This window comes from Oreochromis niloticus, linkage group LG6, assembly GCF_001858045.2.
Source record: "Oreochromis niloticus isolate F11D_XX linkage group LG6, O_niloticus_UMD_NMBU, whole genome shotgun sequence".
NCBI lineage: Eukaryota > Metazoa > Chordata > Actinopteri > Cichliformes > Cichlidae > Oreochromis > Oreochromis niloticus.
Window position 1 is genome coordinate 9,110,908 of NC_031971.2, and position 61,384 is coordinate 9,172,291.

Here is a 61,384-nt window from a genome sequence, read left to right on the forward strand (position 1 = left end):
ATTTGTTTAAAAGGAAAAAGCTGAAAATTTAAATAGTTAAAAGTTGAAATGTGAATAGTTGGTTTTTGTATTATATGATTTATTTATTTATTACAATGTGGAGTGAATAAATAAAAGTATATTTACAGTGGCCCCTAGAGACAAAGCACGTACAAACCCCGAAGCACGTACAAACTCCAAAACACGTAAAAACTCAGAAGCACATACAAACTCCGAAGCACGTACAAACTCCAAAACACGTATAAAACACAACAGAAGTGCTCCAGAATGCTAGGCGCAGTGTTGAGCTTTTGTTACCTAGTGGCTACACAAGCCAGCAACTACCAACGACCGGATTTGGTGTGTGGTAGTAACAGGTAAATGAACATTTTTTTAAAAAAATTATTTGAATATATATGAGTGCTTGTGTATAAATACACAAACAATACACATATGCTTTCAATTGTGTAATTTAAGTGATCTAGGTAGCTCTGTTTTGGAAGTTCAGTTAAGCTAGAAATGTGTTTTGGAGTTTGTACGTGCTTTGTGTCTAGGGTCCGCCGCATATATTTATATATAAACATATATAAATAAAACCACTTTTTTTTTACATTAGTAATTCCTTTTGTGCATAATTTTATATTATTGTTAATAATAAATTAATTAAAGGAACAAAACAACCTGAAGAGTCGGTTGGGAGCCGAAAGAGTCGCCTCTTTTTAGTGAGTCGAGCCGAAAGAGCCGGTTCTCTAAAAAGAGCCGGAAATCCCATTAGTAGTTGCGGTACATTTTAAACACAGTTTGGCGCGTTGGCAATGAGCGATCACGTGACTTTTTCTTAAAGCGACGCACGCACCGATACAGGTTTCGCTCTGTGAGCTTGATACATGCGTCAGTGCGTCAGTGTTGCTGGACCCATCACTACTTTGGGGGCAGGTTTTGTTAAGTTTCATGTAGGATGGGGTTCACTGTAAATAAATTGCTCACCTCTGGAAACCCGAAATGTCTGCTGAGTCTGCTTCCCTACCACTTTCCTTGACGTTCGAGTCTGACTACCCCACATGAACTTTGTATTTACATTCATGAAGGCATCTGTTGAATTTAGTCTTTGACAGTGGTACCTCTTTAGATGTTGCACTTTAGTTTAGTTTTTCTGCATTCCTTTTTTTCTTTTTTCTTTTTTTTAAAGAATCGACCACTACTACTTTAACTACTAATATATCTACTACTTGATTTGGGCACTCCTGCAGCTTTTGCTATCTCTCTCTGATTGGTTCATTTTGCTTTGAAATCTTAATGATGGCCTCCTCACTTGTATCAGCGTCTTTCGTCATTTGAAGAGTTCCAGTGAATAGCTACCTAATGCAGTTTCCAGCGAGTACTCAAGGTGATTATTATGTAATATTATCAGTAATTTTTGTAATGCATCCCAGAATTAGTTTTAGTATTGAATGCTAGTATGGCTGTTAATAGATCCTTTACCACCTGTGTGAAGCTGTGGCCCCAGATGCCCCTCAACCACTCATGTAAAGAAAAAACAGAATAAGAAAGGAAGGAAGGGAAAACAGACTTTCTTGGTAGTGAATGATTTTTTTTTTATTAGTGGAAAAAATTTTGCTTTCTCTGAAGAGAAGAGGGTTAGGATGTGGTTTGAGCTTTTAGTGTGTAGTTGTGGTTTTCTTGCTTCTGAGGCAAAAAGAAAGCAATAAGAGAGTGTCACCTTTCTCACTTTTTTCTTGTACTGAGTAAGGGGAAGTCCAAAAGTCAGAAAACTTGACATAAATAAAGAGAACATACGCTTCACACCTCTTTCAAAACGATGAGAACGAGTTAGAACATAAAGATCCATTAAAATAAAAGTAATGGTCTATTAGCATAACTTACTAAGACACTGCTGGGCTAATGAAATCCAAATCCAAAACAAAAAGGCCACCAGAAACACTGGAGCTCCCGAAATAGTTCAAAGCAAAAAGTCCATGAAAGGCACTGGAGCCCAGGAAACAGTTCATAAAACAGCTTAGGGGGGCCACCTGGAGGGTGACAGTACAGGGGTCCAAAACAGTGCATTTCACATGGCTGGCCGCATGGAAGATGTCGGCGGCGACTGAGCAGATCCAAAGGCCCACCGCGTGGAAGATGTCAGCAGTGACTGAGTAGGTCTGGAGACCATCCGTGATGGCAAAGACCCTTAACTGATGGACTGGAAAGTGGCCGGCAATGGTGTGGTGGTGGACCTGGATGAGCAGGCCGTGCTGGATGTGGACAAAAACAAGCAGGACGAACAGGCCACGCTTGGCCCCTCAGACCCTCCAGCACAGACAGATGGCTGAATGGGCCCCTCGGATCCTCCAGGGGAGACAGACGGCTGAATGGGTTCCTTGGACCCTCCAGCGAAGACAGTAGACTCCTGGACGGGCCCCTCGGACCCCCCAGCAGAGACAGACAGCTGCACAGATTCCTTGGAGTCCCCAGCAGAAACACGGAATGACTGGAGCGGTTCTCCTGAACTCCCAGCAGACACTGACATAGGACCAGCAGGCGCGGAGACCTCTGACAGAGCAGATGGCTGAGCTAATGGCTGAGCTGCAAACTGAGCAGGTAACTGAACTAAAGCCTGAGTTAGTGGCTGAAGTGATGGTCGCAGTGGAATTAGAGTTGGTGGTTGCGTTGGTTCTTGCTAGTTAATCCATGCTCTGAGCAGCCAGAACATGCAGGCACCTGCTGGATACCAGCTGCTCCCACCTGAGGAGAAGGTAAAAGGTGTGGAGGTTGGCTGTGTGCTGGCAGGCCTCACCTTGGGGGTTGGCACAGGTCTCGGCAGTGACTGGGCAGCTGCTGTCCCCACCCGAGGAGCTGATATGGGTGCATGAATGAGGGTATGACACAGGGTATGACAAAGGACTGAGGGAGACGCTGACCTAAATACACAGAGGGATAACAAGGAAGTGAAAACACACGGGGAACACAGCTGATACAAATTAACATAATGCCACAGGGGAAGCAAAACAAGATATGCATGGAAACATGGAAACATAAGACCACGCAATAAAACAGGAAAGTGGGGAACAAGACACAGGAGTGGAGAAGAGGCAGACAAGAGGGAGCGAGGGAACACAAAGGAGCACGAGCGAGAGAGAGGAGATGAGAGAGAGAGACATGGCGGACTGTGGAAACATGGATAAACCACAAGGAGGGGAAAACAAGACACACAGAGGGAGACACAGGGGGCAAAGACATGAGGGGAGCCTAAATGTACAAAGGTTAACACAGAATAAACTCAGGATACCACTAAAAATAATAAACCATAACACAACAGGTCATAAAAACACAAGAAACACAAAATGCTGGGTCAGAAGGACACAGAAGCATCACAGCATTAATCGTAAGAAACCATAAAAAACAACAAACAGTGTGAAGGTTGGTGCGACAGTAATCAGAAACATGTTTCTGGAGCTGGAGACACTTACAAACAGGTACAGAGTGAGGAAGAAGCCAGACTACAGGAAAGAGAAGCCACACAATGATCTGCAATAGGATCACAGAAATGCATGGGAAGAGAAAGAAAGGAGAGTGGAAGGAGCGTGCAGTGCATCATGGGAGATCTATTAGATTATGAAATTTTGCAGAGTTGAAAGAAGGCAGTGCCAAAGACTTCCTCTGAGGATATGTTGGGATTTTAAAAACAAGAAAAAGATTGTCTGCAGGTTATCACAGTTAGAGTACTTGAGGGAGAGGTTATACTAAATGTAAATCTAGATTGATTTATTTTAATGTATTTTATATAAATAGTGTCAATACAAGAAGTTCAGTATTGTCTGAATCATTTAGACATTTATGTCTTTAAGACACGCTTAAATTGGACTAAATGGTCAGTTTTGTCTGGCCTCATAGATAAATATAGCTGGGCTCTAACTCATAGCAATGAAAATGCATGCAGTACTTTAGTGATATTGTTGAAGTTAAGCATGAATAAAGATGAGTGTCAGCACAGAACCTCATGGAACCCCATGATGAACTTTTTGTGTTTAAGTTCTATGAAAAAACTGGAATCTGAAAGGTTTAAATGCAGAGGATTTCAGTACAGGAATAAACAAAGAGCTGCTTCACATCATACACTATGTGACATGTTTCAACCATTGGGTAGATTTGGCAGAGTAAAAGTTCAGCTTCTACACCAACACTGAGGAGCAGATCAGGTAGGTTTATGTGGTCAGAACATTTGCATGTGCATAGACCAGATAACAGGGCAAATATAAGCAGACTCACAACATAATGTACCACAATACGTTTCTTCCTTCATGTTGAGACTCGCTTCACATCAGATTTATCTTGGCTTGATTGGGTCTCTTCCATTTTTTATCTCTTGTCTTTTTTTATTCTGTACAGTTTCAGAGCTTTTATCTTGTTAAATTACTGAATGCCACATTGTCACCTTGAGCAGCCATGAGCACTCATTGCAGAGCGTCCCAGTTTGCATGAAACTTTGATATTTATAACGGTAGATCAGGAAGGAATTGATACTGCTTTCATGCATTTGGACCACCTGTTACAGAAACCAGAAACAGCTGCCTGGTTTGAAACATTTTTGTGAGTTGCAGCACACGGCATAATTTCCCCTTTCACACCTTTTATATCAACTTGAAAAGCTTTTAGCAGGAAGTGAACCTGTCAGATTACTGGAACATTTGAGTTCTCAGAAAGATCCACAGTTTTTGTTCTATAGAAGATGTGATCTGAAGATCTTCTTTATGAGTCTGGCTCTATGTTTGGGGCAAAGCTGGAATATCTAATGTGACGTGATATTTATTATGTGAATGAGAATCTAAACCAACTTCAGTACTATGCTGTTTAAACTTAATATGTTTGTATTGAGCGCTATGAAAAAGGTTTGTTTGAAATGTGTTGTTGCAAAGATAAAATGCTTAAAGTCATTTAATGCATAATGTGAACACATTAGGTGAGGATGTGGGTGTTTGTGGGTCAGCTTGCACTTGGCTGCAAAACCACAAAAAGCACAAATCCACACAAACACAGAGTTTAAATGTCAGTGTGGTCCACATGCAAAGGGAGCTACTGTTAATAATAAGAAGCGCAGTGTGTGTGCGTGTGTGTGGTCAAAAATACATCAGGGTGGGGGAATTGACAGGCTGTACTAAAGTCAAGGAAGATGAAAAAACTGTAGCAACAACCCCAGAACAACCACTTTCCACCTGATACTGCATGCTTAAAGTTATCAGCTCAGAGTTATACAGACAGGTTCACTGCAGGTACTATTATATGCAACAGTTTATAAGTTGAAGAATTGGATTAGATTAGATTAGATGAAACTAAAGGGTTAAAATACTTCAACTGAAACACTCAGAAGTTCAAATGTTCGTCAGAAGAGCACTGTGGGTTGTGATCAAAAGATTTTTCACCCTTTTTTTTGTCTTGTCAGTTTAGTTGGTTACATTTGATACGAAAAGAAAGTAATACCCTCATGTGATGCTCTTTGACAGGATATCAGGTGAAATTAAGTCAGCAGTTGGAAGCAGATCAGTTGCAGCTCAGCCAGCAGGTAAGTGACTGACTGAAGTCTTTCAATGGACAGCGTCTGTGCTTTAATATGCAGGTATTATTATTTGTATAAGAGAATTGTATTATTACAATTACAATATTAAAAATGTTTTACTGAATTTTGTTCAGTTTAACATTGAGTGAAAATTGCTTTTGTGTAACAAAACATCCAGGAGATCAGGTTGTTGTTATTTATGTATCAGTTTATTTTATTTGCCATGGTGGAGCAGATCAAATGAAGGTGAACACAAACCGAGCAGCCAACAGTTTTTGAGGCTGTGGTCGAGATGCATGTCTGAAAGAAAAGCTCACAAATTCAACACCAATGGAAACATTAATTTTTATATTGCGATTTCAGTTCAATTTCATTTTATGTAGATGTCTCCAAACCACAATAACAGTAGCTGAACAGCACTTTGTATTGTATAGTAATGGTTAGTTATTGGCCCTCTGACAGATTGCTGACTTGTCCAGGGTGCACCTTACCCCTCGACCTGTGCAAGCTGAGATAGACTCTAGCTTTCACCACTGCGATGCTAAATTGGATAAGTAGAAGAAAATGGATGAATGGTAAGAAAGTAAATTAAAGCACAGTAAGTTTAAGTGCTCCTTAGTTTACACAGTAGGAGTCTGGATTACATCATCACTGCTTTTAGTTTTACAAACTGAGGCAGGATCTGAAACACTTGTATTTCTGTTGTTCCGTCCTCTGTTTATTCTGTGTTTATCTGTAGCCAACTGTTTTTTTTTCTATGTGGGTTGATGTCTGACTGTTTAGAGAAATAAAACTCAGTAACGTCTCTAATCATGTTGCTAACATGGTAACATTTTATTTTATGTGTTTACCTTTGCAGGATGAGAAGAATCAGAAAGGAGTCAGTCAATACCTAAAGCAACTACAGTCCTTCAAATCTTCCAGTCACAGTCACGAGTCACCATCCCAGCAGCCTCTAAGAAAGAAAACTGTCGACTTAATGGAGAGAAATAAGAAAACCCTTTCCCTGTTTATTCTGCTGCCTGTGCTGCTGCTCTGCAGAAGTGATGAGTGTCCCAGCCTGCCACAGAGTTAGTCTTTAATCCTCTTGATTTAGATTTAACTGATTTTAAGATCTGTTGTTTGACATATTTACTCATTTTCATTCCATCTCTCCTGTTTTAATTCTCACAGATCTCACTTGCTACACTGACTTCAACAGAATCATCACATGTTTGTGGAACAGCAGATACGTGTCTGATGACACTGCATGCACGATACATGCTCAAAATAAATGTCTCGACAGGTAAGGACCTCGGTCACAAAAAGAAAACCTCAACACAGAATACTCACAATACATAAATCACAGATGTCATCAGTAACATCATCTGCAGGAAAATCAAATTAATATTCCTATTCCCAGGCCTTACAGCGCTTCCTGTCACCTAAAGTCTGTTGACATCTCCAGACCAGCGCTAAAGAAGTGCTCCCTGATCTTTGAAATGGAAAACACTGTGAGTGTGTGAAGAAATCAAATTATTGTTGAGCCCCCGAGATAAAATCATATATCCTATATCTCAGTTTGTAGTTTAATTAGAAGTCAGAGCTAATGTTCTACGGGACGCTTCGGGGCAGTCATTGACTTTCAAATAGTTTTTTTTATCCGGTCAATGTCAGAGATTATGTTTTCTGAAAATCCTGTGAATATGATGAAGGAAGGAAATTACCTTGCATGTTCAAATTCATACTATAAGTGCAGCTGCTAGGAGGCTGAGGGGTAGCACTGGCGAATGTCAGTATTTATTTATTCATTTTTATTGTTTTTTACTTTTCCCTGTTGTGTATTTGAAACTAATGTGAAGTTTATTATGGCTTCTGTACAGACATGGAGCGGTATCAGTAATGTCATTCTCAGCAAGAAAGCTCATAAAATGTATAACACTCCTTTTAAATGTACACAGTAATCTCATTAACTATTTTTACTTGATCTTCTCCTGGATGCACTCAGGTCATCCTCTGTCTAAAAGAAGCTTCATCTCTTCTCTCTTTATGCTGCTCTTTGATTTTACCAAGTCTGTTGTCTGATTGGCTATTTGTGACTCCAATTGTTTTACTTTAAATGAAATTTGAAGTTTGCCAAGCAAAAAACTTCTATATTGTTCTTACTGAATGTTTTCTAACAGTAAATATTTTTCCGAATTCTTTTTTTTTTCCAGTTTCTGTCTTTCGATGAGTTGTCCCTTAATCTGAGCTGTAACCAAATGAAAAGTGTAATTACTTCCTTCAAGCCATCTTATCACAGTGAGTGTAATCTACAGTTTAATATATTTGCTCTTTGTGATTTACAATGTGAGCTATTCATGGTGACCTAAAACAACTGTGTGTGTGATCTTGCAGTAAAGGTGAATCCTCCTGCGGAGCCAAAGGTCAACTTCACCTCTGTTTCCTGGTTGTCCCAAGTCCCCGAACATGAAAGGATCAGTTCATACAGAAGTGAACTGCAGTGGAAGAAGCAGGATCAGTCATGGAGTGTAAGTTTAGATTTTGTGACACAATGTGAACAAGTTTAAGTGTAAAGTTGAGATTGTGAAAGTTCACGTGTGAAACAAGATTGGTTCTCAACCCCACGCTGGTTTCTGTGTGTCAGGATCCTGCTGTGCACAGAAAACTTGGCATTCAATGTGGGCAGGAGTGCAAGGCAGAGCTGGAGCCAGATTTGCTGATACAAGGCGGGAGGTATCAGGCACGAGTTCGTGTGCGGTCTGTTAAACCTCAACCCGAGGGAGCCTGGAGTGACTGGAGCCCCACTGCATCATGGGAGTCACCACTAGGGAAAATAAAACCACCATCAGGTACATTTATCTCAACATGTTTTCTTTAACATAACATACCAATGTCAAAACCTTTCCATTTCATTCATGCTGAGCATGATTACTGCAGTATGGAATAATTATGTATACGGGAAAATGTTTAAAGTTTGAAGCGTGTTGGTGTATAATACACAGCATAGAGGGGAAAAAGTCATTGTGAAAAATGTCCGATGCTGTATGTGGCAGAAGTGTGGTCCCTGGCTCAGCTGCAGGGTAGACATGGTGCAGTGAGCTCAAGGGGCAGTATCGGGATGCAGGTGAGCCAGAGGGTGGCGATTGACTGATGACGGTGTCTCTTTTTGTTTCTCTATATCAGGGGTAGTCTACTCCAGGCCTTAAGTGCTGGTGTCCTGCAGGTTTTAGACACAGCTGATTCAAATGGCTAAATTACCTCCTCAACATGTCTTGAAGTTCTCCAGATAAGTTCTCCTGGTAATGAACAAATTATTTGATTCAGGTGTGTTGACACAGGGTGATATCTAAAACCTGCAGGACACCGGCACTCGAGGCCTGTACTTGCCTACCCCTGCTCTATATAGTGAAGGCAGAGTCGAGCGGGGAGGAAGGAGAGCTGAACTGGAACAGACTGTTTTCCTTGAGCACACAACAGTCAATAAAAAGCAATAATAGTGAGCACATTCACTGTGTGTGTCGTGTACGTTTACACTGTAATTTAACTCGCAACCTTCAACATACAAGGGAGAGGTGAATGAGTGGTAACTGCCACTAAGCCATTAAGGGAGAGGTGAGAGAGAGGGCTGGCTCCCCATTCAAAGTCAATAGGACTTTGTCACCAGAAAAAGTGGAATATTTCAGAAATGAAGAAATAGTAGCCGGTTGTTATGAGGTAAGCGTGGTCTGTCTACAACAAACAGAGTGAGACTAGATAGCCACCAAAGAAGAAGAAAAATGGCAGACAACAATAACACATACTACCAATATTACAACTACATTAATTCTCAGATTCAAAGCATCAATGTCCACATCTGGCCTGTTTCCTTGAGCTGATCAAAGTGTTTAGTTTCCATTTGGTAGCTGCTCATGGGAACATAAAATATGCAGTCCATATGAGGTGGCCGTGCAAGGCCTTGAATGGGCTAAAAACCAAAAGAGACTTATCATAGAGGTCCTACAACAATTAGAGGGTTGTCACATCAACAACTCTGCAGCTTCATGGCACTGGCATGTATGGCTGCTGATGGAAATGGTTAGCTGGTCTCTACTGATGAATGCTTACAGAGCAGCTACAGCAACAACAACACTTTCTTTTCTGATTCAGTCAAATATTACAAACTCACAGGATGGGCCTGTAATGACCCAAAACATGCAGCAAAAGGAACAGAGATGTTCATAAAAGGCCAAATCGGTCACATGACCCCAGCCCAACATGGCGTACTTCTCACTTAGTGAAGACAAACAGAAGAAAGACCCAGAAGCAAACAGCAACTGAAGGAGGCTGCAGTAAATGAAAGAAACGGCATTTTGAAGGTTTCTGACTTCAGACAGTCACATACAAAGGATTCGCACTCATGGATTAGTAATAATAATTAAATCAAGGGCATGAGTGAAAATGTCTGTATTTTTGTATTCCATGCACTTCATGCAAAATGCATCCTTAGTCTGAATAATAAATCACAGTCACATCTTGATTTCTATTCAAATTCACTGTATCGGCCTGCAGAAGCAAACCTGTGTGTGTCTCATGGACTTGGCTGTTTGACCCAGTTTTCTCATGTTTCTGAGCCACTGTGACCTATTCTGTCCCGTATTTTTCAGGTAATATGTTTCTTGTTCCTGTAACGATAGTCGGTGTGGTGGTGTTGCTGGCAGGCCTGCTCTTAAGCACTCACAAAACCACCCGGTACGTGCACACAGACACAAGTTTCTATGGCAAATAATATTATTATAACTTCTTCTAATTTGATTCACTTAAGTTATTTTCTGACAACTCTGGTTAATTTTTATTTTTTTAGGGTTTACATAGTAAAGAAAATCAAAGGTCCACCCATACCAGACCCAGGAAAATCCTTCCTGCGAGAAATCCAGGTAAGCATATGAACCACAGATATTTCCTCTGTTATAACACATGCATTAGATAATACTGTGGCCACTTCAGGGCAGTAAACATAGCATTTATGAAATACTGTGGTGAATTTGTTTGCAGTAAATTAAATTATTACCATATATTCAAAGCTGTGTTTTAGCCAATAGTTTTAGTCCAATAGTGACTCTTTTTTAGGTTAGGGTTAAGAGTAGAGTGCCTCATCACAGTGTTAAAATCAGATGCTGGATAAGTTCATGGGGAAGTCTGTTATACAATGATTTGATTTCAGTTCAGTGCAGTTTTATTCATGCAGCACCATTTAACAACAACAGTCACTTCACAATATTTGTTCCTTTAAACTGTTGCCTGCTGGGAACAAGGCTCACTGTAAAGCCACAGAGGTAGACTGCATCAAGGTCTAATTTTCATGTCTAAAAATATTCATTTAAAAACACTCTGTAAAGTAGCAGGGAGCTACAGAGAGTTTAAGGAGTCTAAAAGCAAAAAATAAGCTAATGTAGCTTAAAAAGCAGACCAACACAACATGTACCATAAAATGACAGAGCATTGCAGACAGATGTGAACTCTGTGGGAGGTGTAACCAGACAGACATAGTGACTCACTGATCCAGCCACAGATTTAAGACCTTTATGATCCAAGCAATTCAAATTCAGTAAAGTATGAGTGAAGCGCCCCAAACACCTGATGCTCACCTATTTAACTGATTCCATTAAAGTGCAGATTGAATATCTTGTATATTTCAAATCTTTCTAATCTCTTCTTCTGTTCTGTGACTTTCTCTCCTCCAGAGTGGGTTCACCAGTGAATACTTTCACTCATTCGTGAAACCAGTGGAAATAATCACTGTAGAATTAACCTCGCCTGTGGATGCTGCTGTTGCCTACAAGCCAGATGAGAAGATGGTGTTGAACAAAGGCAGCTATGACTCCACCAGCTCCAGCTTCTCTAACCCAAGTTACTCTGAGCTTTGTAGCCCTCCTCCTATTTCCTCACTCACTGCTGGGAATCTGAAGCCCTGTGCGGCTGACACGCCTTATGGCCCTGTTGGTGGTCAGGGTGAAGGAAAAAGCACAGAACAGGAAAGCGATGAAGCGAGAGAGAAAGAAAAGGAGATGTTAATGTTGCTGCTCAAAGGCAGCAGTAACAGTGAGCCAGTGCAGGTGATTTCAGACTACGAGAAAACTGAGAGGCTCGACAATGATCGATTTAGGCTCCAGAGTCTAGATTCAGGCATGTACAAATGTGAAGAGGTCAGTGAAGAGAGCATGGAGGCAGATAGCATCAATATGACTGATAGCCATGATGAGGAACCTGAGGGTGAGGAAGAAAAGGAGGGAGGGAATGAACAAAAGGCAGATTTTCAGAGGCTGTTTGGAAGCAGCGGAGGTGTGTTTGGCAAGTTTATTCCGGTTTGTTCTGATTATGAGCGAGTGGAGAAACAGCAGGCTGACAGCCCGGAGCTTCCCAGCTTGGATTCAGGTGTTAGCAATGCGGGAGAGGAGCAGCTGAGTCAGGAGGAGGGCATGGAGGATGCTGATAAGTCCACTGAATCTACACGCTTCCTGTTTCCACCTCATCCTTCCAGTGCTTTACCATGCTCCCTGCTCTCTTTTCCACAACTGCCTCTGAACTTGCCTGGGCCACGTCTGAGTCCAGCTTTGCACCTCCAGCCAGGTCACATGACACAGGGGTTTGCTCTGACGTCAGCAGGCAGGTCGGTGGAGCCCTCTGGTGATGGATATATGCCAGTGAAACAGGAGGAGGGCTGAGAACAGACAGCAGGCTCAACTAGCAGGACAAAATAGCATGTAGCACTTGGAGGAGTCATCACAGCCAGTCAGTTCTCAGGAAAATGTAACATCACATAAATCTTTATCCACTTCACGTTGTTCAGCAACGTTAAATGTATTTTCTTTTATTTTTATATTTATGCAAAATTATGTTTCATATATCAGAACTGTGCACTATAACCTTGCTTTTAAAAGTGAATTGTTACCTCAGATATTTCTACTTTTAAAAAAGAAATGCGTTATCTAATGAAAAACTAAACTCAAATGAATAATAATGTGGTTATAATAATAAAAGTGTTTGCGTTTATATTGTGGTTTTAGTGAGATCATCTAAATGGCATGTAGCTTATTGTACTGAAACAAATGTTGGTAAAGGAATGTAAGTTCCAGATAGCTGAGATAGTTGTGTTTTCTGTATAGTGTGTGAACTGATGTCATTTAGAGGGTATCATGATAATCACATATTAACTATAATCAGGATATTTGAAAATCAAATGTCTAGATATAGACTGGTATAGATATGTCTTGTGAAAAATGTGATATTGTGACAGCCCCAAGGACAACAGTACGGTATTAACAGAGCTGTGTCTGTCGCCATCATCTGTCCCGTGTCAAATAAATATCAACATTTCTAACTTACATTTGAAGGCAGCTAACATAAACTTTACTTCATAACATTACTGACCTATATAAGAGCTTGCATTTGTTTTTTGTTTTTTTAAGAATTTTACTCTTAAATTAAAAATAAATATACATAGTCATCATCTTTAACGCAAAGTTGTTCCTGTGTTTTCTCTGGGTTTTGAAAGGGTGGCCATGCCCACTCTGATGCATCGATGTCGGGAGAACCGCCTCTTCCTCGTCCCTGTCGTTTGTCCACGGTTGTGGGGGCGAAGCGACAGGGCTCCACAATGACACTGGCGCACCGCGGTCAAGTCAGCCGTCATTTGTGAGCCACAGTCAAGCCAGCCGTCGCATTAATTTTCTTGCGCTTCTACACCGGCATTTACGGCAGCGCCTTTTCTCCTTATTTCCCTAGACCCGCGTATTTGTGCGCGGGTGCACTCACACATGCACGCGGGGGACTGAGACATGGACGCGAGGGCATACATTGCTTTGGGACAGCCCAAAGCGGGACAGTCTGGTTGCATATTCAAAAATTCATTAAAAATCATTCTTGATAGTTGATGTCCAACTTTCAACACATTCCCCCTCTGGGACACCTACTGTACCTCTGTGCCAAGTTTCATCCAGATTTACTATAATATTCCTCTGAAATGAAAGGAAACTTTTATTCAATGCAATACAGTCAATAGACTTTAATTATGTCAAATTCAAATATTCATTAAAAATCATTCTTGATATTTGATGTCCAACTTTCAACACCAGTAGCGGTTTTTGATACGGGCGACACGGGACCGCGGTCAAGTGAGCCGTTATTTGTGAGCCGCGGTCAAGCCAGCCGCTTCTTATCCGCCGCATAAATTTCCTTGCGCTTTTACACCAGTCTTTACGGTAGCACCTTTTCGCTTTCTATCCCGATCAGATCCCGATTGAAAGCCTAGACCCGCGCGCACATGCACGCGCGCGAACACTCACACGTGCACGCGCGCACAGCCCAGCGCAACACACACACACAACCACTGCACTATTTATAAGTATTAGCAGTAGCTCCCTTTCCATGTGGACCACACTGACATTTAAACTCTGTGTTTGTGTGGATTTGTCCTTTTTGTGGTTTTGCAGCCAAGTGGAAGCTGACCCACAAACACCCACATCCTCACCTAATGTGTTCACATTATGCATTAATTGACTTTAAGCATTTTATCTTTGCAACAACACAATTTTAAGCAAACTTTTCTTTTCATAGTGGTCAACACCTCACGCAGCCGACTCACAACAGAGGACACACTCTGGACCTGGTCATCACCCATGGGCTGTCCACCAGTGTGTCCTCTGTTGTTGACTTGGCTGTCTCTGACCACTACTGTGTGTTTTTTAACATCACCGGTTTTATTCAGCGGGAGACCTCGGTGCGAACTGTGAGGAGGCGCTATCTAACCTCTGAAGTGGCTGCAAATTTTACCAGGGTTTTAGACGAATGCCCCCCTGTGATTCTACCTGCACCCTGTGATTTTATTTTTAATCATTTTAACCTCAAACTGAAGAAAAGCCTTGACTCCGTTGCTCCACTCACCACCAAAAAGATTAACGTAAAACGTGTATCACCCTGGAGAAACGAAGAAGTCAAAACACTCAAAAGGAATTGCAGGGCAGCAGAAAGGAGATGGAGGAAAAATAAAAATGCAATCAACCATCAAATACTTTGCGAGCAACTTAAAATTTACAATAATACACTAAGGAATTCAAGAAATTCATACTTCGCCAAAATAATCAGTAATAACAAAAATAATCCCAAGGTCCTCTTCTCCACCATAGATCATTTATTTAACCCTGATTTTAACAGCTCCCAAAGAAACCCCACAGACTCACTCTGAGCAGTTTGCAGACCACTTCAGGGGGAAAAATCAACACCATCAGATGTGATATTTCATCTTCTCATGATATGATTTTAAACACATCTGAAGGCTCGATTGTACCTGAGGAGACACTGGACAGCTTTGTCCTGGTTAATGCTGAGAACCTTAAGAAAGTTTTCTCCACAGTGAGACCCACCACATGTCTTTTAGATCCAATCCCCTCTTCACTTTTTAAAACACTTTATGGATTTTTTGAAGTTGAGCTTTTATACATGATGAATTGCTCTGTTCAGTTGGGTGTCTTCCCTGCTGCCTTTAAAACGGCGGTGGTGAGGCCCCTTCTGAAGAAGAGCAATTTGGATTGTAATGATTTTAATAACTACAGACCTGTATCCAACTTACCATTTTTAAGTAAAATTTTAGAAAAACTTGTTTTTACTCAGATTAATGATTTTCTGAATGATAGACAGATCCTAGAGATATTTCAGTCTGGATTTAGGGTGAACCACAGCACAGAGACTGCTCTCCTAAAGGTTTTAAATGATCTTAGATGTAACTGGGACGCCCAAAAGCTCTCAGTCCTGGTGCTACTGGATCTAAGCGCAGCCTTTGATACAGTAGACCACACTATACTTTTAAACAGACTGAAACACATGGTGGGCCTCTCTGGTGCTGTACACAACTGGTTCACTTCCTATCTCTCAGACAGAACTTTTATGGTGTGTATGGATACATGCTCCTCTAAGATCCATAAAATGACATGTGGTGTGCCCCAAGGGTCGGTTTTAGGCCCTGTACTTTTTAATTTGTATATGCTCCCTCTTGGCGGTGTCATCAGGAGGCATGGAGTGAACTTCCACAGTTACGCTGATGACACTCAGCTGTACATCTCCGTGTCTCCTGATGACACCAGACCAATGGATGCCCTTTTTAACTGTATTCTAGATATAAAATCTTGGGTGGCAGAAAACTTTTTACAGCTTAACCAGGACAAAACTGAAGTTTTAATCATCGGTCCTGAGGCTCAGAGAGAGAAACTCTTGTCTAAATTACAGGCATTTTCACTATGCCCTTCACTACAAGTGAAAAACCTGGGTGTTATTTTTGACTCTGAGCTTGGTTTTATCCCACATATTAAACACGTAACCAAAATTGGATTTTATCATCTAAAAAATATAGCCAGAGTCCGCCCTATTCTCTGTCGGGCCAACACGGAGATGCTGATGCATGCTTTTATTACCAGTCGCATTGATTACTGTAATGCCCTGCTCTCTGGTCTCCCCAAAAAGAATATTTCACCTTTGCAACTTTTGCAAAACTCTGCAGCTCGTGTGCTGACGAAGACCAGAGGGCGGGCACACATTACACCGGTTTTACAATCGCTGCATTGGCTCCCCGTGTGTTTCAAAGTTCTTTTATTGGTTTTTAAATGTCTTAATGGTCTTGGGCCTTCTTATCTTTCAGATCTGCTTTTACCATATGAACCCTCGCGGACCTTGAGGTCCTCTGGTACTGGCCTTTTGATTGTCCCTAAAGTCAGGACACATAGGGGAGACCGGGGATAGTTGTAACATGGGTCAGTTGTAACACTTCCAATTTCTCCAATCAGGGCTAAGTTTCAAATGATGTGATTCATCCTGTGCATGCCCAATTCAGTTCTGCTATCACATGTGAAAAATCAGCACATTTTGTCAAACACAGACAATTTAACACGAAAAAAAGTAATTTGTATGCCAAAAAGTAAGTTTTTCTACTTTATTTCAATTTCTAATAGCATTATCTGATTTGCAGTTAAACTCATCAAACTTAAATTATGTTATTTGTATGTCTATGGGGATATATTCTGTGTAGGTCTTTAGTGCTAATGTTTTAGCCATTGGCTGTAATCTTAGCTAGTTCATGGCTATAGGAGTCTGGGTCAGTTGTAACAGCAACAGTCTGGGTTAGTTGTAACAATAATGCAGATGTTACAACTTACCACACTATTACTTTAACTTATATTAAACAAGTTGGGGCAACGACATCAGCAGAGAGAGGTTCACTGGTCGCCTTTGTATATGCGGTTAATGCCATTGGCAACACAACCACTGTTTGTGTTCCCACACATACATTATGCAGACCACTGTGTCAGAGATGGACCAGTAGGAAGTGTTGGTAGTGGAAATAAATCAGGATGGGTGCAAGAAACAGATTTCCTCATCTTTCTGAAGCACTTTGCAAACCACACCAAGGTAAGCCATGATAAAAAGTAATGGAATTGCGATGCTGGTGAACAACTACATTTTTTCAGCTTCATTGTTATGTTTAAAAGTTGGTGCAAGAGTTGTAGGTTATAATGCCCACTGAGCCAATGAGGCCAAACTCAAGGAAGACCAACCGAAATTTATGAAATATTCAGTTGCAGAAAATTCCATCATTTGTCTTTTTTTGGGGGTTGGAATATGTTCAAAACCTAGATTTCTGCATTCTGTCACACACACACACACACACACACACACACATAGCTACATAAATGGCTCTAAGTGCATTCATGTGTTGAATAAAAAAGATTACATGTTAATGTTTTGTCAGTACCCTTATTTCATTGTGTTACATTTCACCCCAGGATATGTTACAACTAACCCAGACTATGGGGTTAATTGTAACATTTCACTCTTTGTGTTTGAGACCATACCATGCAATGGGTAATTGTGCTGCAGAGAAAATAGCTGCACTATTTAATAGCAGAGACATGTAAATACTTTGCATTAAATTTTCAATCCACTACCTTAAAAGAGCTCCAATTTACAGACAGAAATGTCAAAAATGTTACAGCTATCCCCGGTCTCCCCTACTCACGGAGAGGCAGCTTTTCAGTGGTATGGTCCTCGGCTGTGGAACAGCCTGCCGGAGGAGCTCAGGGCCGCAGAGAACGTTCATGTTTTTAAGAACAGGCTCAAGACCGATGTTCCCTCTAAGCTGCGCACGTGCGCAATTGCGCACTGCTGGCACGGTCTCTGCGCACAGAAAATCTGCGTTGCGCACAAAAAAATCTAACCTGAATTGAAATTAAAATTAAAACTTTAACAATTCTGTTTTGCAGTGTTAGTCAGTAAGTGACTGGCTGCTCCTGTATGGGATTAGAACGATGCCACCTTATCCTATAGTCCAGCCAATAATGCGATTCACATTCGTATATATGCAGCCAATCAACGTGGTTGACAGGCTATGACAGCGTCCTTATGTGCCGACACTGGTGTTTTAGCTAGCAAAGCGGCGTGGCTGATGTGGAGTGAAGCCACATTAATGACAACGTGTACAACCATTGGAGATGTGAGCAGGACAGACGGAACAATTGACGGAAAAAGTGTGGACTTTATACCAGTTTTTAAATTGTGTTGATGGGCCACGTAAAACCAGAGTTATGATAAAAATATATGCAATGTTTGGTTTTCTTCCTGAATACTATCGTAGTTTATATTTACTGCGGGAAGAAACGGTAAAAACGGCGTTTTATAAGGAAAACGCTTGAAAGCCTGTGAGCAAAAACAAAACCAAAAAACCCCCCACCCTTTCCTATTGGTCGAAAAAAGTACCGTGTCGACCAATCAAAAAATGATATGGCAACGTGGCATCTAGTTGTTAAGAAACGGGGGGAAGTTTTAGGAGTGACGGCGGTGTTCTGAGATGCGAGAGATTTGAGACGTTTAGCACAAATCTTGTGTAGTTAGTGTGTAGTTAGTGTGTAGTGTAGTCAATAGTTTTCTTGTGTGTGTCAGAACAATGAGGCGACTGCTGAATGTTACAGGTGTTACAGGAGTGATACATCTCCTGTTGTCAGGCCTGCAGGTATCAGGCTGTTGTTCTCCTTTATCTCATAGTGGACAGAAATTAGTTTTGGGAGTGGCACAAATAATTTGTGTGGCATCAGATTTGATGCAGAACAGCTGATTGTTCTGTAAATAGTTTGAAATTTTTATTTAAAAACGATTTGGCTGCATTAAAAAAAATAAATAGCTGCAAAAAACTTTGTTTGCCAAACTGAGTTACTTTTTTGAAGAAGTAACTATATAATTAATTGCCCAACATTGGTCATTATATACTGTATTTTGCAGACAGAGAGTTACAGGACTCTCTCCCAGACCACAGACTCATACTCATAATACAAGTCAGAGCTTTTTTTAAAAAAGAAAGAAAGTTGTGTTTTCAAAATTGGAGTTCAAGTTATTTTTACTTCCAATAGTGTTAACATACTACACAGGTCATGAACAGGATATTTTAAATTTTCATTGTAAGTGGGCTAAAGCAGTTAATTAAAAGTAGTCTAACATAAATGTAAATGCTGTAATTTGATTATTTTAATAAACCATGTAACTTGGATGGATTAGATGCTGGCGCGACCACAGTGTACACGTCTGATGTCTCTCACAGTGGTCCAAGGGACGCTCAGGGAGTTTGTGTGTTCGCTCAGACACATGAAAAATTAGAGGAACATTGCTCAAGACCCACCTTTTTAATTTAGCTTTTAACTAACGTTTATTTATTTTATGCTTACATATTTATTCTATCCTGTTATTCTATTTATATTATTAATTTAGTTTTTACCTAATATTTATTGATTTTATTCTTATTCATTTTTTATCTTCTTACTCTGTTTATACTTATATTTATATTGTATCCCACTCTTATTTATTTTATCTCTTTATCCTGTTTATATTCTTATTAGGTCATATCTCCAGTGTTTCCTCGGAGGGGGCTCTCTGCACCGGGGCTGTGATCAACCGTGGCTGCTGGGGCTCTGTGGGTCTTCTCAGCCTGGCTGGGGGGCTTCTTTGCCTCCCTCCTGCTGTGTGCCCAGCCTGGAGGCTGCAGTCTGTGACTGGCTCCCGGTGCAGACGGCTCCCTGTGATAGTGTTTCCTCACTTGGCTAATGCGTACCCAGCTTAATATTATTCTTTAAGTGTGTGTGTGTGTGTGTGTGTGTGTGTGTAGGGGGGGGAATGTGTGTATTCATGATCGTTTCTGTTAATGAGAGTGTGGGGAGTGAGTGGGAGGGTGGGGTGGGCTGCTTTTAACCATGTAAAGCACTTTGTGCTACAGTTTGTTTTTGTATGAAAAGTGCTTTATAAATAAAGATTGATTGATTGATTGATTGAATACAAACATATTAAAATTAAACGTCATAGTACTGAAGTTGGTTTAGATTCTCATTCACATAATAAATATCACATCACATTACATATTCCAGCTTTGCCCCAAACATAGAGCCAGACTCATAAAGAAGATCTTCAGATCACATCTTCTATAGAACAAAAACTGTGGATCTTTCTGAGAACTCAAATGTTCCAGTAATCTGACAGGTTCACTTCCTGCTAAAAGCTTTTCAAGTTGATATAAAAGGTGTGAAAGGGGAAATTATGCCGTGTGCTGCAACTCACAAAAATGTTTCAAAGCAGGCAGCTGTTTCTGGTTTCTGTAACAGGTGGTCCAAATGCATGAAAGCAGTATCAATTCCTTCCTGATCTGCTGTTATAAATATCAAACTTTACATGCAAACTGGGACGCTCTGCGCTCATGGCTGCTCATGGTGACAACGTGACATTCAGTAATTTAACAAGATAAAAGCTCTGAAACTGTACAGAATAAAAAAAAAAAAAAACAAGAGATAAAAATTGAAGGAGACCCAATCAAGCCAAGATAAATTTTATGTGAAGCAAGTCGTAACATGAAAGAAGAAACTTATTGTGGTACATTATGTTGTGAATCTGCTTATATTTGCTTTGTTGCCTGGCCTATGCACAAGTCTGCACTCAAAGCACATATAGATTGTCGGATTTAAAATCCTCGATGGTGATGTGTAGAGGTAAAATTACAAACAATACTTCTGATAATAATGAGTTGTAATTCATTATTATCAGGTTGTCTTAACAATTTCCTGAAAAGTCTTCAGTGGATCCAGTTCCTGCAGTGAGAGTACCAACAGTGAAGGAGAGAGCATATTTCTCCCATATTGGGTCTTTTCATTGCCTCCCCTGTTAAATCCAGAATATAATTCAAAATTCTTCTCCTCACATACACGGTCTTATGTTAAAGACCTCCACCCTAATACAGCACTTTGCTCTTAGACTGCCTGTCTGTTCTACCTGCCTAATAAACTAAAATATAATAAAATAAAAATAAAGTGACATTAAGAACCTACCAGTCCGGATGTGTTCAGTGTTCTGTCATTTCCATGTCTGTAAGATAATTCAGGCTTTACCTTTGCCCTATATAACACTTCTTTATATCTATCATCTAGTGTGACATATGAAAGAGATTGACAGACTGACAGTAGAAACTGGGTGATATGAATGGTCACATATTTTGAAGAACCGTGAAACACCACAACAGCCACTATGAGTATGTGATTTTTTCAATTTCCTTTGTACTCTTTATCAAGTTATTTAACACGTCAGCCACCAACGGCACCTTGTAGACTTGTTAAAGTGAAACTCTTTATTTGTTAAAAATGTTTCATGGTTACTATGACTGTGAAAGAAGGTAAGTGAAAGTAGTATGATTTCAAAATTAGTTCTTAAACTGTTTAAACAGTCACACAAACCTTAATTTCATCTCTTTGCTTTTGTTTTGTTGTTTTAAACTTTTGAAACTTAAATATAAGTTCTGTTTTTATTAGGTTATTTTTAAAAAGTGCTTGGGAAATAATTTTTCTTGCTGGGAGACTGATATGAAGATTGTGATCTCTTACCTCTGTATAGTATAGGGTTTATTACTAATTGCTACTAAAAGTTTCTGTTACCTAGCAACCATGGCATAAGCAGCTACAGCTGTGGTGGACAGCCCATGTTTGACATGTTTGATGGAAAAAGAGGCAGGTCAGAGAAGGGTGTGGCCAGACGCAGGGCAGCAGGAAAGCCATGGAGTAGCGTGGCGGCAGGCGCAGCCACAAGAAGTGGCTGTGCGGGAAGACGCCGCCAAAGGTAGTGCGAGCCATGAATTCTTCACAGCCAGGAAGTGTGGCGTAGCCTGATGGGGAACTTTGGGGACTTAACTCATGGACTGAGCATGATCATATTTTTAGCATGCCGAGGTTTATGTTTTTATTTTTCTCTCCCCTGATCAGGACATTTTTTGTGTTGTAAATAAAGTGTATTTATTTTTATTGACTATTTTAACTGGGTATTACGTCTTCTGTTTCCATGATCACCCCTTGCTGCTCTCCCCATTATAGAAGGGGTTCCCTTCTAGCTTACACCCATGACATATACATTTCTGTTTTGTATCATTTATACCTTTGTGACTGTCTAACAGAGAAATATTCATACACAGTGACCACTGTCTGAAAGCTTTAGTTATATTTAAGGACAATATCCCATATAACTAAAATAAACTAAAAAGATTTGATCCTTGTTTGTTTCACATGAAATGGAAGACAAATTGATGCAGTAAATATTATTTTATTGGATGAGAAAACTGCAGTATAATTTAAGTAAGATGGTGAAGATATCAGAGCACTAAACATCATCATCATCATCATCATCGTTTATTTATATAGCACTTTAAAAACACACAAGGCTGACCAAAGTGCTGAACAATAAAACATAATAGACACCATAAGAATAATAAATACAATAAAATAATAAACATAGCGAAAACAATAAAATGTAAGTAAATACAAGTCAGTCAACCACTGAGTCAAAAGCCAGTAAATAAAAATGCGTTTTCAATCTGGATTTAAAAACCATCACTGATGTCGATTGCCTAATGTGAAGAGGAAGATTATTCCAAAGCTTAGGAGCCACAATAGAGAACGCTCGGTCTCCTCTCAGTTTCAACCGTGATTTGGGGACTGAGAGCAACAACTGCTCAGCTGACCGGAGCGAGCGAGTGGGGACATAGGGCTTCAGCAAATCAGACATATATGCAGGTGCCAGACCATTTAAAGATTTAAAAACCAATAAAAGAACTTTAAAATGAATCCTAAATTCAATTGGAAGCCAGTGCAGGGAGGCCAGGACCGGAGTAATGTGCTCAAATTTCCTTTTACCAGATAAAAACCGTGCAGCAGCATTCTGTACTAGTTGCAGGCGTGTCAGAGTGCCCAGTCCAACCCCTATTAAAAGGGAGTTACAATAATCCAAGCGTGAGGTTATAAAAGCGTGGATAACAGTCTCCAAGTCACGCCTTGAAAGAAAAGGTTTAACCTTCGACAGACGCCTGAGGTGATAGAATGACGATTTCACCACCCCATTCACATGACCATCAAAGGTAAGTGCAGAGTCGATTTTTAACCCAAGATTAGTAATCGAGCTCTTCAGGTGAGGGGTCAGAGCAGCAAGGTCAACATCAGGCATATCAGAGGAACGATTCGGGCCAAACAGAATTGCTTCCGTTTTACGTTCATTAAAATTTAAAAAGTTTTGAGCCATCCATGACTTAACATCACTAAGGCAATCAAGCAGGAGTCTAATTGGGGAGCTATCAGAATGACTGAAAGGAAAATAGAGCTGGCAATCATCAGCATATAGATGAAATGAAACATTGTGTTTACGAAAGATCGCACCCAGTGGCAGGAGATACAATGAAAACAGTAATGGCCCAAGAATAGATCCCTGTGGTACACCCCATGACAGAGGGGCCACAGAGGACGATAACGAGCCCAACTTAACACAGAAGCTCCTGTTTGAGAGATATGATTTTATCCACAGGAGTGCCAAGCCAGAAATGCCCGCACAATGCTGTAATCGAGAGATCAGCAGGTCGTGATCGACTGTGTCAAATGCAGCAGTCATATCTAGTAGTATAAGCACTACATGTTTACCACAGTCTGTCGCTACAAGAATATCGTTCATAACCTTTATGAGAGCTGTCTCTGTGCTATGAAACGGCCTAAAGCCGGACTGAAAAACTTCAAACATTTGAGAGTTGTTTAGATAATCCATCAGCTGAGTGTGAACAACCTTTTCCAAGATCTTACTCAGAAAAGGAAGTTTAGAGATGGGTCTAAAATTTGACATTACTGAAATATCTGAGCCTGGCTTCTTAAGTAAGGGATGAATAACTGCATGCTTAAACTCACTTGGTACTTGACCTGACAAGAGGCTGGTATTGATTATGTTCAGAATATGTGGTCCAACAGTAGGAAACACCTCTTTCAGAAAACAGGGATGAACAACATCATTCGGAGAACCACACGGTTTAGCAGTTAACACGAGCTTCTCTAGTTCAGGTAAAACAATTGGTTGGAAAGCAATAAGCAAATTTAAACAGGGAACATGCACAGCTGGGTCAACAGAAGATACAGTGGAGGGTCTCAAACTAGCAACCTTATCCACAAAGAAATTAAGAAACCTATTACACATAACCTCAGAAGATTGCAAAAGAACATGATCCTCTGCATTCAGTACAGAATTAATAGTATTATACAAAACACGAGGGTTATGTGAATTAACAGCAATAAGTTGTGAAAAATAGGAGTTTTTGGCGGTCTTTACTGCCCTCTGGTAAGCTTTCCAGCTCGTCTTAAGAGCTTCCAGAGAGACGTACAGCCTGTCCTTTTTCCATCGTCTTTCACATCTCCTACATTCTCTTCTAATGGCTCGAGTAAAATCGGTTAGCCAAGGGCTGGCCTTGGGTTTACACTGCCTGAGTCTTAGAGGTGCAACAACATCAAGGGCAGATTTACAAACAGAGTCCAGATGAGATAGTAATCCATCTACGGAGGACGACTCAGAGGGACTGGACACAAGTTGTTCAAATAGTGTTGAAAAATCTTCAGCAGTATCTGAGCCGAAGGCACGATAGCATTGCATAGGTGCAGCCCGTTTAACAACAGGACTAAGAGGAACAACGTCAAATAAAATGGGCATATGATCAGAGAATACAGCATCCTCCACATGTAAGTTACAGACAGATAACCCATATGATAACACCAAGTCCAATGTGTGACCACGTTCTTGAGTGGCACATTTAACAGATTGAACAAGATTAAAAGAGTTCACCAGGTCCATGAATTCCTTAGCCAGGGGCTTCCCTGGGCAACATACGTGTATATTAAAATCACCGAGTAGCAGGACCTGGTCATACCGGGATGCACAGTCAGCGAGAAACTCCGAAAACTCAGATAAAAACTCCTTGTTATATTTAGGAGGCCGGTAAACTATTGCACACAGCAATGAAGGCGAGTGGCCCAGTTCGCACAGGCAAAGTTCAAAGCTGGTGTGGTGTGTCCATGAGGATAGTTGCTTAAACTCAAAGTGTGATTTAAAAACAACAGCTAACCCCCCGCCATGACCAGAAGCTCTCGGAGCGCTAAAATAAGCACAGCCGGCGGGCAGCAGTTCAGAAAAAACGCTTAACTCACCGGGTGAACTCCAGGTTTCAGTCAAACAGAGGAAGTCCAATGCATGGGAAGAAAAGAAATCCTTCAGGATGAAGGTCTTATTCGCCACCGATCTGGCATTTATTAAACCCAACCTGAGAGGAGCTGGTTCGGAGACCTCCGGGGTAGTGACAACCAGATCCACCGATCGAAGGTTTGATCCCTCCATTCCCCTCCAACGCAGATGCCGAAGAGGGAATGATTTAGCAGGGCTGCTCCCGATAGAGCCGACAATGGGAACCAACCAGGAATCCACAGGATCCAGAGCACGCGATGGTACCAAGAGTCGTGGAAAAGATTGACGAACGGAGCGTAGATCGTGAGGAAGGTAAGAAATCCGTATTCTCAGCTTAACGAGGCGACCTCCACGGGTACCCCGTCTCCTGCGTCGCTTCCACATATCTGGTGGCGGTGGTAGGGGATGCCAGCGCAATGGTACTGCTTCCAGGTAGGGAGGCAGAAAACCCTGGCTATCTTTACCAAACCAAGCTAAAACTTTGGTGGATGAGCCGATTTCCAATAAAGTTTGGCGATCATATGACAGTATTGAACTGACATGTTGCACAACATTAGCTAAAAACAATAAAATCAAACAGATAAAAAAGAGCGGTTGACGGCATGCCAAGCACACAGGCGCCATCTTCAAAACTCTCTCCTTAGCTGTAAACAGAATGACGTTAGGGTAAGAGGCTCAAACACAGAAGGAGTCCCCGTGAGGAACGAGGGGAATTCTGCAACAGAGGGAGAAGAAGTTACCGGTTGGGTAAGGAGCAGGTAACTGAGGTGAGTTTGTTGGAGAGTATGTTTTCCGTACTTGCAGGTCCAGGCTTAAAAGGCTACAGGGAGGGGGGTCCATGGGAGTATCCAGTGCGAGGACTGTAACGACAGGAGGTGATGAGCTGTTGCGAGCTTCACATGAGCAGCCAAGTTAACACCGTGGGTAGCAGAACAAACTGGTGAGGAGTAGCAGGCGGTGCTGGTTTAAGAAGTTGTCCTGCTGATGACTGCAGATGGTGCTCAGGTGAGAAGCTGGCGACTCCACACCAGAGGAGTGGACAGAAGGCAAAGTGTCACCAGTGGAAAAACCCCAGACATAGAGAGTCCCACAGCCTGGGAGCAGAGCAGCTAAAAGCTCTGCTTCCCATGGTGGTGAGGCGGAAGGAAGGCACAGCAAGCTGGATCGAAGAAGAAGATCAAAGTGAGCGGGCTGAAAAGGTAATGCTTAACAAGTCAGAAAGGTAAGAAGGTGCGAGGTTATGAATGGCCTTAAGGGTACGCAGAAGAAGTTTGTATATTATCTGGAATTTCACAGGGAGCCAGTGAAGTTCCTGAAGAACAGGGGGTTCTGGTGATAATGCGAGCAGCAGAGTTCTGAACCAGTTGAAGCTTATGGAGGGAATTTTGGGGGAGACCATGCAAGAGAGAGTTGCAGTATTCGATACAGGAGGTAACAAGACTGTGGACAAGAATGGACGTAGACTGGGTGGATAGAGAAGGACGTAATCTGTTAATGTTACGCAGATGGAAATAGGCAGAACGGGTGAGATTATTGATGTGAGATTTATAGGAAAGTGAACTGTCTAGGATGATACCAAGGCTCTTAACCTGAGGTGAGGGGAAAACTGTGGAGTTATTGATAGTGAGTGAGAAATGGTTCACCTTCAAAAGGTTGGATTTGGTGCCAATAAACAGGATTTCAGTTTTATCCTCGTTGAGCTTTAGAAAATTAGAGCTAAACCACGATTTTAATTTGGATAGACATTCTGTAAGGGAAGAAGGTGGGAGGGAGGAATCAGGCCTGCACGAGAGATATAGCTAGGTTTCATCAGCAAAGCAGTGAAAGTGAAGATCAAATTTGCAGAAAATGGTACCTAGAGGGAGAATTAAATTATGATGAGAAGAGGGCCTAAAACTGAACCTTGGGGTACACCAAAAGTGACTGGGAATAGACGAGAAATCAGGGCTAGGGGTGTGTCAGAGATTCCGAGAAAGGACAGTCTCCTTAGAAGGACAGAGTGAGAGATAGTGTCAAAAGCTGAGCTCAGATCCAAAAGAACGAGAACGTTGAGAAGATCAGAGTCAGCTTCGATTAGAAGATCATTAGTGACTTTAAGTAAAGCAGTTTCTGTACTGTGACATGAACGAAAACCAGACTGAAATCTCTCGTAGATATTATTATTAACCAGGTGTGAATGAAGTTGAGCTGCAACTACTCTTTCGAATATTTTAGAGATGAAAGGTAGATTAGAAATCGGACTGTAATGGAGACCAGGGGTTCCATTACCTTGTTTGCATTGTTAATAATTAATTGATTGATTGGGAATTTAAAATAGTATAATAAAGAAAACACACATTAGTTCTTATGAATTCTTTATTAGGTTTATTTGACATAGGATTAAATTGACAGCTTGTAAGGGTGAAGAGACAAGGGGACTGGCTAGTGATGGGTCCAGCAACACTGACGCACCGGCGCATGTATCAAGCTCACAGAGCGAAGCTTGTATCGGTGCGTGCGTCGCTTTAAGAAAAAGTCACGTGATCGATACAGCTGCTGTATCGCTCATTGCCAACGCACCAAACTGTCTTTAAAAAGTACCGCGTCCGCATCTGCCAACGGAATGAGTCGCCACCAAAAAAAACACAAAATTACTCTCCCAAAGACAAAAATAAAAAATAAAAAATACACATCTCTCCATAACAAAATGGAGCCCGAAAGAAAAAGAAATGTTTCTGCTGTGTTAAAAGATCATTTTGATCTTTTAACTGCAAATAAGGTCACTGTTTGTCTGTCTTTGTTTCAGTGTAATTTATCAGAATAGGAAAAACAGCAATGTGACTTGCAGTGTAAATTATTTATTTCATTTTATGCAGGTTAAATGTCGCATCTGTTCTGCGGCGCTTTCTTACACAAACAAAAGCACCTCCTCAATGTTTAGGCATTACAGAGCCAAACATGAAAATGAGGAGACAAACACACCGAGAATGAACACAGGTAGGCCTATATTGACACTGAACAGCTTTATCATCATTTTTTTTTTAAATTAATTTGTGTTTTATTATTTTGAAATCAAGCATCTAGGAAGACTGTTCTGGACCAGGCAGTCCTGAATTCTATTATAAAGGACTACCAACCAGTAGCGGTTTTTGATACGGGCGACACGGGCGGTTGCCCGGGACGGCATCGTGGTGGGGGGCGGCATCACGGGCATCGGCAAATAAAAAAATTTACTCGTACTCATGCTGCCCCGACATCATGCCAGCGCAGTTTGAGGATGGCATGGGCACCAATCGGTTTTCTATCGCCCATTTGCTGGGAGTAAGGGCGCCCTCCGTTTGCGAGGTGCACCTGCTGCTTGCGGCACAAGGAGGAGAGGGCGGGGCGCCGGGGGATTCTCTGGCTGGCTGGAGCAGCATCTAATAACCAACTCGCAAAATAAAACAAATTAAAAACAAACCAACAAACACGAAAACACCAGACATCATGATACAGACTTATAATTTGCACCGATGTTTTTTCGAAATTCTATATGCGAAAAGTGAGCGCGAGAGCCCTCGGTGCGCCTGCTCGCTGCTGAAGTCAAAGTAAACTTTGTCATCTCCGCTACATACAGTCCAGCATATAGAGAGACGAGACGACGAGGCTCCAGTTACAGCAGTGCAAGTAAACAAACAATAAATATAAGAAGAGTAAGAAAATAAATATACACTTTAGGACTCGGGGTAAAGGGATCAATGACAATTTAAAATTTATAATTTACAGTTTGATGATTTAAAGTCTCACACGCAACCTGTCGAAAGGGGAGGAGCCCCTGCTGCTTCCAAATAGAGCGCATTTCATTCATAATGTTGTGAATCCAAGCCCATTATGTATTCATGATTTGAATCCTGGGTTGTGCGAAATCCCAGAAATACACCCTAGACAAAGTGAATCTGTGAGCTAAGGTGTAGGTCTGTTAGGTTATGTTGTGGTGATCCTCGGGTTGGGGGATGGGTGTTCATACTGAAGTGCAAAATTAAAACCAATGGAAGATGGACAAGAAAAGTTCAAAGCCATCAGGTGCTCAGCTTAGAAAAAAGAGAAAAGAAGAGGAGGAGAAACGAGCAAGCAGATGTGTCATTGGATAATGGCAGGTCATGTATCCTGCAACAATCAGAATCATAATCAGAATACTTTATTAATCCCTAAGGAAATTATGTGGGTTACAGTTGCTCCAAGAAGAAATTGTAAAAATAGTAACAGTAACAGACTAAACTCCAAACAATACATTATGATACAGATTTTACACATTTAAGAAATAGCACTAATATATACAGGTCACTCAATTATAAATATCAAGAATTAACAGAGGTGATTATAAATAACTATCAAGAAAATTGACAAGAATATTACAGAGTAGAAAAGAGCGTGTGTAAAAAGGGTGTAACTATTGCAGTGTTCACAGTGTGTTAGATGGAGGAGTTGGACAGGGAGATGGCCACGGGCAGGAATGATTTCCTGTGTCGTTCAGTGGTGCGTTATGGGTAATCTCAGTCTCTCACTGAACGTGCTCCTGTGGCTAGCCAGCATGTCATGGGTGGGAGGTATTATCCAGCATTGTCTTTATCTTGGACAACATTCGCCTGTGAGACACCACCCTAACGGAGTCCAGCTCCATCCCCACAACATTACTGGCCTTGTGGATCAGTTAATTTAGTCTGTTGGCATCTGTGACCCTCAACCTGCTGCCCCAGCATGCAACAGCATAGAGGATAGCACTGACGAAACAGAGATACAACAGGATAACATTAATTAGTAGGGATAGTGAAAACATCTGTTTACGTTTGTTAGCCACTTGGCTATCATAGTAGACAGTAGAATCTTTTGGACTGTGTTCAGCACAGTATTAATTAGTCATTGTAAATTCTTGATTTGTCAAGTTCTCATTGTATGACGAATTATGATGGCTGTTTGGTAGCCATTTGCATGCTATGCATAGTCTCTCTCTCTTCATATATGTGTATGGTTCTAACAACAGTTTTATGTTTTACAATCCTTAATATGTTTTATGCGTGTGTGTTTGTGTTTTTTTTGGGGGGGGGGGGGGGGGGGGCAGAGGGAGTGTTCGCCCAGGGCGCCAAACAGGCTAGGACCGCCACTGCTGCCAACCCCTTAGTATTGTGGAGAATACTGGGGGAATAGGAAGACATCTTATCAGAACCTTTTCCACCTGGCTTTACAGTTTTTGTGTACCCCAGCTTCATCTGTGCCCTATGAGCGTGTTTTCCAAAGCTGGGGAAATGGTGTCAAAAAAACGCAATAGACTGAATGCAAAAACATTGGATAAACTTATTTTTTTTTAATCGAAATTTATAATAAACTCTGAGTCAATTACATTTAAATGGGTAATAATAATACATTCACAATACTTTTAATTTTCACTTAATGTCATTCACAATGTATTTTAAAGATGTCTACAATATTTGCAATGTAAAAGATATAAAATGACTCCATGGAAAGTACCTTACAGTCAATGTTCTCTCTAAGCTGCGCACGTGCGCAATTGCGCACTGCTGGCATGGTCTCTGCGCACAGAAAATCTGCGTTGCGCACAAAAAAAAAAATCTAACCTGAATTGAAATTAGAATTAAAACTTTAACAATTTTGTTTTGCAGTGTTAGTCAGTAAGTGACTGGCTGCTCCTGTATGGGATTAGAACGATGCCACCTTATCCTATAGTCCAGCCAATAATGCGATTCACATTCATATATACGCAGCCAATCAACGTCGTTGACAGGCTATGACAGCGTCCTTATGTGCCGACACCGGAGTTTTAGCTAGCAAAGCGGCGTGGCTGATGTGGAGTGAAGCCACGTTAATGACAACGTGTACAACCATTGGAGATGTGAGCAGGACAGACGGAACAATTGACGGAAAAAGTGTGGACTTTATACCAGTTATTAAATTGTGTTGATAGGCCACGTAAAACCAGAGTTATGATAAAAATATATGCAATGTTTGGTTTTCTTCCTGAATACTATCGTTGTTTATATTTACTGCGGGACGAAATGGTAAAAACTGCGTTTTATAAGAAAAAAGTCTGGAAAGCACTCTCCGCCTGTGAGCAAAAACAACCCGCCGCCCCCCAAGTCCACCCGCTCCCCCTTTCCTATTCGTCCAAAAAAGTACCATGTCGACCAATCAAAAAATTATATGGCAACGTGGCATCTAGTTGTTAAGAAACGGGGGGAAGTTTTAGGAGTGACGGCGGTGTTCTGAGATGCGAGAGATTTGAGACGTTTAGCGCAAATCTTGTGTAGTTAGTGTGTAGTGTAGTTAGAGCTGGGCGATAAAACGATAACGATATGTATTGCGAAATAACTTTTTCTCTATAGAAAAATTAAACTATTGCGATAGACCTCATCTCTCTTGTCCTCTTAAAAAAAAAAAAAAAGAACAGCCAATCCAAATTAAGTAGCGCAGAGCCGAACCAATCACAGCCGCAGCATCACGTCACATGACTTGTTACATACGGCACAAGCGCCAAGGCGCACATGTGTATTTGTTTTTGCAGCCGGGCCGCCCAGGTAATGAAGGAAATGAGTTTGCCGACTACAGAAAAATCAACCGAGAGCGTGAGCGAAGGTTACCGAAGAAAAAACAGATGATGGTTCCAATGCTGGAGAGATTGTCAAACGGAATGGCCACAGAAGTTCCGTAGTGTGAAGGTATTTCGGCTATTTCAAGTCTGACAAAAAACAGAGTAGCGCGCACTGTAAATTGTGCCGAAAGCAAGTCTGGATATACAATAAAGCGGTGCATGCTCAATCTCTGACTGAAAGCGCTAATTCGTCATTCGGCTTTTGTCAGACTAAAGTAACTGTTAAAACTGTTTGAAAAGCTAAGCTATACAACAAGGAGAGATTGATGCTACGTCCACACGTACCCAGGTATTTTTGAAAACGCAGATTTTTCTATGCGTCTGCACCTTTCGTCCACACGTAAATGGCGTTTTCAGTCACTGAAAACGGAGATTTCTAAAAACGCCTGCCAGGGTGGATATTTTCGAAAACTCCGTTTTTGCATTTACGTGTGGACAAGAAAAACGGAGAAAACGCAGCGTCAAAGGTGTGCGCCTTTTTTGACGTCACACTGTGCGCCACGTTATTGTTTCGGTGAAATGAATTTCTACAATACTGTTACTGTTAATTGTACTCTCTGCAGTGTTTAAATGCTTACATATACACACATAGTTACTGTCCCTCCACACATACGACTCGGTTCTGTTTCTATGCCCCATCTTTGTTTACTATTTCCCACCGAGGCTTCTAGACTTCTGATTGGCCAACATTTCTACACGGTTAGGAATATATCGCCACCTGTTGCTTTGGCATGTTCCTAGCAGCGTTTTCCTTCATTTCTGCGTTTACGTGTGGACGGGATTATTTTTTAAAACGAAAACGGAAAATCTCCGTTTTCAAAAATACCCGTGTACGTGTGGACGTAGCCTGAGAATTTCCTTTTAGTTCTCAGTTTATTTGATATTGACAAAAGTTAGTCAATTTTGTCTGTTCTTCTGTAAAACGACCTAAGATTTATTTTTAGAATTAAAATTTTGTTTCTAAGTGGAATTGACAATTTAGTAGTCTGTTTTGTTTGTTCTATTTTGAAACTTAAACGCTTTAGCGGCTGCCTTTTGTGTAGTTTACAATATTTGCCTTTATCTGAAACTGAAGTCTCATGTTCCTTAAGTACATCTACCCTGTTGAACTTATTATGGGAAATAAATATTTTAATTAAAACAAGCTGCTAATTATTTCACATTTTACTTGTGAGCAATGGCACATTTAAATCTTACAAATAGTTATTTGGCTTATATCGTGATATATATCGTTATCGCCTGAAATGAAAAAAACATATCGTGATATGAAAAAATCTTATATCGCCCAGCTCTAAGTGTAGTCAATAGTTTTGCTGTGTGTGTCAGAACAATGAGGCGACTGCTGAATGTTACAGGTGTTACAGGAGTGATACATCTCCTGTTGTCAGGCCTGCAGGTATCAGGCTGTTGTTCTCCTTTATCTCATAGTGGACAGAAATTATTTTGGGGAGTGGCACAAATAATTTGTGTGGCATCAGATTTGATGCAGAACAGCTGATTGTTCTGTAAATAGTTTGAAATTTTTATTTAAAAATGCCTTGGCTGCATTAAGAAAAGTTGCAAAAAACTTGGTTGTTTACCAAACTGAGTTACTTTTTTGAAGAAGTAACTATATAATTAATTGCCCAGCATTGGTCATTATATACTATATTTTGCAGACAGAGAGTTACAGACTCTCTCCCAGACCACAGACTCATAATACAAGTCAGAGCTTTATAAAAAAAAAAAAAAAATGAAAGTTGTGTTCAAGTTATTTTTACTTCCAATAGTGTTAACATGCTACACAGGTCAATGACTAGATTTTTTTTTACATTTTCATTATAAATGGGCTAAAACAGTTAATTAAAAGTAGTCTAACATAAATGTAAATGCTGTAATTTGATTATTTTAATAAACCATGTAACTTGGATGGATTAGATGTGGCGTGACCACAGTGCACACGTCTGATGTCGCTCACAGTGGTCCAAGGGATCGCTCAGGGAGTTTGTGTGTTCGCTCAGACACATGAAAAATTAGAGGGAACATTGCTTACAGTGTATACAAGTATGACTAGGTCATTGAATCAGTGTCTGTTGTGAGTCTCAAGTAAGTTGCCTGCAATGATATTCAAGGTCCAGCAGGTGTCAGTACAGAGCAAAACAGCAACACTGTGTCGACACAGTATCGATACAGTTTGGTGAATGTGCTGAAACGCTTCACGAGGCCTCATCTACCCATCACCAGGACTGGCCATCCTACCTGTGTCAGAAAAGAGCCAAAGTTAGAGCTGCTTACATTTAATCATTTGTCGGTAGCCTAAACATATGTGAAAGGAGAATTTGTAAAGGTACTCACCTGTCCTGGTTGCTTCTTGCAGGATGTGGAGCAAAAGAGTGAAAGCAGCTCAATCACCTACTTAAGAGCTCCTGAAGCAGACCAGTGTGCCAGGTTAGGGAGTATGGTTAAGAAGGGTTTTAATTTAGATAGTAATGGTTGAAGCTTATTGTTGTGGATAGGCGTACGTGGTGTCGGTAATAGTGATTGCTATATCACCTGATCACGTCCTGAGGGAATTTTTTGTGAATGAGTGTGTGATGGAGGAAGTCGACTTTTGCTGACCGCTCAAGCTTAGAATGTTTTTTGATCACTGTTTTTCTACGGATTTTAAGGATTTGATAACAAATAAAGGAGTTTTTAACCTGGAACTTTGACTTACGTTTTGAACAGTGGGCGCGTCAACATTATTCCCCTATTCAGCTGCTCGGCGACTCAAAGGCTTGACAGTCGCCAATACTTATGTTATTCGTTTGTTTATAGTACGTGTTGGAAATATGTATATGTTTGTTATGTGCTCTAATGTTATTGTATGTTTGTTTGTGTGCAGGGTTATATTTTCATTTTGATTAGTTAACCCCCATACTTGGGCTAGTATGAATGCTCACCTGAAAAGGTAGAGTATAAAAGGAAGCCATTTTGTTTTTAGTTGGGGTTGGTGTTTGTGCTGTTAACATGTGCCTTCTTTAATAAAGTGCCAGTCCATGGATATATTTTATCGAGCGCCCGAAGGAAGAACTTAAAAAGCTCAGCTGGACACTCACCTAACTTAACTGGGAAGATGTATGTCTACTCTTCTCAAAAAGCAACACAACCGTCACACAAAAGCCAAAAAAAAAATCCCAAACACCACTAATTTCAAACTCCCTTTTCAGATCCCGGACGAGCCCCCACTTGTTACGTTCCCCTGAGGGGTCTAGGCGGTGAGGGGGAAGTAACAAAAAGTGTCCGGGTCAGAAAAAGGAGTCAAGGAGGCAAAACGGTTAAATTAAAGAGTTTTATTAAAGTAGCTCAACTAAAAGAGCCGGACAAGCCGCTATCACCATTTAAGAAAACAAACAAAACTCAGGCGTTGGTCAATAAAGTAAAACGTAAGCCAAAAAGAAAGAGCAGCTCACTAGCTGCAAACAGCAAAAACACAGCTCACTAGCTGTAACCACACTAATGGCACACTGGCCCAGAGCTCACCTTTCCCTGGGCTTAAATACTTTTAATTAGTGACGAGAGTCAGCTGCACAAAAGAAAACAGGTGGCAGCTAAGGCAAGAGAGAATGAAGGACACGCCCACACAAGCACCTTCAGGAGGAGGCCCTGCTAGGGCTGTAACATCCAGTCTCGCGTCATATTATTGGAAAGAACCTATGACCGCCGGCCAAAACTGACACGGACGGAGATTGTTAAAGTTGTTAGCATCTAAAGAAGGTTTTTTCAGTATAGCATTGACTGAAGCAATCTTGAATAAGGAGGGAACGATACCGGTGGTGAGTGAAGAGTGAATGATAGCAGAAAGGAAGAGAGGCAGGATTTCACAAGCCCTGTAGGCATAGGGTCAAGATGACATGTGGCAGGCTTTGATTTACATATGAACTCAGAAATGTCAGTTAATGAGGAAGATGAAAAGTGGGAAACGGCTTAAAATGGAGAAAAGGTTCTGGAAGGGGGGGGGTAGACACAACATTTCAACTGAGTTGCTGGTGGATGTTATTGATTTTTGTAGTCCAGAACAGCATCAGAGAGTTACAGGTTTCAGAAGAATAGAAGTGTGGTGTATATTGTTGGGGGGCTGAAGAAGTTTGTTGAGAACCAAAAACAAAATCCTTGTGTTACCCTCATAAGAACTGATAATACCTGAGTAGAAGCTTTGTTTGACCTTGTTGATGGAGTCTTTATACTGAAGTACATGGTATTTGTAGATTTCTGCATCAACAGTTAAGCCAGATTTTATATATCTACGCTCTAGCTGCCGAGCTTTGGCCTTCAATGCTCGGAGGTCATAGGTAAACCACGCAGCAGAGCGAGCTAAGGAAGCAGAGTGGGTTTTTACAGGAACCAGAGAATCAAGGACACTGAGTAAACAATTATTATAATATAACAACAAGTCATCGGGAGTAGAATAGAAGTCCGGAATCTGTATATTGTCCAATCTGGCAGTGAGATTGTCCATATCAATGTTCTTGATGTTGCGGAACCAGATGAGATGGGTTGGTTTGGTAGAAGAGCAGGTGAGAGTTTTGTCTTCACTTAACAAGAAACATGCGTTGTGTGACTATAAAAGTTTATTCTTTTATCATCTTTTGATTCTTTTATTATGAACATACTGTGGTGGAGAACAAATCCCCCTCGCAGAAAAAATAATGTCACAGTTAAAAAACTTGGTAGAACTTTATAATAATATCACACTTTTAAACATTATTGAGGAAATAACAAGTGTTGTTGGGATTAAATTTCATCTTTAAGGCTAATACTTGATGATTAGCAACACACATTTGTTGATCCTTTACTGCACACGATGTGTTGTAGAATAGTCTGGATTCACTCTGATGCTGGCAGACATAAACAGGGGGAAGACCCCTCACAGGAATGTGGATGGAGGTTGTGATAGCTACAAGACAACCCCCTTCTTTAACTCTACAGGCCAGACTGGAGAACGACAGGTGGTTGCCATGGTAATGGGAGTGTTGCCTGCAAAAGGGTCATCTCCATATAAGGCTGATATCCAGAGAGGTGCAGAAGAAGAAACGTGCGAAAGTATCAGACCAAAGGCCACCCTCAACTGATTCCATCAGTCATGTTGACATTCTGTTTCTGTGACCCGCCATAAAAGTCTAGACTACTTGGGTGTGCTGCTCTTTGTTCGTTTGGCTTTCCTGAGTGAGCAAAGAGACACGGCAGCCGTTTTTTAACTTGAGCCTTCAAATGCTTAATAAATTTAAAACAATGCACTTTGAGCATGTTTGTCTTCTCTCTCTCAAAAATGAACCTAACAGTGTGTAATTCATGTTTTATATACAATTACTCCTCCTCAGTATGTCATTTTTAAATACAGATATATTTATACATCTGTTACTACTGTCTGTGAAGGTTCTCAGTCATCCAGGTCATCGTAGTCAAAGGAGTTTGCAAAGAAAAGCGTCTGGAGATCAGACACCAGCGAGGGAGGATAAGAAAGACAGATGCAACAACATTGTCATCCCCTATGCAGCCGGTGTATCAGAGAAACTCAGGAGAGTTTTCTCCAAGCACGACATCCCAGTGTACTTCAGACCCAGCAACACACTCAGACACAAACTGGTTCACCCGAAAGACAAAACTCCAAAACACAGACTGAACAACGTGGTGTATGCTGTACAGTGCAGCGAGGAATGCCCAGACCTCTACATTGGAGAGACCAAACAGCCACTTCACAAGCGCATGGCACAACATAGAAGAGCCACCTCCACAGGACAAGACTCAGCAGTCCATCTGCATCTTAAGGATAAAGGTCACTCTTTTGAGGATGCCAAGGTTCACATATTGGACAGAGAGGACAGATGGTTTGAAAGAGGAGTGAAAGAGGCCATCTATGTCCACTGTGAGCGACCATCTTTGAACAGAGGCGGTGGTTTACGACACCAACTGTCTGCCATCTATAATCCAGTTTTGAGTTCCCTCCTCAGACGCCTTAACGCCCACTCACATCCTGGGCCATCTGACCTCAGGAATTCACATGACAAGGTGGGGCCAGGTTTCACAATGAGCTCACCCGAAACCCTGGCTGATTAGGTCCCACACCCGCTTTCACACCTTGGCGCATGTGATTAGAGGATCACCAGGGGGTCCTTTGTCCCTCATTGGGGGGGATACTCCCACTGGGTTTAAATCTGGGACTCTCGGCCATTTGACCTTAGAACTGAAGAAGCTTCTCGGATGAGAGGTGAAACGTCTTCAAGCAACTTAAAGAAGTCCAGATGCTTTTCTTTGCAAACTCCTTTGACTATCTGTTACTACTACACAATGTACAGCTATCACTGATAGTACCTCACTGTTAGTATGAATTAAACACTTGCTAATACCTTACTAAAACATTAATAATTCTTAACACTGGACATTATTATTAAGTGCTACCAAAAACCTAAGTTTTACATACATCCCGTACATCTGTGATTTTAAATATCTGGGTACAGGTTGCAATGTGTGCTGTGAAAATTTATAGCAATTCCACATGCTTAGTTTTTTTCTTTCTTCCTGCTGGTGACTCCCATGATGCAGTGGGGCTCCAGTCACTCCAGGCTCCCTTGCGGTGCTGAAAAATAGACCGCACACGAACGCGTGCCTCGTACCTCTCGCCTCGTATCAGCAAATCTGGCTCCAGCTCTGCCTTGCACTCCTGTCCACATTGAATGCCACGTTTTTTGTGCACAGCAGGATCCTGACACACAGAAAGCAGCGCGGGGTTGAGAATGAATCTTGCTTGGATTCACACAGCCACAGGGTTGTCATTTAAATGTGCACTTTTAAGATCACTTTACACTTAAACTTGTTCACATTGTGTCACAAAATCTAAACTTACACTCCATGACTGATCCTGCTTCTTCCACTGCACTACACTTCTGTATGAACTGATCCTTACATGTTTAGGGACTTGGGACAACCAGGAAACAGAGGTGAAGTTGACTTTGGCTCCGCAGGAGGATTCACCTTTACTGCAAGATCACACACACAGTTGTTTTAGGTCACCATGAATAGCTCACATTGTAAATCACAAAGAGCAAATATATTATACTGTAGATTACACTCACTACGACAGGATGGCTTGAAGGGAGTAATTACACTCTTCATTTGGTTGCAGTTCAGATTGAGGGACAACTCATGGAAAGACAGAAACTGGAAAAAAAATGTTTGTCAACTTTCAAATTTGATTTAAAGTCACAGATTGGAGTCACAAATAGCCAATCAGACAGAGTAGGTATAAACAGAGAGCAGCCATAAAGAGAGAAGAGATGAAGCTTCTTTAAGACAGATAATGAGTACATGTATCACCGCTCAGTACAAGAGTAAAGTGGTGCAGCTTAAACTGTTCAACAGGCAAAAGTCTAGTAAAATAGAAATTAAAATATCAGAAGCAGAAAACGAGAATTAATAGATTCACTTAAAAGGTTTTTTTCTATATTTTCAGATTTCATTGCAATTTCAATTTCTTGCCATTAAAAAGAAGCAGGACAAAAGCCACAATTACCTTAAACTTCACTTCAAATACAGAACATGGAAAAGTCAAAGAGCATGATTCTGGCAAAAAAAACTATTTTTAAAGATCCCTGCTCACTGACCCCTCTCTCTCTTTCATTAACTGCGGTATATGTGCTTGATAATTTGGCTAACCAGTTTTTAAAATTAATCCAACATCGATCACTACTTAGACTACAAACAGAGATATAGGATATATGATTGTATATCTGGGGCTTGAAAACAATTAGATTTTTTTCACACACTCACAATGTATTCAATTTTAAAGATCAGGGAGCACTTCTTTAGGGCTGGTCTGGAGACATCAACAGGCTTTAGGTGACAGGAAGCGCTGTAAGAACTGAGAAAAACAAAAAAACAGTATTAATCTCTTTTGGTGCACATGATGACAGGTGTGATTTATGTAATGTGAGTATTATCTGTTGAGGATTTCTCTTTGTGACTGAGGTCCTTACAGGCGTCGAGATTTATAGTGAGCATCTATCGTGCATGCAGTGTCATCAGACACGTATTTGCTTTTCCACAAACATGTGATGTTTCTATTGTAGTCAGTGTGGCAAGTGAGATCTGTGAGAATTAAAACAGGAGAAATGGGATGAAAATGAGTAAATGTCAAAAAACAGATCTTAAAGTTAGATATATGATATAAATCAAGAGGGGGGGGAAAAAGAAGACGACTAACTCTTTGGAAGGCGGGGACACTCCTCACTTTTGCAGACCAGTAGCAGTGGCAGCAGAATAAACAAGGAAAGGGTTTTCTTGTTTCTCTCCATACTTCAAGTAGTCAGTTTTCTTCCTTAGAGACCGCTGGGATGGTTTGTTTCCAAAGTTTAGTCACTCAAAGAGTTGAAGGATTGTACTCACTTCAGTACTGACTGCTTCTTGATTCTCCTGCACAGATAAGTATACATGAATGAAGTAAAACATCATGGGGCTGATAAGATACAGATGTCAGTCTGATTCTTCACTCTTTTTTTGTGCATGCAGTCACACACAAACACATATAGAAATACATATAAACGAATGCAACAAGAATAAGCAGTCCTATAAACAGGTGATAAAACAGAAGATGTTTCACATCCTGCCTCATTTTGTCCTCTGTGCTTCCACTTACACAGACTAAGAAAACAGTCAACGACTTCAGTCAGTGACTTACCTGCTGGTTGACCTGCGACTGATCTGCTCGCAACTGCTGATTTGATTCCATCTGATATACTGTCAAAGAGCATCATGGGACATCTTTGCGTATTACCTGAACCACCCGAAAAAATTCAGCTGATTAATAAGGTTGTATTTACTAGTATACCTATAAACATACAGTTCGGTGGAAACCACCTCCTCCTGGGTTTTTCTTTCAGTTTTATCTGTTTTTATTCATTCTTTTTCTTCTTTGACTGAAGTACAAACTCTCAGTTCCTCCAGGATGCAGCATTTTTGAGTGTGCACAGCAACACATACATAAACACAGCGTGTTATGTATATTAATGCATTAGCAGTAGCTGCGTTTGCATGTTAAACACACTGACATTTAAACTGTATTAAAAACAGGATGAACAATTAAATGTGTTTGTTCAGATTTAGTGTTTTGCATCCATGTGCAAGCTAACCTAGAAAAGTTCACCCAAACTTTTCTTTTTATCGTGATCAGTACAAACATGTTAAGTTTAAATGGACAGTGCTGAAGTTTTAGGTTCTCTATGTGTTTAGATTCTTATTTGCATTATATATAAAATCACATATAGTATTTGGACTTTATCTCAAACATATGGCCAGAGTCTGGAAATGATTTTCAGCTAAAATCTATTTCACAGTTAAAACAGTTGCTTCTTGCAGGATGTGGAGCAAAAGAGTGGAAGCAGCTCAATCACCTACTTAAGAGCTCCTGGAGCAGACCAGTGTGCCAGGTTAGGGAGTATAGTTAAGAAGGGTTTTAATTTAGATAGTAATGGTTGAAGCTTATGTTATTGGCTTGTTTATAGTACGTGTTGGAAATGTGTATATGTTTGTTATGTGCTCTAATGTTATTGTATGTTTGTTTGTGTGGAGGGTTGTGTTTTCATTTTGATTAGTTAACCCCCATACTTGGGCTAGTCCGGATGCTCACCTGAAAAGGTAGAGTATAAAGGAAGCCATTTTGTTTTTAGTTGGTGTTTGTGCTGTTAACATGTGCCTTCTTTAATAAAGTGCCAGTCCATGGATATATTTTATTCCAGTCTTGCGTCACATTATTGGAAAGAACCTATGACCGCCGGCCAAAACTGACACGGACGGAGATTGTTAAAGTTGTTAGCATCTAAAGAAGGTTTTTTCAGTATAGCATTGACTGAAGCAATCTTGAATAAGGAGGGAACGATACCGGTGGTGAGTGAAGAGTGAATGATAGCAGAAAGGAAGAGAGGCAGGATTTCACAAGCCCTGTAGGCATAGGGTCAAGATGACATGTGGCAGGCTTTGATTTACATATGAACTCAGAAATGTCAGTTAATGAGGAAGATGAAAAGTGGGAAACGGCTTAAAATGGAGAAAAGGTTCTGGAAGGGGGGGGGTAGACACAACATTTCAACTGAGTTGCTGGTGGATGTTATTGATTTTGTAGTCCAGAACAGCATCAGAGAGTTACAGGTTTCAGAAGAATAGAAGTGTGGTGTATATTGTTGGGGGGCTGAAGAAGTTTGTTGAGAACCAAAAACAAAATCCTTGTGTTACCCTCATAAGAACTGATAATACCTGAGTAGAAGCTTTGTTTGACCTTGTTGATGGAGTCTTTATACTGAAGTACATGGTATTTGTAGATTTCTGCATCAACAGTTAAGCCAGATTTTATATATCTACGCTCTAGCTGCCGAGCTTTGGCCTTCAATGCTCGGAGGTCATAGGTAAACCACGCAGCAGAGCGAGCTAAGGAAGCAGAGTGGGTTTTTACAGGAACCAGAGAATCAAGGACACTGAGTAAACAATTATTATAATATAACAACAAGTCATCGGGAGTAGAATAGAAGTCCGGAATCTGTATATTGTCCAATCTGGCAGTGAGATTGTCCATATCAATGTTCTTGATGTTGCGGAACCAGATGAGATGGGTTGGTTTGGTAGAAGAGCAGGTGAGAGTTTTGTCTTCACTTAACAAGAAACATGCGTTGTGTGACTATAAAGTTTATTCTTTTATCATCTTTTGATTCTTTTATTATGAACATACTGTGGTGGAGAACAAATCCCCCTCGCAGAAAAATAATGTCACAGTTAAAAAACTTGGTAGAACTTTATAATAATATCACACTTTTAAACATTATTGAGGAAATAACAAGTGTTGTTGGGATTAAATTTCATCTTTAAGGCTAATACTTGATGATTAGCAACACACATTTGTTGATCCTTTACTGCACACGATGTGTTGTAGAATAGTCTGGATTCACTCTGATGCTGGCAGACATAAACAGGGGGAAGACCCCTCACAGGAATGTGGATGGAGGTTGTGATAGCTACAAGACAACCCCCTTCTTTAACTCTACAGGCCAGACTGGAGAACGACAGGTGGTTGCCATGGTAATGGGAGTGTTGCCTGCAAAAGGGTCATCTCCATATAAGGCTGATATCCAGAGAGGTGCAGAAGAAGAAACGTGCGAAAGTATCAGACCAAAGGCCACCCTCAACTGATTCCATCAGTCATGTTGACATTCTGTTTCTGTGACCCGCCATAAAAGTCTAGACTACTTGGGTGTGCTGCTCTTTGTTCGTTTGGCTCTCCTGAGTGAGCAAGAGACACGGCAGCCGTTTTTTAACTTGAGCCTTCAAATGCTTAATAAATTTAAAACAATGCACTTTGAGCATGTTTGTCTTCTCTCTCTCAAAAATGAACCTAACAGTGTGTAATTCATGTTTTATATACAATTACTCCTCCTCAGTATGTCATTTTTAAATACAGATATATTTATACATCTGTTACTACTGTCTGTGAAGGTTCTCAGTCATCCAGGTCATCGTAGTCAAAGGAGTTTGCAAAGAAAAGCGTCTGGAGATCAGACACCAGCGAGGGAGGATAAGAAAGACAGATGCAACAACATTGTCATCCCCTATGCAGCCGGTGTATCAGAGAAACTCAGGAGAGTTTTCTCCAAGCACGACATCCCAGTGTACTTCAGACCCAGCAACACACTCAGACACAAACTGGTTCACCCGAAAGACAAAACTCCAAAACACAGACTGAACAACGTGGTGTATGCTGTACAGTGCAGCGAGGAATGCCCAGACCTCTACATTGGAGAGACCAAACAGCCACTTCACAAGCGCATGGCACAACATAGAAGAGCCACCTCCACAGGACAAGACTCAGCAGTCCATCTGCATCTTAAGGATAAAGGTCACTCTTTTGAGGATGCCAAGGTTCACATATTGGACAGAGAGGACAGATGGTTTGAAAGAGGAGTGAAAGAGGCCATCTATGTCCACTGTGAGCGACCATCTTTGAACAGAGGCGGTGGTTTACGACACCAACTGTCTGCCATCTATAATCCAGTTTGAGTTCCCTCCTCAGACGCCTTAACGCCCACTCACATCCTGGGCCATCTGACCTCAGGAATTCACATGACAAGGTGGGGCCAGGTTTCACAATGAGCTCACCCGAAACCCTGGCTGATTAGGTCCCACACCCGCTTTCACACCTTGGCGCATGTGATTAGAGGATCACCAGGGGGTCCTTTGTCCCTCATTGGGGGGGATACTCCCACTGGGTTTAAATCTGGGACTCTCGGCCATTTGACCTTAGAACTGAAGAAGCTTCTCGGATGAGAGGTGAAACGTCTTCAAGCAACTTAAAGAAGTCCAGATGCTTTTCTTTGCAAACTCCTTTGACTATCTGTTACTACTACACAATGTACAGCTATCACTGATAGTACCTCACTGTTAGTATGAATTAAACACTTGCTAATACCTTACTAAAACATTAATAATTCTTAACACTGGACATTATTATTAAGTGCTACCAAAAACCTAAGTTTTACATACATCCCGTACATCTGTGATTTTAAATATCTGGGTACAGGTTGCAATGTGTGCTGTGAAAATTTATAGCAATTCCACATGCTTAGTTTTTTCTTTCTTCCTGCTGGTGACTCCCATGATGCAGTGGGGCTCCAGTCACTCCAGGCTCCCTTGCGGTGCTGAAAAATAGACCGCACACGAACGCGTGCCTCGTACCTCTCGCCTCGTATCAGCAAATCTGGCTCCAGCTCTGCCTTGCACTCCTGTCCACATTGAATGCCACGTTTTTGTGCACAGCAGGATCCTGACACACAGAAAGCAGCGCGGGGTTGAGAATGAATCTTGCTTGGATTCACACAGCCACAGGGTTGTCATTTAAATGTGCACTTTTAAGATCACTTTACACTTAAACTTGTTCACATTGTGTCACAAAATCTAAACTTACACTCCATGACTGATCCTGCTTCTTCCACTGCACTACACTTCTGTATGAACTGATCCTTACATGTTTAGGGACTTGGGACAACCAGGAAACAGAGGTGAAGTTGACTTTTGGCTCCGCAGGAGGATTCACCTTTACTGCAAGATCACACACACAGTTGTTTTAGGTCACCATGAATAGCTCACATTGTAAATCACAAAGAGCAAATATATTATACTGTAGATTACACTCACTACGACAGGATGGCTTGAAGGGAGTAATTACACTCTTCATTTGGTTGCAGTTCAGATTGAGGGACAACTCATGGAAAGACAGAAACTGGAAAAAAATGTTTGTCAACTTTCAAATTTGATTTAAAGTCACAGATTGGAGTCACAAATAGCCAATCAGACAGAGTAGGTATAAACAGAGAGCAGCCATAAAGAGAGAAGAGATGAAGCTTCTTTAAGACAGATAATGAGTACATGTATCACCGCTCAGTACAAGAGTAAAGTGGTGCAGCTTAAACTGTTCAACAGGCAAAAGTCTAGTAAAATAGAAATTAAAATATCAGAAGCAGAAAACGAGAATTAATAGATTCACTTAAAAGGTTTTTTCTATATTTTCAGATTTCATTGCAATTTCAATTTCTTGCCATTAAAAAGAAGCAGGACAAAAGCCACAATTACCTTAAACTTCACTTCAAATACAGAACATGGAAAAGTCAAAGAGCATGATTCTGGCAAAAAAAACTATTTTTAAAGATCCCTGCTCACTGACCCCTCTCTCTCTTTCATTAACTGCGGTATATGTGCTTGATAATTTGGCTAACCAGTTTTTAAAATTAATCCAACATCGATCACTACTTAGACTACAAACAGAGATATAGGATATATGATTGTATATCTGGGGCTTGAAAACAATTAGATTTTTTTCACACACTCACAATGTATTCAATTTTAAAGATCAGGGAGCACTTCTTTAGGGCTGGTCTGGAGACATCAACAGGCTTTAGGTGACAGGAAGCGCTGTAAGAACTGAGAAAAACAAAAAAAACAGTATTAATCTCTTTTTGGTGCACATGATGACAGGTGTGATTTATGTAATGTGAGTATTATCTGTTGAGGATTTCTCTTTGTGACTGAGGTCCTTACAGGCGTCGAGATTTATAGTGAGCATCTATCGTGCATGCAGTGTCATCAGACACGTATTTGCTTTTCCACAAACATGTGATGTTTCTATTGTAGTCAGTGTGGCAAGTGAGATCTGTGAGAATTAAAACAGGAGAAATGGGATGAAAATGAGTAAATGTCAAAAAACAGATCTTAAAGTTAGATATATGATATAAATCAAGAGGGGGGGGAAAAAGAAGACGACTAACTCTTTGGAAGGCGGGGACACTCCTCACTTTTGCAGACCAGTAGCAGTGGCAGCAGAATAAACAAGGAAAGGGTTTTCTTATTTCTCTCCATACTTCAAGTAGTCAGTTTTCTTCCTTAGAGACCGCTGGGATGGTTTGTTTCCAAAGTTTAGTCACTCAAAGAGTTGAAGGATTGTACTCACTTCAGTACTGACTGCTTCTTGATTCTCCTGCACAGATAAGTATACATGAATGAAGTAAAACATCATGGGGCTGATAAGATACAGATGTCAGTCTGATTCTTCACTCTTTTTTGTGCATGCAGTCACACACAAACACATATAGAAATACATATAAACGAATGCAACAAGAATAAGCAGTCCTATAAACAGGTGATAAAACAGAAGATGTTTCACATCCTGCCTCATTTTGTCCTCTGTGCTTCCACTTACACAGACTAAGAAAACAGTCAACGACTTCAGTCAGTGACTTACCTGCTGGTTGACCTGCGACTGATCTGCTCGCAACTGCTGATTTGATTCCATCTGATATACTGTCAAAGAGCATCATGGGACATCTTTGCGTATTACCTGAACCACCCGAAAAATTCAGCTGATTAATAAGGTTGTATTTACTAGTATACCTATAAACATACAGTTCGGTGGAAACCACCTCCTCCTGGGTTTTTCTTTCAGTTTTATCTGTTTTTATTCATTCTTTTTCTTCTTTGACTGAAGTACAAACTCTCAGTTCCTCCAGGATGCAGCATTTTTGAGTGTGCACAGCAACACATACATAAACACAGCGTGTTATGTATATTAATGCATTAGCAGTAGCTGCGTTTGCATGTTAAACACACTGACATTTAAACTGTATTAAAAACAGGATGAACAATTAAATGTGTTTGTTCAGATTTAGTGTTTTGCATCCATGTGCAAGCTAACCTAGAAAAGTTCACCCAAACTTTTCTTTTTATCGTGATCAGTACAAACATGTTAAGTTTAAATGGACAGTGCTGAAGTTTTAGGTTCTCTATGTGTTTAGATTCTTATTTGCATTATATATAAATCACATATAGTATTTGGACTTTATCTCAAACATATGGCCAGAGTCTGGAAATGATTTTCAGCTAAAATCTATTTCACAGTTAAAACAGTTGCTTCTTGCAGGATGTGGAGCAAAAGAGTGGAAGCAGCTCAATCACCTACTTAAGAGCTCCTGGAGCAGACCAGTGTGCCAGGTTAGGGAGTATAGTTAAGAAGGGTTTTAATTTAGATAGTAATGGTTGAAGCTTATGTTATTGGCTTGTTTATAGTACGTGTTGGAAATGTGTATATGTTTGTTATGTGCTCTAATGTTATTGTATGTTTGTTTGTGTGGAGGGTTGTGTTTTCATTTTGATTAGTTAACCCCATACTTGGGCTAGTCCGGATGCTCACCTGAAAAGGTAGAGTATAAAAGGAAGCCATTTTGTTTTTAGTTGGTGTTTGTGCTGTTAACATGTGCCTTCTTTAATAAAGTGCCAGTCCATGGATATATTTTATTCCAGTCTTGCGTCACATTATTGGAAAGAACCTATGACCGCCGGCCAAAACTGACACGGACGGAGATTGTTAAAGTTGTTAGCATCTAAAGAAGGTTTTTTCAGTATAGCATTGACTGAAGCAATCTTGAATAAGGAGGGAACGATACCGGTGGTGAGTGAAGAGTGAATGATAGCAGAAAGGAAGAGAGGCAGGATTTCACAAGCCCTGTAGGCATAGGGTCAAGATGACATGTGGCAGGCTTTGATTTACATATGAACTCAGAAATGTCAGTTAATGAGGAAGATGAAAAGTGGGAAACGGCTTAAAATGGAGAAAAGGTTCTGGAAGGGGGGGGGTAGACACAACATTTCAACTGAGTTGCTGGTGGATGTTATTGATTTTTGTAGTCCAGAACAGCATCAGAGAGTTACAGGTTTCAGAAGAATAGAAGTGTGGTGTATATTGTTGGGGGGCTGAAGAAGTTTGTTGAGAACCAAAAACAAAATCCTTGTGTTACCCTCATAAGAACTGATAATACCTGAGTAGAAGCTTTGTTGACCTTGTTGATGGAGTCTTTATACTGAAGTACATGGTATTTGTAGATTTCTGCATCAACAGTTAAGCCAGATTTTATATATCTACGCTCTAGCTGCCGAGCTTTGGCCTTCAATGCTCGGAGGTCATAGGTAAACCACGCAGCAGAGCGAGCTAAGGAAGCAGAGTGGGTTTTTACAGGAACCAGAGAATCAAGGACACTGAGTAAACAATTATTATAATATAACAACAAGTCATCGGGAGTAGAATAGAAGTCCGGAATCTGTATATTGTCCAATCTGGCAGTGAGATTGTCCATATCAATGTTCTTGATGTTGCGGAACCAGATGAGATGGGTTGGTTTGGTAGAAGAGCAGGTGAGAGTTTTGTCTTCACTTAACAAGAAACATGCGTTGTGTGACTATAAAAGTTTATTCTTTTATCATCTTTTGATTCTTTTATTATGAACATACTGTGGTGGAGAACAAATCCCCCTCGCAGAAAAAATAATGTCACAGTTAAAAAACTTGGTAGAACTTTATAATAATATCACACTTTTAAACATTATTGAGGAAATAACAAGTGTTGTTGGGATTAAATTTCATCTTTAAGGCTAATACTTGATGATTAGCAACACACATTTGTTGATCCTTTACTGCACACGATGTGTTGTAGAATAGTCTGGATTCACTCTGATGCTGGCAGACATAAACAGGGGGAAGACCCCTCACAGGAATGTGGATGGAGGTTGTGATAGCTACAAGACAACCCCCTTCTTTAACTCTACAGGCCAGACTGTAGAACGACAGGTGGTTGCCATGGTAATGGGAGTGTTGCCTGCAAAAGGGTCATCTCCATATAAGGCTGATATCCAGAGAGGTGCAGAAGAAGAAACGTGCGAAAGTATCAGACCAAAGGCCACCCTCAACTGATTCCATCAGTCATGTTGACATTCTGTTTCTGTGACCCGCCATAAAAGTCTAGACTACTTGGGTGTGCTGCTCTTTGTTCGTTTGGCTCTCCTGAGTGAGCAAAGAGACACGGCAGCCGTTTTTAACTTGAGCCTTCAAATGCTTAATAAATTTAAAACAATGCACTTTGAGCATGTTTGTCTTCTCTCTCTCAAAAATGAACCTAACAGTGTGTAATTCATGTTTTATATACAATTACTCCTCCTCAGTATGTCATTTTTAAATGCAGATATATTTATACATCTGTTACTGCTACACCATGTACAGCTATCACTGATAGTAACTCACTGTTAGTATGAATTAAACACTTGCTAATACCTTACTAAACATTAATAATTCTTAACATTGTGACATTATTATTAAGTGCTACCAAAAACCTAAGTTTTACATACATCCCGTACATCTGTGATTTTAAATATCTGGGTACAGGTTGCAATGTGTGCTGTGAAAATTTATAGCAATTCCACATGGTTACTTTTTTCTATTCTTCCAGCTGGTGACACCCATGATGCAGTGGGGCTCCAGTCACTCCAGGCTCCCTTGCGGTGCTGAAAAATAGACCGCACACGAACGCGTGCCTCGTACCTCTCGCCTCGTATCAGCAAATCTGGCTCCAGCTCTGCCTTGCACTCCTGTCCACATTGAATACCACTTTTTTTGTGCACAGCAGGATCCTGACACACAGAAAGCAGCGCGGGGTTGAGAATGAATCTTGCTTGGATTCACACAGCCACAGGGTTGTCATTTAAATGTGCACTTTTAAGATCACTTTACACTTAAACTTGTTCACATTGTGTCACAAAATCTAAACTTACACTCCATGACTGATCCTGCTTCTTCCACTGCACTACACTTCTGTATGAACTGATCCTTTCATGTTCAGGGACTTGGGACAACCAGGAAACAGAGGTGAAGTTGACCTTTGGCTCCGCAGGAGGATTCACCTTTACTGCAAGATCACACACACAGTTGTTTTAGGTCACCATGAATAGCTCGCACTGTAAATCACAAAGAGCAAATATATTATACTGTAGATTACACTCACTACGACAGGATGGCTTGAAGGAAGTAATTACACCTTCATTTGGTTGCAGTTCGATTAAGGGACAACTCATGGAAAGACAGAAACTGGAAAAAAAATGTTTGTCAAACTTCAAATTTGATTTAAAGTCACAGATTGGAGTCACAAATAGCCAATCAGACAGAGTAGGTATAAACAGAGAGCAGCCATAAGAGAGAAGAGATGAAGCTTCTTTAAGACAGATAATGAGTACATGTATCACCGCTCAGTACAAGACTAAAGCGGTGCAGCTTAAACTGTTCAACAGGCAAAAGTCTAGTAAAATAGAAATTAAAATATCAGAAGCAGAAAATGAGAATTAATAGATTCACTTAAAGGTTTTTTCTATATTTTCAGATTTCATTGCAATTTCACTTTCTTGCCATTAAAAGAAGCAGGACAAAAGCTATAATTACCTTAAACTTCACTTCAAATACAGAACATGGAAAGTCAAAGAGCATGATTCTGGCAAAAAAACATTTTTAAAGATCCCTGCTCACTGACCCTCTCTCTCTTTCATTAACTGCGGTATAAGTGCTTGATAATTTGGCTAACCAGTTTTTAAAATTAATCCAACATCGATCACTATTAGACTACAAACAGAGATATAGGATATATGATTGTATATCTGGGGATTGAAAACAATTAGATTTTTTTCACACACTCACAGTGTATTCAATTTTAAAGATCAGGGAGCACTTCTTCCGGGCTGGTCTGGAGACATCAACAGGCTTTAGGTGACAGGAAGCGCTGTAAGAACTGAGAAAAACAAAAAAAACAGTATTAATCTCTTTTTGGTGCACATGATGACAGGTGTGCTTTATGTAATGTGAGTATTATCTGTTGAGGATTTCTCTTTGTGACTGAGGTCCTTACAGGCGTCGAGATTTATGGTAAGCATCTATCGTGCATGCAGTGTCATCAGACACGTATTTGCTTTTCCACAAACATGTGATGTTTCTATGTAGTCAGTGTGGCAAGTGAGATCTGTGAGAATTAAAACAGGAGAAATGGGATGAAAATGAGTAAATGTCAAAAAACAGATTTTAAAGTTAGATATATGATATAAATCAAGAGGGGGGGAAAAAAAGACGACTAACTCTTTGGAAGGCGGGGACACTCCTCACTTTTGCAGACCAGTAGCAGTAGCAGCAGAATAAACAAGGAAAGGGTTTTCTTATTTCTCTCCATACTTCAAGTAGTCAGTTTTCTTCCTTAGAGACTGCTGGGATGGTTTGTTTCCAAAGTTTAGTCACTCAAAGAGTTGAAGGATTGTACTCACTTCAGTACTGACTGCTTCTTGATTCTCCTGCACAGATAAGTATACATGAATGAAGTAAACATCATGGGGTGATAAGATACAGATTCAGTCTGATCTTCACTCTTTTTTTGTGCATGCAGTCACAGAAATACCATATAAACGAATGCAACAAGAATAAGCAGTCCTATAAACAGGTGATAAAACAGAAGATGTTTCACATCCTGCCTCATTTTGTCCTCTGTGCTTCCACTTACACAGACTAAGAAAACAGTCAACGACTTCAGTCAGTGACTTACCTGCTGGTTGACCTGCGACTGATCTGCTCGCAACTGCTGATTTGATTCCATCTGATATACTGTCAAAGAGCATCATGGGACATCTTTGCGTATTACCTGAACCACCGAAAAATTCAGCTGATTAATAAGGTTGTATTTACTAGTATACCTATAAACATACAGTTCGGTGGAAACCACCTCCTCCTGGGTTTTTCTTTCAGTTTTATCGTTTTTATTCATTCTTTTTCTTCTTTGACTGAAGTACAAACTCTCAGTTCCTCCAGGATGCAGCATTTTTGAGTGTGCACAGCAACACATACATAAACACAGCGTGTTATGTATATTAATGCATTAGCAGTAGCTGCGTTTGCATGTTAAACACACTGACATTTAAACTGTATTAAAAACAGGATGAACAATTAAATGTGTTGTTCAGATTTAGTGTTTTGCATCCATGTGCAAGCTAACCTAGAAAAGTTCACCAAACTTTTCTTTTTATCGTGATCAGTACAAACATGTTAAGTTTAAATGGACAGTGCTGAAGTTTTAGGTTCTCTATGTGTTTAGATTCTTATTTGCATTATATATAAATCACATATAGTATTTGGACTTTATCTCAAACATATGGCCAGAGTCTGGAAATGATTTTCAGCTAAAATCTATTTCACAGTTAAAACAGTTGCTTCTTGCAGGATGTGGAGCAAAAGAGTGGAAGCAGCTCAATCACCTACTTAAGAGCTCCTGGAGCAGACCAGTGTGCCAGGTTAGGGAGTATAGTTAAGAAGGGTTTTAATTTAGATAGTAATGGTTGAAGCTTATGTTATTGGCTTGTTTATAGTACGTGTTGGAAATGTGTATTTTTGTTATGTGCTCTAATGTTATTGTATGTTTGTTTGTGTGGAGGGTTGTGTTTTCATTTTGATTAGTTAACCCCATACTTGGGCTAGTCCGGATGCTCACCTGAAAAGGTAGAGTATAAAAGGAAGCCATTTTGTTTTTAGTTGGTGTTTGTGCTGTTAACATGTGCCTTCTTTAATAAAGTGCCAGTCCATGGATATATTTTATTCCAGTCTTGCGTCACATTATTGGAAAGAACCTATGACGCCGCCAAAACTGACACGGACGGAGATTGTTAAAGTTGTTAGCATCTAAAGAAGGTTTTTTCAGTATAGCATTGACTGAAGCAATCTTGAATAAGGAGGGAACGATACCGGTGGTGAGTGAAGAGTGAATGATAGCAGAAAGGAAGAGAGGCAGGATTTCACAAGCCCTGTAGGCATAGGGTCAAGATGACATGTGGCAGGCTTTGATTTACATATGAACTCAGAAATGTCAGTTAATGAGGAAGATGAAAAGTGGGAAACGGCTTAAAATGGAGAAAAGGTTCTGGAAGGGGGGTAGACACAACATTTCAACTGAGTTGCTGGTGGATGTTATTGATTTTTGTAGTCCAGAACAGCATCTGAGAGTTACAGGTTTCAGAAGAATAGAAGTGTGGTGTATATTGTTGGGGGGCTGAAGAAGTTTGTTGAGAACCAAAAACAAAATCCTTGTGTTACCCTCATAAGAACTGATAATACCTGAGTAGAAGCTTTGTTTGACCTTGTTGATGGAGTCTTTATACTGAAGTACATGGTATTTGTAGATTTCTGCATCAACAGTTAAGCCAGATTTTATATATCTACGCTCTAGCTGCCGAGCTTTGGCCTTCAATGCTCGGAGGTCATAGGTAAACCACGCAGCAGAGCGAGCTAAGGAAGCAGAGTGGGTTTTTACAGGAACCAGAGAATCAAGGACACTGAGTAAACAATTATTATAATATAACAACAAGTCATCGGGAGTAGAATAGAAGTCCGGAATCTGTATATTGTCCAATCTGGCAGTGAGATTGTCCATATCAATGTTCTTGATGTTGCGGAACCAGATGAGATGGGTTGGTTTGGTAGAAGAGCAGGTGAGAGTTTTGTCTTCACTTAACAAGAAACATGCGTTGTGTGACTATAAAAGTTTATTCTTTTATCATCTTTTGATTCTTTTATTATGAACATACTGTGGTGGAGAACAAATCCCCCTCGCAAAAAAATAATGTCACAGTTAAAAAACTTGGTAGAACTTTATAATAATATCACACTTTTAAACATTATTGAGGAAATAACAAGTGTTGTTGGGATTAAATTTCATCTTTAAGGCTAATACTTGATGATTAGCAACACACATTTGTTGATCCTTTACTGCACACGATGTATTGTAGAATAGTCTGGATTCACTCTGATGCTGGCAGACATAAACAGGGGGAAGACCCCTCACAGGAATGTGGATGGAGGTTGTGATAGCTACAAGACAACCCCCTTCTTTAACTCTACAGGCCAGACTGTAGAACGACAGGTGGTTGCCATGGTAATGGGAGTGTTGCCTGCAAAAGGGTCATCTCCATATAAGGCTGATATCCAGAGAGGTGCAGAAGAAGAAACGTGCGAAAGTATCAGACCAAAGGCCACCCTCAACTGATTCCATCAGTCATGTTGACATTCTGTTTCTGTGACCCGCCATAAAAGTCTAGACTACTTGGGTGTGCTGCTCTTTGTTCGTTTGGCTCTCCTGAGTGAGCAAAGAGACACGGCAGCCGTTTTTTAACTTGAGCCTTCAAATGCTTAATAAATTTAAAACAATGCACTTTGAGCATGTTTGTCTTCTCTCTCTCAAAAATGAACCTAACAGTGTGTAATTCATGTTTTATATACAATTACTCCTCCTCAGTATGTCATTTTTAAATGCAGATATATTTATACATCTGTTACTGCTACACCATGTACAGCTATCACTGATAGTAACTCACTGTTAGTATGAATTAAACACTTGCTAATACCTTACTAAAACATTAATAATTCTTAACATTGTGACATTATTATTAAGTGCTACCAAAAACCTAAGTTTTACATACATCCCGTACATCTGTGATTTTAAATATCTGGGTACAGGTTGCAATGTGTGCTGTGAAAATTTATAGCAATTCCACATGGTTACTTTTTTCTATTCTTCCAGCTGGTGACACCCATGATGCAGTGGGGCTCCAGTCACTCCAGGCTCCCTTGCGGTGCTGAAAAATAGACCGCACACGAACGCGTGCCTCGTACCTCTCGCCTCGTATCAGCAAATCTGGCTCCAGCTCTGCCTTGCACTCCTGTCCACATTGAATACCACTTTTTTTGTGCACAGCAGGATCCTGACACACAGAAAGCAGCGCGGGGTTGAGAATGAATCTTGCTTGGATTCACACAGCCACAGGGTTGTCATTTAAATGTGCACTTTTAAGATCACTTTACACTTAAACTTGTTCACATTGTGTCACAAAATCTAAACTTACACTCCATGACTGATCCTGCTTCTTCCACTGCACTACACTTCTGTATGAACTGATCCTTTCATGTTCAGGGACTTGGGACAACCAGGAAACAGAGGTGAAGTTGACCTTTGGCTCCGCAGGAGGATTCACCTTTACTGCAAGATCACACACACAGTTGTTTTAGGTCACCATGAATAGCTCGCACTGTAAATCACAAAGAGCAAATATATTATACTGTAGATTACACTCACTACGACAGGATGGCTTGAAGGAAGTAATTACACTCTTCATTTGGTTGCAGTTCAGATTAAGGGACAACTCATGGAAAGACAGAAACTGGAAAAAAAATGTTTGTCAAACTTCAAATTTGATTTAAAGTCACAGATTGGAGTCACAAATAGCCAATCAGACAGAGTAGGTATAAACAGAGAGCAGCCATAAAGAGAGAAGAGATGAAGCTTCTTTAAGACAGATAATGAGTACATGTATCACCGCTCAGTACAAGACTAAAGCGGTGCAGCTTAAACTGTTCAACAGGCAAAAGTCTAGTAAAATAGAAATTAAAATATCAGAAGCAGAAAATGAGAATTAATAGATTCACTTAAAAGGTTTTTTCTATATTTTCAGATTTCATTGCAATTTCACTTTCTTGCCATTAAAAAGAAGCAGGACAAAAGCTATAATTACCTTAAACTTCACTTCAAATACAGAACATGGAAAAGTCAAAGAGCATGATTCTGGCAAAAAAACATTTTTAAAGATCCCTGCTCACTGACCCCTCTCTCTCTTTCATTAACTGCGGTATAAGTGCTTGATAATTTGGCTAACCAGTTTTTAAAATTAATCCAACATCGATCACTACTTAGACTACAAACAGAGATATAGGATATATGATTGTATATCTGGGGATTGAAAACAATTAGATTTTTTTCACACACTCACAGTGTATTCAATTTTAAAGATCAGGGAGCACTTCTTCCGGGCTGGTCTGGAGACATCAACAGGCTTTAGGTGACAGGAAGCGCTGTAAGAACTGAGAAAAACAAAAAAAACAGTATTAATCTCTTTTTGGTGCACATGATGACAGGTGTGCTTTATGTAATGTGAGTATTATCTGTTGAGGATTTCTCTTTGTGACTGAGGTCCTTACAGGCGTCGAGATTTATGGTAAGCATCTATCGTGCATGCAGTGTCATCAGACACGTATTTGCTTTTCCACAAACATGTGATGTTTCTATTGTAGTCAGTGTGGCAAGTGAGATCTGTGAGAATTAAAACAGGAGAAATGGGATGAAAATGAGTAAATGTCAAAAAACAGATTTTAAAGTTAGATATATGATATAAATCAAGAGGGGGGGAAAAAAAGACGACTAACTCTTTGGAAGGCGGGACACTCCTCACTTTGCAGACAGTGCAGTTAGTCAGCAGAATAAACAGGAAAGGGTTTTCTTATTTCTCTCATACTTCAAGTAGTCAGTTTTCTTCCTTAGAGACTGCTGGATGGTTTGTTTCCAAAGTTTAGTCACTCAAAGAGTTGAAGGATTGTACTCACTTCAGTACTGACTGCTTCTTGATTCTCCTGCACAGATAAGTATACATGAATGAAGTAAAACATCATGGGGCTGATAAGATACAGATGTCAGTCTGATTCTTCACTCTTTTTTTGTGCATGCAGTCACACACAAACACATACAGAAATACATATAAACGAATGCAACAAGAATAAGCAGTCCTATAAACAGGTGATAAAACAGAAGATGTTTCACATCCTGCCTCATTTTGTCCTCTGTGCTTCCACTTACACAGACTAAGAAAACAGTCAACGACTTCAGTCAGTGACTTACCTGCTGGTTGACCTGCGACTGATCTGCTCGCAACTGCTGATTTGATTCCATCTGATATACTGTCAAAGAGCATCATGGGACATCTTTGCGTATTACCTGAACCACCCGAAAAAATTCAGCTGATTAATAAGGTTGTATTTACTAGTATACCTATAAACATACAGTTCGGTGGAAACCACCTCCTCCTGGGTTTTTCTTTCAGTTTTATCTGTTTTTATTCATTCTTTTTCTTCTTTGACTGAAGTACAAACTCTCAGTTCCTCCAGGATGCAGCATTTTTGAGTGTGCACAGCAACACATACATAAACACAGCGTGTTATGTATATTAATGCATTAGCAGTAGCTGCGTTTGCATGTTAAACACACTGACATTTAAACTGTATTAAAAACAGGATGAACAATTAAATGTGTTTGTTCAGATTTAGTGTTTTGCATCCATGTGCAAGCTAACCTAGAAAAGTTCACCCAAACTTTTCTTTTTATCGTGATCAGTACAAACATGTTAAGTTTAAATGGACAGTGCTGAAGTTTTAGGTTCTCTATGTGTTTAGATTCTTATTTGCATTATATATAAAATCACATATAGTATTTGGACTTTATCTCAAACATATGGCCAGAGTCTGGAAATGATTTTCAGCTAAAATCTATTTCACAGTTAAAACAGTTGCTTCTTGCAGGATGTGGAGCAAAAGAGTGGAAGCAGCTCAATCACCTACTTAAGAGCTCCTGGAGCAGACCAGTGTGCCAGGTTAGGGAGTATAGTTAAGAAGGGTTTTAATTTAGATAGTAATGGTTGAAGCTTATGTTATTGGCTTGTTTATAGTACGTGTTGGAAATGTGTATATGTTTGTTATGTGCTCTAATGTTATTGTATGTTTGTTTGTGTGGAGGGTTGTGTTTTCATTTTGATTAGTTAACCCCCATACTTGGGCTAGTCCGGATGCTCACCTGAAAAGGTAGAGTATAAAAGGAAGCCATTTTGTTTTTAGTTGGTGTTTGTGCTGTTAACATGTGCCTTCTTTAATAAAGTGCCAGTCCATGGATATATTTTATTCCAGTCTTGCGTCACATTATTGGAAAGAACCTATGACCGCCGGCCAAAACTGACACGGACGGAGATTGTTAAAGTTGTTAGCATCTAAAGAAGGTTTTTTCAGTATAGCATTGACTGAAGCAATCTTGAATAAGGAGGGAACGATACCGGTGGTGAGTGAAGAGTGAATGATAGCAGAAAGGAAGAGAGGCAGGATTTCACAAGCCCTGTAGGCATAGGGTCAAGATGACATGTGGCAGGCTTTGATTACATATGAACTCAGAAATGTCAGTTAATGAGGAAGATGAAAAGTGGGAAACGGCTTAAAATGGAGAAAAGGTTCTGGAAGGGGGGGTAGACACAACATTTCAACTGAGTTGCTGGTGGATGTTATTGATTTTTGTAGTCCAGAACAGCATCTGAGAGTTACAGGTTTCAGAAGAATAGAAGTGTGGTGTATATTGTTGGGGGGCTGAAGAAGTTTGTTGAGAACCAAAAACAAAATCCTTGTGTTACCCTCATAAGAACTGATAATACCTGAGTAGAAGCTTTGTTTGACCTTGTTGATGGAGTCTTTATACTGAAGTACATGGTATTTGTAGATTTCTGCATCAACAGTTAAGCCAGATTTTATATATCTACGCTCTAGCTGCCGAGCTTTGGCCTTCAATGCTCGGAGGTCATAGGTAAACCAGCAGCAGAGCGAGCTAAGGAAGCAGAGTGGGTTTTTACAGGAACCAGAGAATCAAGGACACTGAGTAAACAATTATTATAATATAACAACAAGTCATCGGGAGTAGAATAGAAGTCCGGAATCTGTATATTGTCCAATCTGGCAGTGAGATTGTCCATATCAATGTTCTTGATGTTGCGGAACCAGATGAGATGGGTTGGTTTGGTAGAAGAGCAGGTGAGAGTTTTGTCTTCACTTAACAAGAAACATGCGTTGTGTGACTATAAAAGTTTATTCTTTTATCATCTTTTGATTCTTTTATTATGAACATACTGTGGTGGAGAACAAATCCCCCTCGCAAAAAAATAATGTCACAGTTAAAAAACTTGGTAGAACTTTATAATAATATCACACTTTTAAACATTATTGAGGAAATAACAAGTGTTGTTGGGATTAATTTTAACTTTAAGGCTAATACTTGATGATTAGCAACACACATTTGTTGATCCTTTACTGCACACGATGTATTGTAGAATAGTCTGGATTCACTCTGATGCTGGCAGACATAAACAGGGGGAAGACCCCTCACAGGAATGTGGATGGAGGTTGTGATAGCTACAAGACAACCCCCTTCTTTAACTCTACAGGCCAGACTGGAGAACGACAGGTGGTTGCCATGGTAATGGGAGTGTTGCCTGCAAAAGGGTCATCTCCATATAAGGCTGATATCCAGAGAGGTGCAGAAGAAGAAACGTGCGAAAGTATCAGACCAAAGGCCACCCTCAACTGATTCCATCAGTCATGTTGACATTCTGTTTCTGTGACCCGCCATAAAAGTCTAGACTACTTGGGTGTGCTGCTCTTTGTTCGTTTGGCTCTCCTGAGTGAGCAAAGAGACACGGCAGCCGTTTTTTAACTTGAGCCTTCAAATGCTTAATAAATTTAAAACAATGCACTTTGAGCATGTTTGTCTTCTCTCTCTCAAAAATGAACCTAACAGTGTGTAATTCATGTTTTATATACAATTACTCCTCCTCAGTATGTCATTTTTAAATGCAGATATATTTATACATCTGTTACTGCTACACCATGTACAGCTATCACTGATAGTAACTCACTGTTAGTATGAATTAAACACTTGCTAATACCTTACTAAAACATTAATAATTCTTAACATTGTGACATTATTATTAAGTGCTACCAAAAACCTAAGTTTTACATACATCCCGTACATCTGTGATTTTAAATATCTGGGTACAGGTTGCAATGTGTGCTGTGAAAATTTATAGCAATTCCACATGGTTACTTTTTTCTATTCTTCCAGCTGGTGACACCCATGATGCAGTGGGGCTCCAGTCACTCCAGGCTCCCTTGCGGTGCTGAAAAATAGACCGCACACGAACGCGTGCCTCGTACCTCTCGCCTCGTATCAGCAAATCTGGCTCCAGCTCTGCCTTGCACTCCTGTCCACATTGAATACCACTTTTTTTGTGCACAGCAGGATCCTGACACACAGAAAGCAGCGCGGGGTTGAGAATGAATCTTGCTTGGATTCACACAGCCACAGGGTTGTCATTTAAATGTGCACTTTTAAGATCACTTTACACTTAAACTTGTTCACATTGTGTCACAAAATCTAAACTTACACTCCATGACTGATCCTGCTTCTTCCACTGCACTACACTTCTGTATGAACTGATCCTTTCATGTTCAGGGACTTGGGACAACCAGGAAACAGAGGTGAAGTTGACCTTTGGCTCCGCAGGAGGATTCACCTTTACTGCAAGATCACACACACAGTTGTTTTAGGTCACCATGAATAGCTCGCATGTAAATCACAAAGAGCAAATATATTATACTGTAGATTACACTCACTACGACAGGATGGCTTGAAGGAAGTAATTACACTCTTCATTTGGTTGCAGTTCAGATTAAGGGACAACTCATGGAAAGACAGAAACTGGAAAAAAAATGTTTGTCAAACTTCAAATTTGATTTAAAGTCACAGATTGGAGTCACAAATAGCCAATCAGACAGAGTAGGTATAAACAGAGAGCAGCCATAAAGAGAGAAGAGATGAAGCTTCTTTAAGACAGATAATGAGTACATGTATCACCGCTCAGTACAAGACTAAAGCGGTGCAGCTTAAACTGTTCAACAGGCAAAAGTCTAGTAAAATAGAAATTAAAATATCAGAAGCAGAAAATGAGAATTAATAGATTCACTTAAAAGGTTTTTTCTATATTTTCAGATTTCATTGCAATTTCACTTTCTTGCCATTAAAAAGAAGCAGGACAAAAGCTATAATTACCTTAAACTTCACTTCAAATACAGAACATGGAAAAGTCAAAGAGCATGATTCTGGCAAAAAAACATTTTTAAAGATCCCTGCTCACTGACCCCTCTCTCTCTTTCATTAACTGCGGTATAAGTGCTTGATAATTTGGCTAACCAGTTTTTAAAATTAATCCAACATCGATCACTACTTAGACTACAAACAGAGATATAGGATATATGATTGTATATCTGGGGCTTGAAAACAATTAGATTTTTTTCACACACTCACAATGTATTCAATTTTAAAGATCAGGGAGCACTTCTTCCGGGCTGGTCTGGAGACATCAACAGGCTTTAGGTGACAGGAAGCACTGTAAGAACTGAGAAAAACAAAAAAAACAGTATTAATCTCTTTTTGGTGCACATGATGACAGGTGTGCTTTATGTAATGTGAGTATTATGTGTTGAGGATTTCTCTTTGTGACTGAGGTCCTTACAGGCGTCGAGATTTATAGTGAGCATCTATCGTGCATGCAGTGTCATCAGACACGTATTTGCTTTTCCACAAACATGTGATGTTT

General features: G+C 40.3%; 1 protein-coding gene and 2 long non-coding RNA genes across 4 annotated transcripts in view; 1 reads left to right on the forward strand and 2 right to left on the reverse strand.

Annotated features, from left to right (window-relative positions):
* Window positions 1–13,183, forward strand: part of LOC112841661 (interleukin-2 receptor subunit beta) — a 15,527-nt gene extending 2,344 nt beyond the window's left edge. The window contains exons 2-11 of the mRNA XM_025907658.1: window positions 5,478–5,536; window positions 6,390–6,600; window positions 6,704–6,815; window positions 6,933–7,023; window positions 7,726–7,810; window positions 7,907–8,040; window positions 8,157–8,361; window positions 10,156–10,240; window positions 10,353–10,425; window positions 11,233–13,183. Of these exons, the coding sequence (XP_025763443.1) occupies window positions 6,510–6,600; window positions 6,704–6,815; window positions 6,933–7,023; window positions 7,726–7,810; window positions 7,907–8,040; window positions 8,157–8,361; window positions 10,156–10,240; window positions 10,353–10,425; window positions 11,233–12,213 (1,857 nt within the window). The 5' untranslated portion in view covers window positions 5,478–5,536; window positions 6,390–6,509 and the 3' untranslated portion in view covers window positions 12,214–13,183. The remainder of the gene's footprint in view (window positions 1–5,477; window positions 5,537–6,389; window positions 6,601–6,703; window positions 6,816–6,932; window positions 7,024–7,725; window positions 7,811–7,906; window positions 8,041–8,156; window positions 8,362–10,155; window positions 10,241–10,352; window positions 10,426–11,232) is intronic.
* Window positions 13,184–39,509: 26,326 nt separating this feature from the next.
* On the reverse strand, window positions 39,510–41,146 carry LOC109202574 (uncharacterized). Its single transcript, XR_002062505.2, has 4 exons — window positions 40,405–41,146; window positions 39,931–40,139; window positions 39,704–39,815; window positions 39,510–39,588 (listed from the first exon to the last, which is right to left on the reverse strand). It is a non-coding gene; the product is annotated as an uncharacterized LOC109202574 (long non-coding RNA).
* Window positions 41,147–45,604: 4,458 nt separating this feature from the next.
* On the reverse strand, window positions 45,605–50,115 carry LOC106097775 (uncharacterized). Of its 2 annotated transcripts, XR_002062507.1 has the most exons (7): window positions 50,083–50,115; window positions 49,853–49,986; window positions 49,623–49,711; window positions 46,501–46,596; window positions 46,028–46,236; window positions 45,801–45,912; window positions 45,605–45,683 (listed from the first exon to the last, which is right to left on the reverse strand). It is a non-coding gene; the product is annotated as an uncharacterized LOC106097775 (long non-coding RNA). The 2 variants fall into 2 exon arrangements; XR_003220338.1 differs by lacking the exon at window positions 45,801–45,912 and having other exon boundaries at window positions 45,632–45,683; window positions 49,853–50,104.
* Between the last annotated feature and the right edge of the window lie 11,269 nt (window positions 50,116–61,384).